Source organism: Panicum virgatum, chromosome 9N, assembly GCF_016808335.1.
Source record: "Panicum virgatum strain AP13 chromosome 9N, P.virgatum_v5, whole genome shotgun sequence".
In the NCBI taxonomy this organism is placed as follows: domain Eukaryota; kingdom Viridiplantae; phylum Streptophyta; class Magnoliopsida; order Poales; family Poaceae; genus Panicum; species Panicum virgatum.
In genome coordinates this window covers 79,640,078-79,708,949 of record NC_053153.1, presented here as the reverse complement: position 1 = coordinate 79,708,949, position 68,872 = coordinate 79,640,078, and the positions used below count along the sequence as shown (strand labels likewise).

At 48.9% G+C, this 68,872-nt stretch overlaps 6 protein-coding genes, 4 long non-coding RNA genes and 1 pseudogene across 14 annotated transcripts; 5 read left to right on the top strand and 6 right to left on the bottom strand.

Annotated features, from left to right (window-relative positions):
* The first annotated feature begins 2,436 nt into the window (after positions 1 to 2,436).
* On the top strand, positions 2,437 to 4,007 carry LOC120691339. Of its 2 annotated transcripts, XR_005682199.1 has the most exons (5): positions 2,437 to 2,608; positions 2,791 to 2,925; positions 3,002 to 3,120; positions 3,316 to 3,386; positions 3,568 to 4,007. It is a non-coding gene; the product is annotated as an uncharacterized LOC120691339 (long non-coding RNA). The 2 variants fall into 2 exon arrangements; XR_005682198.1 differs by lacking the exon at positions 3,568 to 4,007 and having other exon boundaries at positions 3,316 to 3,505.
* Positions 4,008 to 7,821: 3,814 nt separating this feature from the next.
* LOC120692131 (noroxomaritidine synthase-like) lies at positions 7,822 to 9,950 on the top strand. Its single transcript, XM_039975361.1, has 2 exons — positions 7,822 to 8,073; positions 8,262 to 9,950. Exons 1-2 carry the CDS (start codon positions 7,913 to 7,915, stop codon positions 9,670 to 9,672), a joined length of 1,572 nt encoding a protein of 523 aa, XP_039831295.1. The 5' UTR covers positions 7,822 to 7,912; the 3' UTR covers positions 9,673 to 9,950.
* Positions 9,951 to 14,092: 4,142 nt separating this feature from the next.
* Positions 14,093 to 14,785, bottom strand: LOC120690329. Its single transcript, XR_005681711.1, has 2 exons — positions 14,705 to 14,785; positions 14,093 to 14,539 (listed from the first exon to the last, which is right to left on the bottom strand). It is a non-coding gene; the product is annotated as an uncharacterized LOC120690329 (long non-coding RNA).
* Positions 14,786 to 17,896: 3,111 nt separating this feature from the next.
* LOC120690328 (noroxomaritidine synthase-like) lies at positions 17,897 to 19,915 on the top strand. Its single transcript, XM_039972952.1, has one exon. The coding sequence runs from the start codon at positions 17,933 to 17,935 to the stop codon at positions 19,496 to 19,498; it is 1,566 nt and encodes a 521-aa protein (XP_039828886.1). The 5' UTR covers positions 17,897 to 17,932; the 3' UTR covers positions 19,499 to 19,915.
* Positions 19,916 to 28,003: 8,088 nt separating this feature from the next.
* Positions 28,004 to 30,656, bottom strand: LOC120692772. The gene is made up of 2 exons (XM_039976157.1): positions 30,174 to 30,656; positions 28,004 to 30,085 (listed from the first exon to the last, which is right to left on the bottom strand). The coding sequence occupies exons 1-2, from the start codon at positions 30,596 to 30,598 to the stop codon at positions 29,728 to 29,730; spliced, it is 783 nt and encodes a 260-aa protein (XP_039832091.1). The 5' UTR covers positions 30,599 to 30,656; the 3' UTR covers positions 28,004 to 29,727.
* A 5,991-nt stretch (positions 30,657 to 36,647) lies between these two features.
* On the bottom strand, positions 36,648 to 39,500 carry LOC120692672 (plasmodesmata-located protein 2-like). The gene is made up of 3 exons (XM_039976044.1): positions 38,387 to 39,500; positions 37,395 to 37,502; positions 36,648 to 37,258 (listed from the first exon to the last, which is right to left on the bottom strand). Exons 1-3 carry the CDS (start codon positions 39,129 to 39,131, stop codon positions 37,251 to 37,253), a joined length of 861 nt encoding a protein of 286 aa, XP_039831978.1. The 5' UTR covers positions 39,132 to 39,500; the 3' UTR covers positions 36,648 to 37,250.
* Positions 39,501 to 41,128: 1,628 nt separating this feature from the next.
* On the bottom strand, positions 41,129 to 43,508 carry LOC120692925. The gene is made up of 3 exons (XR_005682793.1): positions 43,379 to 43,508; positions 42,005 to 42,690; positions 41,129 to 41,850 (listed from the first exon to the last, which is right to left on the bottom strand). It is a non-coding gene; the product is annotated as an uncharacterized LOC120692925 (long non-coding RNA).
* A 1,064-nt stretch (positions 43,509 to 44,572) lies between these two features.
* On the bottom strand, positions 44,573 to 46,910 carry LOC120692924 (annotated as a pseudogene).
* Positions 46,911 to 48,013: 1,103 nt separating this feature from the next.
* On the top strand, positions 48,014 to 49,752 carry LOC120691681. The gene is made up of 3 exons (XM_039974829.1): positions 48,014 to 48,956; positions 49,052 to 49,224; positions 49,332 to 49,752. The coding sequence occupies exons 1-3, from the start codon at positions 48,291 to 48,293 to the stop codon at positions 49,465 to 49,467; spliced, it is 975 nt and encodes a 324-aa protein (XP_039830763.1). The 5' UTR covers positions 48,014 to 48,290; the 3' UTR covers positions 49,468 to 49,752.
* A 4,044-nt stretch (positions 49,753 to 53,796) lies between these two features.
* LOC120689396 lies at positions 53,797 to 54,520 on the bottom strand. Its single transcript, XM_039971681.1, has 3 exons — positions 54,219 to 54,520; positions 54,035 to 54,148; positions 53,797 to 53,944 (listed from the first exon to the last, which is right to left on the bottom strand). The coding sequence occupies exons 1-3, from the start codon at positions 54,518 to 54,520 to the stop codon at positions 53,797 to 53,799; spliced, it is 564 nt and encodes a 187-aa protein (XP_039827615.1).
* A 2,748-nt stretch (positions 54,521 to 57,268) lies between these two features.
* Positions 57,269 to 60,538, top strand: LOC120692397. Of its 4 annotated transcripts, none has more exons than XR_005682603.1 (2): positions 57,269 to 57,663; positions 59,637 to 60,538. It is a non-coding gene; the product is annotated as an uncharacterized LOC120692397 (long non-coding RNA). The 4 variants fall into 4 exon arrangements; XR_005682606.1 differs by having other exon boundaries at positions 59,063 to 60,538; XR_005682604.1 differs by having other exon boundaries at positions 58,873 to 60,538.
* Positions 60,539 to 68,872: the final 8,334 nt, after the last annotated feature.

Genomic DNA, 68,872 nt, shown 5'->3' with positions numbered 1-68,872 from the left:
AGAGTAGATCTATGCATTATACATATTGTGTAATATAACTTAGTATAAATTATATTATTTAGTTTTAAATATATATCTTTTTGTAATTAATTCATATCTACATCTTCCTTGGTCCAATTATGGTGAATTTTTTTGGGTAAGATAATAATTATATTCTTAAGTTGCAGTAAAAATATTATGGTCATTAGATCATTTATTCTTGACAAACTGAAGAGTCTGGTATAGCTTGAAATTAAACTCCTGAATCTATAACTCAGGCATGAAATTTTTACTACAGATCGGTCATTTAGCTATTAGACTATCATAAAAATTTCACCTTAATTGGACTACGAAAAATGTAGATATGAATTAATTATTAAAAATATATTTCAAATTTATAAATACAACTAAATTATATCATATCATATCATGTGTTTACTGTATACACTTACTCATGTGGAGTCTAAAAAAATTGATTTTCCATTTTATGATTTTTGTATGATTTACTATAATTTTTCAAAATTTATCCAAAATAAACATAAAAGAAAAGGAGGAAACCCACTAAGAAAAACTATTCAGGAAGGTCATATGTCAGGTTACGTGAGTTTGAGGCAAAATACCCAATTTTAGAGTTTAAGATAGAAACATAAATTTGACCTAGTGCAGTGAGGTAAATAGAACTTTTCCCTTTCTTTTTCTTCAAGTGGAGAAGAGGTAGAATTGGGCCCACTTGAAAATGGGCCTCTATCTCAGCCCAGCTCGGCAAGAAGACAGTTCAAAAAAAAAAACTCGGCAAGAAGACACCTGAAGAAAGAAGCCCATGAGTAGAGTACCTCGCTAGCAATTCGTGTCGAGCGAAGGTCAGATCTCTTCTTCTGGAATTCTGGTGCAAATTTTTCGTGATATTACTGATATCAGAGAAGGAAATTTGACTGTTCACTTGGCAGTGGTTGATGATTGGTGTTAATTTGTTATGAGAAAAAAGTACTACTAGATGGCTGGTGGCTGGTGGTTGGTGTTGATTTAGTGTGAGAGAAAAGTAATGCTGGCTGATTAGCTTACAAGCCAAGCGAACATAGTTAATCACTGTGTTCGGCTGGTGGTTCCAGCTCAGTGTTTCCCTCTCACATCCCTCCAGCTCCAGCCTCCAGCCACCAGTCAGGTAACAGTGTTTTTCTCTCACACCACTCCAACTCCAGCCTTCAGCTCCAGCCTGCCGAACAGGGTAAATGTTTCCATTCCTTTTCTTTCCTTGCGAAGTCAGGTCTTATTTAGATGCGAAAAGTTTTGGGTCTAAAGTACTGTAGCACTTTCGTTTGTATTTGGTAATTATTGTCCTGCTATGGGTTAACTAGGCTCAAAAGATTTATCTCGCAAATTATATTCAAATTGTGTAATTAGTTATTTTATTTAATTATATTTAATACTTCATGCATGTGATTAAAGATCCGATGTGACGAAAAATCTTATAAAATTTTAGAATTTTGAGTGCATTTAAACAAGGCCGTAGGAGACTTTTCGAGCTTCTGGACGCGTCCTGTCCGACAGTACAGTAGGAGAGCCCCTACTCTCTGCTGGACCATGCTGATGGCAATCGCATCTCCATCGGAACGTTTCTTTCGGTCCCACGTGGCTCTCCCTCTCAATACAACGGAGGCCACAGACCAGTGACACCGACGCCCACCCTGTGCGATCCCACTCCCACGGCGATCCAAGAGCTGAGCTGAGCCGGCCGGCTGCTCCGCCGTGCCTGTCGGTCGTCTTCCGCCGCGCCGTTTCTTCTCTTCTCGGAGCCGAGCGAGCAGAGCCCGACGCCCGCTGGCGTCAGCCGAACAGAGACGCTTCGGCAATCGTCCGGTCGCTGCCACTCACCCCCGCTGGCCGCTGTGCTGTGCGCCTGTGCCCCGCGCTTGCGGTGCGCGCGCCGGCCGGGTCTCCCGGTCGGTGTCCGTCCGCTCACAGCACCAGTCACCTGTCACATACGCACAGTACAGTCTTCAGAAATGTTTAGATCCGTAAAATAGTGGGAAAAAAAACATATCGGACAGTGTAACACTTTTTTGTTTGTTTATGGTAATTGTTGTCCTACTATGACCTACTTAGGCTCAAAAGATTCGTCTCGTCGTGTACATCAAAACTATGCAATTAATTTTTTTTATTTATCTACATTTAATGCTCAATGCATGAGGTAAAAGATTTGATGTAATAGGTGAATAGTGAAGTTTGGAGAGAGAAATTTTGAAAGTGAACACAGCCCCAGTGTATCCTTGTTTCGTCAGACGATCAAAGATTCGACTACTAGCTGGAATATGTGAGAAGATGAGAATGACAATTTCAAATTATTTTTGGGGAATTGAAAATGGGAAGAAGAAAATGCATTGGCGATTATGGGAATGGTTAACCACACCAAAAGCTTTGGGCGGCGTGGGCTTTCGGGACATGGAACTATTTAATCAAGCAATGTTGGGAAAACAATGCTGGAGACTCCTTACAGTGCCACATTCTCTTTGTGCAAGGGTGCTAAATGGCCGTTATTTTCCTCATTGTGATTTCTGGTTGGCACCACAGCCAAGAAGTTCATCTTTTACATGGCGAAGTCTCATGCATGGGAAGAAGCTACTGGAAAAAGGTATAGTATGGAGAGTGGGAGAAGTCTCATGCATGGGAAGAAGCTACTGGAAAAAGGTATAGTATAGAGAGTGGGAGATGGGAGAAGGATTCAGTTAACAAGGGATCGCTGGATTGAAAACTCTTCTTTACTAAAACCTATTGTGCCTCTTCCTGATGATCTCACAGTTCATTTTCTTATAGATGAAGAATCTGGTGATTGGAATGAGGGCCTTATTCGAACATGCTTCACAGAAGGTGATGCAGATAAGATCCTACAAATTCCATTGAGCAAAACAGCCTGTGAGGATTTCCCAGCCTAGCCACATTCTAAAACAGGTATTTATATGGTAAAAACATCATATTCATTAATGAGAATTGAGAGCTTTCATAGATTTATGAGTGCTAATGGCAGAGGAGAGAATTCAGATCAAAAGGAAACTTCTAAAATGTGGAAACGTCTTTGGTCCATTAAGGCGCCGCCCAAGATGAAAGTTATGCTATGGAGGATGGCTCAGGACTGTTTGCCGACAGGTGCTCAACTCAAACTTCGAAACTTACATGCCTCTGATATCTGCTGCTACTGTGGTAGGGAAGAAACGGTGCAACATGTTATTTTAACGTGCCAATATGCTTATGAAGTTTGGCGGGAAATAAAAAGGTGTTTTGGCATCAAATGCAAAATTCAATACTTGCCTTCCATTAAACAATGGCTCTTTGATTTTCTAGATGGTGCTACTGATGAGGATGCAACGGTCTTTACCATCACAGCCTGTCATATTTGGGAGGCAAGAAATGCGGTACGTAATGGTGAAAACCTTACTCATCCCAATAGAGTTGCAGAAAAGGTGAAAACTTATGTACAAATGGCATTGATGCACTTATTTAAATCACCAACATTGCATATGTGTGAATCTGAATACTCTATTCCAAAGTGGATTCCACCGCCGGATGGATGGTTGATGATTAATGTTGATGCAGCAACATTTAAAAATCCACCTCGTATGGGTGTTGGTTTGGTGGTTCGTGATCATAGAGGTGATTTCATTGCTGCGTGCTGTCAGTTAATACAAAGATTCGATGACCCAGAGCTAGCTGAAGCAATAGCCATAAGGAGAGCTGTCTCCTTTTCCTTGGAGCAAAACTTGCAGCAAGTTGTTGTGGCCTCGGACTGCTTAAGTGTTATCAAGAAGATAAAATCCAAGGTCCATGATAGATCTCATGTGGCGATCATTATTCAGGATGTTAGAAACTTAATCAGTGAAAATCCTTCTGTAACATTTACCTATGTTAGTAGGTGGTGTAATGAGGCAGCTCATGTTATAGCTAAGCAAGCTGATGTGTTTAAAGATGTAATTTGGTTTAATGAGCCTCCAGAAATTATTCGGAACATAATATGTAATGAACGCTTGGTTTAATATTGCTGCCTTGTTATTATATAAAAAAAATCGTCGAAAGAAACAATGCGAGCTGGTGTAGTGTCGTGCTGGGCTGTGATACCACACCACAGCACAGGATGTTCAAGCCCGTGGCCCAGGGACTCGTTTGTCGTTTCCTTTCCCTTTTCTTCCTTGAGTGCGACGACTGCATGGGCAACGGTCCTCTAGGTGTTTGATCCTGACACTGACACTAAGTAGTTAGCTAATGCGGGTTGATGCGACCAATCAGACTGAGCTCCTCAGCGGATTTCAGATAGATACCACTCCTAGCTCGCAGGTTGATGGCCTCATCCCTGTTTGGAATTGACTTGGTGTGTTGAAATTGCCGACGGGTCGAGCATCTCAGAAAGAGGGAAAGGGACTAAGCAGTAAGCACAGCTGGCCTCGCTACCACTACAAGCCAATTGGTTCGCAAGAATTTCACAACAACAAGCCTCATCCCGTCGCTCTCTTCTCTAGTATACCATTTCCGTGAAACTAGCTAGTGGGCAAATTGATGGCCCTAGCGCTGTTGTATTGTATCATGACGTTATATCTAAGGTTACTATGTCATTGTTAGGATAGCATTATTATAAATAGATATAGAGAAAAACAAACTCATTGATGCAATGTATCCTACTGTTCTTTTTTCTAGGCCACTCAAAACAATTAACTATTTTGTGTCAATGTCTATGACAGTGGACCCAAATTGATTATTTCGTGACTAGTAAATAAATCATAAGATTGACAAGTAAAAGTTATGTTAACCAATTATCTTAATTTATTTTAGATGTTATTGATCATATTAAAAATATTTGACTTATTAGGGCAAACTTAAAAGATCGCACTCAATTTGCACTCAACTATTTGTAAACTAACTTAGAACAAAGTTAAAGGTTTGCACTGAACTATTTGTAAACATCCAAAACAAGAAAAAAAAACTGAGAACATATATATGCTCGTATCTAATTTGCACTCAATTCCCTCAAAAGACAAGATATATGCTACAATCATTGAACAATCAAGGAGTGTACAACAACATTTTAAATTTGACTCAAGCAAATGGCACGTGTGCTGAACCTAATGATTGATCCTGATAAGAATGCAAGGACTGCTACAGCAAAATAGGGGACTTGGCAAACATTGATATTTGGGGGAAAAAAGGAACCCTTGGAGATGCTCTAATAACATGGACTAATATTCGTTCCGCCTCTGGGCTAATAGGTTACAAGACACACCGGAAGACACTCAAAAGTTAGCCTGTTACTGTGTAGTATATGCTCCAGTTTCTGTCCAGTATTGTTTAATCTGCAGTTTCATTTCATTTGGCTGCTAGAGATCGACTAGAATTGGTGGTTCTGAACATTTTTTTTTACAACATCTTATACTACTACTATGCCAGAATACAATCTACTATATAGACTCCAGATGAAATACTAAGCTACGAGAATCAGACATTGAATCCCTGCCGAGCAGAGGCCGATGGATCTAGCTAGCAAGAGAACACGTACGCAGATAATAGATAGAACTTTACATATCGAAGCATGGAGGACGACACAGAAACTAACCTCCATGCATGAGCTACCAAAATATAATAATTAATCAGCGATCCATTTCGTCCGTCACCATCAGTTTGGTGAGGACTAATTAATGGAACGGGCAGCTTCTGTAGCGCACAGTACCTGAAGATAAGATCGATCAGCAGCGCTTGCGGGGAGCCACACACCTCGTCTCATCGTCGGTCCGATCCACTAGTGCAGTCTGCAGGCACCATCCATGTGAAGCACGGGCTAGCAGTGATGACCCTTCCAGCAATCCAGGGCATCATGGTGAAGGTACCGCGTGTAAAAACCTAGTAAAACTTACCAATGCAAGGCGACTATATGCGAGGCACCGACGACACAAATAAAATGTGTTTGAGCAACAGCACGATCACTTCTGAATGCTGATACACACCAGTGCTGGCAGAAAGTCCATGATGAGATCATCGCGTGCAGGCAGCTAGCATATACGCAGGTACAGATTGCTCGATCGGCCATGGCTTGGGGTCCCAGGAGATCGGAGCGAGCCCTTGTGAACAATCTCCTGGTTCTTCCCAAGTTGCATCATCAACATATATGGTCCTACTTTCTTTCAAAAAAAAAACCATATATGATCCTACTAGCAGCTACGTGTCCACAGTGTGCTGCTTTATTATTTTTGCTAGCGACTGCTTCTGAACTATCCGCTTGCAGTTGCATACTTGCATTACGATTGAGTTAAGCTGGTGATTTGGATAGCTATTAATAGCTACGTACAGATATACCATGCATATTCGCGGTAGTCATTTCACATGTACTGAAAAACTTTCGTTTCGGAAAAAAAAAACATGTGCTAAAAAACAGTCACTAGCTAGTAATAACAAAGAAAGAAAATCACTAGCTAGCTCGTACCGAAAGAAAACATGTACTGAAAAACAACGTCTGCAAATTTCAGAGGACATCTGGTAAGAGCAAATCTGCAAAACCAGAGAACAATTATTAGTATATGCAACACTGACTCACATCTCGTGAATCAATCTAAAATTTCACACATCTAAAATGTAGGAAATGCACTTACAAGAATGGCCAGCAGTTTGTACTACTATGTTAGTTAGATCATAGGTTGCTAGGAACGACGCTGTTTCGATCGAATCTGTCAAAACTGTTGGGAAACACAAAAGTAATAGTATGCTTGATAAAAAAAATTATCCTATCACTCGAGAAACTATAATGCTGATAAGCTCTCCTAAAACTGTTAGCCACTCATAAAAAAGGTTATCAACAATGATTGGAACTTTTGTACACGTGTGATTAAAAAAACTCCAATTATACTCCAATCAACACAGTATTGTTGAGCCCCAAGTCATGCCAGCCCATACCGGCCGGGCCGAGGCCGACGCGACGCAGCGCAGCTGTATGGCCGAACGATTCACAAGGCGCCACGTCTCTGGCATCATCTGGCCACCGGGATCACCTTATCGACCCACTACAGCACTACAGGCAGGTTGCGCCCAGCAGACTGAGAGCAGAGCTAGCAAGCTTGCTTCCAAGACAGAGCTAGCGCAGCAGGAAAGGGGCCGGGGCATGCGTTGGAAAAGACGGCGCAACCAATTCCCCTCTGTGGCGGACGACCGATGCACGGACGCATGGCGCGCACGTAGGCCAGCTCCGATCCATGGCTTGCCTGTTTGGGTGGCTCTGGCCACGGCGTCCATGATTGAGCTCATCGTCTTCCCCGGTGATCCTTCCCACGCCGTGAACGAGCGAGCACCGGCCGGCCTGCCCTCGTGGTCCTCGCTAGCTAGTTTTGGAATGGCACGCGGGCAAACGGGTACACTTCTGTACACAGACAATCGAAGTGTACTGCGATGGTGACACACTGACAGAAAGCAATCAACTACTGTAGTAAGATTTTCTCTTTGACATGGGCTGTGTTTAGATTCCTGGAAAAGCAGAAGAAAAAGTCACATCGAACACTGTAGCACACTGTGGCTCTTTTCATTTGTTTATGGTAAATATTGTCCTACCATGACCTAACTAGGCTCAAAAAAATTCATTTCGCAACGTACATCAAAACTATGCAATTAGTTTTTTTATTTACCTATATTTAGTAATCCATACATGAGTCATTTGTTATATTTAATGTTTCGATGTGATGGAGATGTGATGGAAAGTTTGGATTTAGGGGGTTTGGGGCATCTAAACACACCCATGCTTGCATGCATGCAGATTTTTGTAACAAAAAAAAGCTATTTCTCAGTTCTCACCTCATCTTCTCTGCTACTATTAAAGGCCCCTGTGGCATACGTACGTAGCCACTGGCGCAGCGGGCACTTCTCATCTCCTATACACCTTCTGCACTGCAGCACAGGCAAGTTCCGGCAACCAATGGCGCCTTGGTTCTCCTTCCTCGAGCTCTCCCTCTCCTTGCTCTGCTTCGCGGTCTTCTACTACTACCACATCAGGTCCAAGCGGAAGAACCCTGTGATCCCTCTGGACTGGCCGTTGCTGGGCATGCTCCCCGCCCTCCTCGCCAACCTCCACCACCTCCACGAGTCAGTGGCGGAGCGCTCGGTAGGGCAGGGTATGGCTGCCGCCATACCTCAAATTTTGAGGACAATACATGTTCAACGTTGGTGTGAATTCTTTTAGCATTAGCATAAGCACTATACTGTAGCAATTGACTTCATTAGTCTAACTGTGCCATACCTAAATTCTCATCTGTCCTCCGCCACTGCCACGAGTGGATCACCTCCATCCTCGTCGCCAGCCCCCTCACCTTCCTCTTCACGGGCCCGCCGCGCTCCGGCATGCAGTTCTTGGTCACCGCCGACCCGACCAACGTCCGCCACGTCTTCACCTCCAACTTCGCCAACTACCCCAAGGGCCCCGAGTTCGAGGAGATCTTCGACATCCTCGGCGGCGGCATCTTCACCGCCGACGGCGAGTCGTGGCGCCGCCAGCGCGCCAAGGCGCAGCTCCTCATGTCCGGCGCCCCGTTCCGGGCGTTCGTGTCCCGGTACAACCGCGACAAGGTCGGGAGCGCCCTGCTCCCGCTGCTCGCCCACTTCGCCGGCACCGGGGAGGCGTTCGACCTGCAGGACGTGTTCCTCCGGCTGACCTTCGACACGACGACGACGATGGTGTTTGGCGTCGACCCGGGGTGCCTGTCCGTCGGCCTGCCGGAGGTGCCGTTCGCGCGCGCCATGGACGACGCCATGCACGTGCTCCTGCTCCGCCACGTCATCCCGATGACGTGGTGGAAGCTGGCGAGGCGGCTGGGGATCGGGTGGGAGCGGACGATGGCGACGGCGTGGCGCACCATCGACCAGTTCGTCGCCGACACGATCGCGAGGCGGCGGGCCGAGAAGGCGAGGGGCGGCATCGAGGGCTCGGCGGACCTGCTCTCCTCCTACATCAACGACGACGACGAGGAGGAGGGCACCACCACCGTGGACGCGTTCCTGCGCGACACGACCATCAACCTGATGCTGGCCGGGCGCGACACGACGGGCTCGGCGCTGTCCTGGTTCTTCTACCTCCTGAAGCAGAACCCGCGCGTGGTGGCCAGGATCCTGCAGGAGCTCGAGTCCGTGAAGGGCACCTCCAGCGCCCCCGACGGCATGGTGGCCTTCGACCCGGACGAGCTGGGGCGGCTGCCGTACCTGCACGCGGCGCTGTGCGAGTCGCTCCGGCTGTACCCGCCGGTGCCGCAGGAGCTGAAGGAGGCCGCCGCCGGCGACGTGCTGCCTAGCGGGCACGAGGTGCGGGCCGGCGACAAGGTCCTGGTGTGGGTGTACGCCATGGGGCGGATGGAGGACGTGTGGGGCGGCGACTGCCGGGAGTTCCGGCCGGAGCGGTGGGTGGCGGCGGCGGAGGAGGGGCGCGGCGGGGTGCGGTACGTGCCGTCGTACCGGTTCATGTCCTTCAACTCGGGGCCCCGCACCTGCCTCGGCAAGGACATGGCGTTCGTGCAGCTCAAGGCCGCGGCGGCCGCCGTGGTGTGGAACTTGGAGGTGGAGGCGGTGCCCGGGCACGTCGTGGAGCCCAAGCTGTCCATCATACTCCACATGAGGAACGGGTTCATGGCGACCGTGAGGAGAAGGCGGCAGGCTGTGGATCCGGCGGCGGCGCAGGCGCTTGCCTGATGATGGGCTGAGATCGATCGGTGGTCGCGGTAGTCCCTACCCTAGTACGTGCTCAATCAGGAGCGCGTGACCACCAGTCGGTACGTATGTTAGCTGACATGTACGTACGTACGTACGTACTCTCTCGTGTTGTAGTGTTGTGTGTACGTATACCGTAGTGTACGTTATCCGTCGATGTCGTCTTTGCTTCCAGAACGAATCGAAGCTGGTGCTACGTGTACGCACCGCACGTACGTTCTCGGTTCTCCCATTACCTGAATCAACTTTTTGAGAGTGCATTTCGTGATCTGAGCGGTTGGGGCGTACCGATCCGCCGAGCCCCTCGCGGCGGGGGCGTGCGTGCTCGGCAGTCGGCACCCGGGCGGCGGCTAGCATTTTTTTTTTTGAGAGGAGGGCGGCGGCTAGCTAGCAGGGAGAGGTGAGGCGCCGCGAGCGAAGCCAAGCCGCCCAAGCCTGTTCGTTGTTGGTTAGCGTGCGAGACCCATGACGAGTTAGGGGGTGTTTTGAAACAGGGATAAAAAAAGTCCCATGAATTTTTTAGTATTTAGAAGTATTAAATAAAGATTAATTATAAAACTAACTGCAGAATCTTGGGGCTAAACTGCGAGACGAATCTAATGATGTATCTTATTCTATGATTAGCGAATGGTTACTGTAGCATCACTGTAGTAAATTATGAATTAATTAGGCTCATTAGATTTGTCTCGCGAAAAAACACTCAGCTGTCAAAAAATATTTATAAATATATTTTATTTAATACTATAAAATAGTAAGATTCTTTTTGATGTGATAGGACTTCTGAAAAAAATTTGGAACCAAACAGTGCTTTCGCCCCGGGACACCATGCCACGCCAAGCGGTGCCGCGTCCCTGTCGCTCGCTCGCGTGGCATGCACGGGGGCTAGCCCTAGCCGGCCCAGCCGCTAGCTAGCGCGGTGTGACTGTGGAATCGTCAGCTCCTTGGGGGTTGCCGTTGCAAGTTTTGCAACCGGGCAGCTGGATGCCTGGAGAAGCTTTTCTTTTTTTATGAAATCCTGGAGAAGCTCTGCATAATTGCGTTGCATCAAACAACTGAGCAAGGTGACCTGGAGCCGGAGGATTGAATTGGCGTCCCAGTAACAAGAGGTACGCGGTGACATGCAAGATTCTGCCTGCGTACGGCGTCTGCGCACCAGCAAGTTCAGTCGTGCGCGGCGGCTTTGTCCAGATCATCAGTTGTTTTGCCAGCAGCCCAACACCACACCACGTGAACAGATCACAGATTTGTACACTACACAATAAATTCATGTGGTCCCTTTATTTATTTTGTCACTGATAAGGGAGTACTGGTCCACGGATCAACCAACATTCGGCCCACAAATAATGTTTATGTTGCCTTGCCCGCCCTGCTTGATTTTCCGCATTATCCTTTGTCATCTCTTCTGCTCTTTTGGCTAGCTCTTTATATTTCACGGCTAGGATAGTAAAAGTTGCAAAATTTATTCTCTTAAAAAAATTAAGTAGGTCCTTCTTGCATTGAAACCATTTGATAGGCTGACGTGTTTTGCTCTGATCCACTGGTTCAGAATGCAATTTCTTCATGAATTAGCTTCACGAACAAGCCACTAACAACGTTTTCTGCGCGCAGTACTGTATAATATATCAAACCAATAAAATAATTTCTACTTCTGACACTTGCACCGCTCTTAATTTCAATCAGCAAATGCAGCAAAAAATCGTTATCCTATAATAGCCGGTCCAATTTCCTAATCAAAAGATTCTTGTTGCCATGCTTTTCCATACTTGTTAGCTTACCATGATGGATACACATACCTTACCCTTATATTACAGAGTTGCTAGCGCCGGACGTCCGATATTTTTTTTTATCGAACACTCGTTGCAACATCAAGAGAATGCACGCTTGCCACGCAAAAAAAAACAATGTATGCAACATAAAAAAACATGCACTGGATGCATCAAAACATCTAGACGCAAAGACTAAAATTCACGCCGCAACATCATAGCTTTGTTTCATGCAAGAGCCATTCAAATTTATACAACATCAAAATAAGACTACTATAACATCAAATTCATGTAGGTGCAACATGAAAAAAAAACTGCCTCCACAAAATCAATCGGCAAGGACATTCATATGGCAACATGAATCTCAGCCTCAACATCTCGAATCAACAATTGCAACACCATGGTCCCCGCCCCCCCGGATCTCTCACTGCCGGTCGGCCTCGTGCACCACCGCCCCGTAGCTTCGGCGGTCTCCTTTGCACGGCGCCACCTTGGGTTCCGCCCGTGGAACATCCCATTGGTGGTGGCGGATGGAAAGATCGAGCTGAAGGAATTGAGGCGTCCCATCACCCCCCTGCTCCGCCGCCGCTTGGCGGTTGGGGCAGGGGGTGGGGCCATGAGCTCGATGAGGTTGGGTAGACGAGTGTAGAGGGGAGCGACGGAGAGAGCTGCCAGCAGCAGTAGCGAGGTGGGTGCTGCACGGGGAGCACCACCTACCTCGCACCGCCTCCGAGCTCGCCGCCCTCCTGGCAGCTCACTGGAGCACCGCCACTGCCGTGTTGCCTCCGCGTGCCTCCGAGCTCGCTGGAGCAAGGCTGCGCCGGCCCTCCCGGCAGCTCGCCTGGAGAGCCGCTGCCATCCAATTCTCCATGGCGAGGGGAGGTAGGGAGGGAGGGAGATGTGAACGAGTGGTAGACAGGATAGGATTGGAGGGGATGCGATGGTGGATAGATAACCTTGACGTTGTGGGACCCGCGTCTGTGATGTCCGTACCAGTCCTAGCATCTTAATGTTGACGAACATTTCTTAGGATCTTGTTGAATTGTCAAAAAGTATATGCATTTTGGGGAAAATCAATGTTAATGCCACTTTCAAGAAATAAATTATAATAGTTTTTTCTCTAATACGCAGGAGAACTGCACATCATTGTATTAAGCAGGGGAGTGAAAAAAGTTTGTACAGGCCCAACCCCGAATACAAGCTCAAATTTTAATAGATGTGAAATAAATAAAAATTATTTTTTTAGGCACATACAATAACTTAATAGTTCGATTACAATTTCTTGTGACCATATTTATACAGGTGAAAGCTGCTTTTGTAAAAGAAACACCATCAACAATCATTCTTTCTAGATATTTTCTTCTGACCTTCACAATAGATGGAGACCATTGGTGAAACCGCATCCATCCATAATTCCATAGATTTATCTATGCCCATCAGAAATATATAAAAAGACATGCTCTGCTCCAGACTTTTGCAATTGGGTCGAACGTGGATCTTGCAATTACATGTCACCGACGTACAATAATGGGAAAAGTCTGTTTTTCAACCCTGAACTATCACGCTAGTCCGATTTTGGCCTTTGAACTACGAAACCGGATATCCTACACCTCCAACTAACGAAACTGTTTGAAAAACAACCCTGGCTCAGCCAAAGACGGTTTTGCTACAGTAAAATTTCCGAATTTCTGGAATTTCACACCTCTCTCAATTAAATAATAAAGAAAGCATAGTTAATATTGTCTAAAAATCATGATATTTTTTTGGGAGGTAGATCAAAAGACAAGGAATCTATTTTGGCTAGATGTGCTACAATAGACATAAAGGAATTTGAATTATAAAATTTTAAAAATAGGTAGAATTCAAAATTCCTTGAATTTTTAGGTCAGCTAAACCTATGATAAAAATGCATTAAAAATATGATAATTCATAATTTTTTATTTAGTTTAGTTAGGTACTTTTTATTGGCCCAAGTTCTATAGAAAATTCATAAATTAAAATTTGAGGAATCAAATTTGATTCAAATTTGAGCAATGCGAAGTAATTCAAAAACTTTCATAAAAACTTGGCCAATAAAAAATACCTTATTAAACTAAATAAAAAATTATGAATTATCATATTTTTATTTCATTTTTATCAAAGGTTTAGCTAACCCAAAACTTCAAGAAATTTTGAATTGTACCCATTTTTAAAATTTTATAATTCAAATTTCATTATGTTTAATGTATCACATCTAGCCAAAATAAATTCCTTATCTTTTTATCTACCTTCCAAAAAAATATCATGATTTTTAGACAATATTAATTATGCTTTCTTTCTTATTTAATTGAGAGAGGTGTGAAATTCCAGAAATTTGAAAATGCTACTGTAGCAAAACCGCCCTCAAAACAGCTTGCTACAGTGCTCGAGGGGGTGATTATAGATGGCCAAATGGGCGGCACGGCACGACCCGGCCCAGACACGCCTAGGCACGGCACGATTAGGCACGGCACGCCTGGGCACGAAAAGACTTTCGTGCCGTGCCGTGCCGCCCAGCGTGCCGGACTTGAGGCCCAGGCACGGCACTAAACCCTTTCGGGCCGTGCCGTGCCGCCCGCCGGGCTCGTGCCGCCCAAGTGCCCAGGCACGAGGCTAGGCACTAAAATCGCAACATGACTCATTCAACAGATCAATTCATCTTGAGTAACAAAAAATGACAGAAATCAACAAAATATCAAGGATGAGCTGTTTTGTGCAATGGCTGCCTCATTAAAAACCTATCTAGGTAAAAACTCACACCTCGTGAGAAAACCCTAGATAGGAAAAAAGAGTACAGCCCAGCTCATTAAGTTCAAGTTCCAGTGTTAAATTAACCTCATAGTCATGCAGTGCAAATAAACTATCCTATTACACAGCAGCTTGTGCTGGAGTTTCATCAAGGTACTGATCTTCATAAGCTGCCTGCAGGTCTCCATCCTCCACCATGTGCTGAGCTCTTTCATCTGCAGCCTCCCAGTCTTTGATGCATGTGAGCATTTCTACCATCTCTGGCTTCAACTGACGCCTCCTCTCCTCTATGATCCTGCCAGTTAGACTAAAGGTAGATTCTGAAGAGATGGTAGAAACAGGCACAGTTAAAACATCCTTAGCTAAGATAGAAAGTACTGGATAAGACTGTTTGTGCTCATGCCACCAGGTCAAGATGCTGAAATCATCATCAAACTGGTTGACAGTGTCACTATCTAGGTAGGCAGTAAGTTCAGAAGAAATACCATATGTACCACCAGTGCTTGCTGCTTGCAGCAAAGCACTTGCAGATGTCCTTCTACCAAGAGGAACAGTAAAAGAGCCACCAGCACCAACAATGCCAAGACCAGACCCAGGAGAAGTAGTAGAAGTAGAACCATCACCAAAGATCTTACCTCATTGAGCTTTTTTCTTACCAGTAGAAGGTTTATGTGTAGGCCTTGCCAATCTAATAGAACCAAACTTGCTTTCATACTTGCCAAACATGTCAGACAGAGCAGCTCTCACAGAGGTAAAATAAGCATAATAGTCAGTACCAGTTAAACTAGAGAGCAGCCTGAGAGCATTGCTAAAACCTTTTATTTTAGCTCTAGGATCCATGATGAATGCAATGGAATAAAGCAGAGGTATGTTATTCCAATACTTAAGGTATTTAGATTTCATAGGAATTACCACCTCTCTAAGCATTCTGTCATTTTCATAATTTTTAAGTTGTCCAGCAATTTCAATGAGATTATGCAATATAAGTGGAGCAGTGGGATAGTAAACACCAGATAAGACAACAGTATAATCATAAAATAGTTCAAGGAACTCTAGAATTTTTTCAGCAACATACCAATGTCCATCAGTTAAGAGATAAGGAGTACCTTCTGCTCTGGGGTACTGGGTTTGGATGAACACACCAAATGTTTGCTTGTGAGGAACAAGATGCTTAAGCATGAGATAGGTGGAGTTCCACCTCACATCCATGTCTAATTGAAATTTCCTAGGCCTCACACCCACAGCAATACAGTAGGACTTATAAGCAGCAATGCGCTGGTTAGAAGAGTTCACAAATGAAATAGCAGTCCTAAATGCTTACAAGTAAGATTTAAGCCTTTTCAAGCCAGACTTAACAATCAAATTAATTATATGGCATGCACATCTCTGATGCAAGTATTCATCACCAATATAACCTCTAATTAAAGGTGTCAGTGCTTCCATAGCAGAGGCATTAGCAGAAGCATTATCTAGAGTGATAGAGAACACCTTATTAGTCAAGCCAAAGTCTGAGATCACAGTGTGCACACGCTCAGCAATGTTGTCACCACTGTGACTGACATCAATAAGGCTGAGACCCAACACTCTCTTTTCTAGTTGCCAATCAGAATTAACATAATGACAAACCATACTAAGGTAATCTTCCTTAGCATTACCAGACCATATATCAGAGGTAAGACCAACAGAGCTAACAGAATTAGAGCTTAAGTACTTCACAAGATCATCACGGCGTTCACTAAAGTACTTGGCAATATCTCTAGTAGTGGTCTGCCTACTAACAGGAGTAAATCTAGGGTTATGAGCAATCTGAATGTACTCTTTAAACTCATTTGTTTCACCAAACCCTAGAGGCAGATCAAGCTTTGCAATCAAACGGCACAATTGAGTACGAGCCACATCAGGACTGTACTCCCAGGAAACCACACTACCGTCAGCATCAAAACTAAGAATTGACTGAGCTCCAGACTTCTTTTTCTTACTACGGCAAGTTAGAAGATGCAGACTAAGATGGCCAGTGCCGCTACTAGAAAAGCCAGAAAGGATGGATTTGCAGTGAAGGCACTTGGCTCCATACCTGACGGTCTTACCATTGATCTGCTTGAAGAGCTTCTCGTACTCGTCCCACACCTTGGAGGTGCAGGGCCGTCCCCGCTTCTCGCCGGCGTGGCTGACAGAGTCCGGCGCGGCACCGTCAGCTGCACCACCAGCGCCACCACCACCAGCGCCAGTATCAGCACCGGCACCTACACCAGCATCAGCACCCGCACCGGCACCACCAACACCAACACCAACGGGAGGGGGAGGGGGCATGATTACTTCCACATTACCACGCCGACCAAAAAGCTCCTCCCGTTCCTCCTCCATACCGTCCTCGTCGTCGCCCTCCAGGCCCATCATCCGCAACTCATCGTTGATGGTGTGGCCCTCGTCGTCGTCCATGGCCAGGAGGGCAGGCCGCACGCCAGGCCTTCGGCGCGTCACGACTTCGCGTCGGCCGGCAAAACCGAGGGAACCGAGCTGCCGGTTAGGGTCCAAAGACCCAGATCCAGCCCCCTCAGGTACCCCAACGGCTTTGCATCGGCCGAGCAACTGCGCAGAGAGGTCAAAAATATCAGAACAGGAGAAAGAAATCAAAAAAACTGAAAAAAAACATGTTAGGGTTTAGGGACTTACCAGATCCGGAGCACCAAGGACGCCGGCGAGATCGAGGACGGCCAGATCTACGAGATTTATAGAGGGAGGACTGGGTTTGGGGACGGATTTGAGTTGAAAAAGCGAGTCGACCGGTGAAGATGCAAAAGTAGGCAGGAAAACAAAGAGAAGAGGGTAGAGTGGACGGCCAACGGCGGCGAGCCGGCGACCGGAGTTGGAGAAGACGGTCAGATCGAGACGGAGACGGGAGGGGAGCGGAGAGGCTCGATCTAGGGTTAGGGTTAGGCGAGGCTGCGAGGGGAGCGGAGAGGCCGAGAGGGGTCGGGGCGGGCGGGGCGAGCGAATGGAGGCCGGGGCGAGCGAATGGAGGCCGGCGCCATTTACATACCCGCTCCGCTGGGCTGGGCCGGCAGCGCCTCCAACGGCTCTTTTGCTGGCCTGGCCTGGCGAGCGGGCCGTGGGCCGTGCCGCCCATCGGGCCGATCGGGCCGGCTTTTTCGGGCCGTGCTTGGACGTGTCCATGGGCCAGGATTGAGGCCCAAGCACGGCCCGGCTATCGTGCCCGTGCCGGCCCGAGCCCAATAATATTCGGGCCCGTGCCGTGCTCGGGTCGGGCTAATATGGGCCGGGCTTCGGGCCCCCATGGGTATCGGGCCAAATGGCCATCTATAGGGGTGATTCAGACGGTTTTGCCAGTTCGAGGGCCTAGGTTACCCGGTTTCGTAGTTGGAGGTTGAAAAACGGACTTCTTGACTAGTTCGAGGTTGTAAAATAGACTTATCCCTACAATAATCTACCTCGAGATTCATGCAATTTTATAGAAGTTCAGTTTAACCAACAAGCCCATGTTCTGTTCGCTAGAAAAGGTTACACAATCTCAGAGCATATTTGGATGGTGGATTCTCCATTTGGGTCCCACTGTACCAGGAAGAAGCAAAAGACAACGTCTACTGTCAGTCACTTGATAGCAGACATCTCACCTACCTCACAACTCCTCGCTCGATACAAATAACCATGTTGCACCACGACCTGCGATCCATCTCTCCCCAGGGCGCGCAGAGATGAATCCGTTGTTCCTGTTCATAGAGCTGCTCCCTGTCCTCTGCTTCCTCATCCTCTACTACCACCACCTGCAATCCAAGAAAACGAGCCCTTTGGAGCCGACCGAATGGCCGATAGTGGGGCATCTCCCCGGCCTGATCGCCAACATCCACCACTTCCACGACTGGGCCACCGGCATCCTCACCGGCACGAGCTACAACTTCGAAGCCCGCGGGGGGCTCACCGGCTTGCGCTACTTCATCACCTGCGACCCCTCCAACGTGCGCCACATCTTCACGTCCAACTTCGCCAACTACCCTAAGGGCGACGAGTTCGCCGTGATCTTCGACGTGCTCGGCGGCGGCATCTTCAACGCCGACGGGGAGTCGTGGCGCCGCCAGCGGGTGAAGGCCCAGATGCTCATGGCCGTCCCGCGGTTCCGGGCCTTCACGGCGCGGTGCAGCCGCGACAAGGTGGAGAAGAGCCTCCTGCCTTTCCTCGCCCACGCCGCCGACGAGGGAACGCCGTGCGACCTGCACGACGTGTTCCTGAGGCTCACGTTCGACATGACGTGCACCCTCGTGTTCGGCGTCGACCCTGGCTGCCTGGCGATCGGCCTGCCCGTGGTTCCCTTCGCGCGCGCCATGGACGACGCGCTGGAGACGCTTTTCCTCCGGCACATCACGCCCATGGCGTGCTGGAAGCTGATGAACAGGCTGGAGGTGGGCCAGGAGAAGAAGATGGCCGCCGCTCGGAGGACGATCGACCGCTTCGTCGCCGACACCGTCGCGAAACGCCGGGCCGACAAGCTCGAGCAAGGCATCGGCGACTCGGCCGACCTGCTGTCGTCCTTCATCTGCAACGAGGACTCCAGCGACAACGATGACGTGTTCTTGCGTGACACGACGGTGAACCTCTTGCTCGCCGGCCGCGACACGACGGGGGCGGCGCTGTCGTGGTTCTTCTACCTCGTCTCCACGAACCCACGCGTCGAGCAGAAACTACTGGACGAGCTCGCGCCCGTCGCCTCGCGGAAGGGTGCCGACGACGCGGCCAGCGGCGGCATGGTGACGTTCGATGCGAGCGAGCTGGGCAACCTGGTGTACCTGCACGCCGCCCTGTGCGAGTGCCTGAGGCTGTACCCGTCGGTCCCGTTCGAGCATAAGGCGGTGGTCGCCGACGACGTGCTGCCGAGCGGGAAGGAGATGAAGGCAGGCGACAAGGTGCTTGTGTTCAGCTACTCCATGGGCAGGATGGAGGGCGTGTGGGGCAAGGGCTGCGCGGAGTTCCGGCCCGAGAGGTGGCTCATCAGCGACGAGGCGGCAGGGACGAAGAAGAAGAAGCTGCGGTACGAGCCGTCGTACAAGTTCATCTCCTTCAACGCCGGGCCGCGGACGTGCCTGGGCAAGGAGATGGCGTTCGTGCAGATGAAGACCGCGGCGGCGGCCGTGGTGTGGAACTTCGCCGTCGAGCTCGTGCCGGGGCACGCCGTGGAGCCCAAGCTGTCCATCATACTCCACATGAAGAATGGGCTCGCCGTCAGGGTCAGGAGAAGGGACGACGGCGTCGCGCGTCGTCACGGCTAAACTAGCCGCTCATCACGAAGCACACGTACTCCTCGATCGGCCATGTGAGCACTAGCTACTACTGTATGTTACTAGCCGGCTGGAATCCAATCTACGGCCACCAGCTAGCACGTGTTGCGTGACACGTATATCATCAGTACGCACGTGTCTCCGTAGTATCTACGTGCATGCGTATGCTACTTTGGTGTCGTTACACTATACTAGCCGAAAATACGGGGCTTCCATCTACGCCATAAATATACAGGCCAGCATACGTACGTAGGTTGCGATATTCTTTATATTATATTGCTTCAGTCATGTGACGTGATTGTACCAGTGTTAGTTCTTTATGTGAGCTTATGAGTGATCCCCATCACCCCATGCAAACTTGCCTTCATTTTGCCTTCTGGAAATATCTCATTTGACAAACTTTTGTTTCCTGGAGCAGTCAGGTACGTGATGGACGCTGGAATGCTCGAGTACAAAGAAACACAGTACAATGTAATAGATGCACATGCTCATAGACACGTGTATCATCTCACCGTTTGTCATTTATTGAATAAATAAGCGCATCAGTGAGGCATGTATGACGTCAAATATGAGGTTTGATCTCAATTAGTATTGGCGGTGAGTAGAGGATAGAACCGTCTTTGCTAACCATCCTAATTAATATATAACTAGCCTTGCTTCTTCAACTCCTTGCCACAAAACCTTCTCATGCATTATTACCTTTGTCTAGAGCAAAGTGCACTGCGATCGTTGAGCTTGTTGTCCCTCAGATAAACCCCTAAACTATTAACATGCACATCTATTTCTTAGAACTTATTAATTTGTGTTACTTGAGATACAAATGTGAGTAATTATCACGTGCATGTCTGTTGAAGCCCTCGATCGCCTGGTCCCTGAGAATGAAAAAAAATGTTGGATGAGAAGTTGGTCGTGGTCATAATGGAATTTTTATTGTTTTCATTGGCTGGCAAGTGGGCCCCAAAATATAATAATGGTATGAACGATGCGTGTGTTGGAAAAAAAATTGTCGACATATGCCAAGTAGATCAGTAGTTTAGACTCGCTACTGGAAAAAGAGTCATTGGTCCCTAGCGTTTGTACCGGTTGTATTTTCAGGGCGAAATAGCCAATATCGTCCCTGAAGTATCACCCGAAGCTCAATTTCATCCCTGAATTACGAAAATGATCATTCTCATCCTCAAACTATCACAACCGGCTCCATTTCGTCCTTGGTCCGATGTGAACTGCCACGCTGGCTCGCCATGTCCTCACCCAGTCAGCTTGTTTAATGAATTACCATTTCCACCCTTGGCCTATCTCTTCCCAGGCCCCATCCGGTCCTCCGGCCTGGCCGCGCCCGCTGGACCTCGCGGTCCTCGCCCTCCACCTCGCGGAGCACGGCAGACCTCTTCCCCGACCACGCCGCGCCACGCAGACGCTGTCGGCCGCGGGACCTCCTCGATGCCGATCTGACGAAGTCTCCCACCGAGGCCTTGCTCGTCATGCGCACGATGCTACGGCCTGCCGTACGTGTACAGGAGCGGCGACGTCGGCGTGTGGTCGTACACATCTAGTCGTCCGCCGAGGAGTCCTTGCCGCAGCGAGGCCGTGGTGTCGTTGAGCTACTTGAGGGGGTATTGCCGAGAAGCAAGCAAGCAAGCAAGCTAGATATCTGCGTACAAATTGAATTATAATCTCACAAATCAAGTCGTCAATCGTACAAATTGAAATTGCTCTCCACTCAGAACAGCGTTGGAGATGCCCTTGCCGCTCCCGGCGATCTCAATCGCGGAGTTGATGGCGTCCGCGACCTTGGCCTCTGTGGTGGTCAGCACGCGACCGTTGCTGTACTTGAGCTGGAGCTTTAAGGAGTCCATGGAAGGGGCGTCTTGGAGGTGGCATGGCGAGGGGCACATGCGGCAATCCGATGGCATCAGGGACTCGAGCTTGACCTGACTCGGCCCCGCCGCCCGCCCGCTCACTCGCCGCTTGCCGTTGGGTCCTGGCCGGCCACTGCCGCTCCCGCATGGCCTAACTGACGCCGTCCGTGCTTGTCCCGGGCACTGACCAGCCTGGACGCTCCGCTCTTGGCTGGACGCCGCCACCCACGCAGGCCTGGCTGCCTCTGGGGGCCGGCTGGCGCCGCCCGGGTCATGGCTGCCGTGGATGAGGCTTGGGGAAGAGATAGGCCAAGGGTAGAAACCGTAATTCATTAAACTAGGTGACGGGGGGAGGACATGGCGAGCTAGCGTGGCAGTCCTAATCGGATCAAGGACGAAATTGAGCCGGTTGTGATAGTTTGAGGATGGGAATGATCGTTTTAGTAGTTTAGGGACAAAATTGAGCTTCAGGCGATAGTTCAGGGATGAAATTGGCTATTCCGCCAATTTTCAGCCGGTACTATCATGTGATTTTAGTACCGGTCGTATAAAACAGTACCTCATATAGCATTTAGTACCGACTAAAAATATGAAACACAGATCCTACGACTCACAGAAGATAATTTAGTACCGGTTGATGGCTCCAACCGGTACTAAATTGCATAGATGAAATTTAGTACCGGCTGGAGCCACCAGTCGGTACATAAATTCTCACATTAGTACCGGACGGAGAAACAACCCGGCACTAACATGACTGCCACCGACAGACCGCATAGCTTTTATCTCGTCCTCTCCCACCAGCGCCATTATCTCCTCCTCTCCCACTCCTTCCCCTCCACCCTCATCTCTCTTCCCTCTCTTCTTTCACCACCGAAGAGGCCTCGATTTGGCCACAGGGGCGGCAGAAAGGGCAGCTGGCGGCGCGGAGGACTTCCCCGGCGCACGGGTGGGCGGAGGCGGCTCGCCCCCAAGGGCGCGGCACCGCGGCCACCGCCGGCGCGAGGGCCACCTCCGGCGCACGGGTGGCGCGAAGGCGGTTGGCCAGGGCGCGGCACCGCCGGCGCGCGGGCGGCGCAGAGGCCACCAACCACCAAGGGGACTGGGCCGCCGACGCCACCAACTCGATTTTTTTTATTGTTGACTTGTTCTTGAAATATGTGATTGTAGTTCGTGTATTCTCGTGGAATTTGTAACTAGTTCATGTGAAATTTGTAACTAGTTCATGTGATTGTGAATTTTTTTTGGTTCATGTGATTGTGAATTTTTTGTGATTCATGTGAGAACACGATGTGATTGAGAATGCAGTGGCGGCAGTCGCTGTGTCAAAAAGAAAAGGAAAGAAAGTGAGAAAAGAAAAAAAAGAAAAAAAGGATACGCGTGACGTGGTGAGTATCGACCGGTACTAAATATTTTATTTAGTACCGGTTGTTCCGACCGGTACTAAATGCTGGCGCATTTAGTACCGACGGACTGGTACCGGGCGGGAGACCGATACTAACCGGAGGTTCCTGCCCGGTACTAGTGTGCGTGTGCAATTTATGGGGAAACAGGGCGGGGAGGTGTCTGAGATAAGGATGGCACTGCCTTAGTTTATGCGCCGGCTCTCTCCCGTAGTAGTACTAATCAACGCCCACTTGGGGGGTTGGTTTTTCAGACTGAATGACTAATCAATTGCCAAATTGTGCTGCGGGTGTGGTGCGTGAGGCGCCATGCCCCCGTGCCGTGCCAAAGGGGGGCCTCAGACTCACTTGCTAATACTAGGCATGTGACAGGGAATCACACACACACTCTCTCTCTCAGCCCGGGGTGATGTGCTCTACAATTGGCATCTTATTCCAGCCCCCTCTTTTTTTACTACTGCCAAACTTTTGTTTACTAGCACCAAGCCCCTGCAGGAAAAGAAAACCTAGATTTTCGCGTGATGCCGGGCAGATTCCAGGCCAGGGAAGAATAGTCAGCAGATGAAAAGAGCAACAGGCAAGAAAAGGACAGCACGCAGGGCCGGCCAAGGAGGCGAAACTGCATTCGAGTCAAAAACTGGACGCATGCTTAAGAGCTCATTAAGCTCGCTGGGGTTTGTAAAAGATGCAGTTGTTGGTAGCTTACCATGCGGTTTACCGTGCCCTAAACAAAAGCGACGATCCTTATCCGGTCTCCACGGCCGCGGGGCGCCCGATTGGCCGGCCCCGGCGAGGTTGGTGACTACAGGGGTAGCAGGTTTGGATCATGGACGCACGTGGAGGGCCGGCGAGTCGTACGCGCTGGTCAGGCCAGGCCGGACAGGTCCAGAGCTACTCTTACCACGGCGCCATTTGTTTAGACTGATTATTATTAGCGCCTTAACCTTGGTGTGTTAAAGCGAGGATGCCTAGATTTGCGCTACTAGTGTGTGTGTGTGTGGCGCGTCCCAGCCCTCTCTTTTAATTCGAGTGCGCGTCGTCGTCCTGTACCTGAGTTGAAGGCAAAGAGCCAAAGAGTGTTTTGCTGATGATCAATCTACACGCTGGTGATCAATCTACATTCAGCATTTTCTCTTCCATGCACGGGGTGATCGAGTGGCTGGATCAGCTGCCCGTGCAGCACGTATCTGCGCCTTATCCTCTTGCCTAAACAGGGGCGCGAGGAGTTACAGTTGTGGACGTGAGTTCCAAAAATAAGCAAGTGCGGTAGAACACGCTCGGAGGGAGATTCATTCCACATTCCAACGATAAGCTTGTCTTTTATGCAGGCGATGACTCATCAATAGTACTAGCTACTTGCTAATTCAACTAGAGCAAATAAAGAATGCTCATGGACTTCATTCCGTACATGTGCAGTAATAGTAGTAGTAATATATCTGTTGGGTATGCAGGGAGTACTTGAAGGTTTTGTCTAGTTTAAGAGGCCTATATATAGGTATACACGTCATTGCAGCCTTGCAGGGGTGAATCTTAGATATTTTGTTCTCCACTGGACAATCTAATAGGTACATTTCCATCTACTCAATAGTATATATCTTCATCCTTTTTATCCCGCCCCGTGAGATGGAAATTATTAAGGAGTGCATATATATATATATATATGTATGGGATGGATGTTTCGAACTTTTGGAGCACCTGTTCAACATGGCTATAAATCTATAGGTACTGGCCCCAAAGTCAAGCCTGCCACTGGTCGACCAGTACATAAGTTTACCGGCCGGATGACGGAAAGGTGCCGGCCGCCCACTCGGCGGATCGGAGCAGCTGCGGCGAGGCCACGGCATCGCCACATGCAACCTCAGCACAGGAGCCCAACCCCAACCACCCCCAGCCGTTCAGTTCTCCCTGCCCTGACGCAACAGCTTCGTCTACCACCAGCCAGCCAGAGGCAGGCAGGCAGCAGGGCTACCTCTCCCTAGGGTAGCCACGCTTGTTCTTTCCGGGAAATAGAAAGAGCGGGCGGCTGCGGCAACGGCATGGATGCTGTTCACCCGCCCAAATCAAAACGTGCCTCGCTCCGCGTATAGCCCCTGTAGGCCTGTAGCTAGGTGTCCGGCCGGCTGGCTCTGCTGGTAGTCTCTCGGTCACGTACGCCATGCATGGGTGATGTCGTGATGACTGATGGGAGAGAGAAAGGGAGAGGGTCAGAGGGAGGGGCTAGAGAGAGGAGCAGCACGGCGGCCGGCCGGCCAATGGATCGAGCAGCGCGGCCGGGCCGGGGCCCGGGTCACGGCCATTTGGCTGGTGCACTCGTCGCCGTCGCACGTACGACGGGTCAGTTATCCCTCCATCACCCACGACACGACGCGCCCGCCCCGCGCTTACTTTTCTTCCCCGCGATATGCTCATATGCATCCGAGTTGCCCTCCACTCCCGGTCCAGATGCAGCGTACGCGCGCGCTGTTGGGGCAGGCAGGCGCCAGAGCACCTCCACCGGCGCCAGCGCCCGGCCCTCCGGCCCCGCGCAGCCCTCGGCGCCGGCCGCGTGACAGCATGTCCTGTGGCTCTGGCTGGTGGTGCAACCGAGCTCAGCGGCGCGCCGGGGCGTCACCCATGGCCATGGGCATCGAGCGAGCATCATCCACTCCGCTCGCGGCGCGTAGGGTGGGGCGCGCCTAAGGTTGGATCCGGATGTCTGAACATCCGAATTATCCGTATTCGTATTCGTTTAAAATGTAAATATGGATATCCGTATCCGTATTCGAATTTAATATGGATGCCATATGGATGCATCCGAATTCGATTTTAAGAACTTTTCTCTATCCGATTCCATATTCGTATTCGAAGAATATCCGATCACATCCGTATCCGTCCGTATCCGCAAAAAAAAAGTGGCTAGTGAGACAATCTTAAACTTATCTCTATACCTATTACTTAATGATGTACAGTATTTAAATTATTTAGAAAGCTAGATAACTAATAATATATTTATTAAAATTAGTAATGATATAAAAATTAACTTTAACTATTTAATATATTTATTTCATGATTAAAATTATTTAATACGAGTCAAATTATTTATTTATTTAATGATAAAATCTTTTTTATATATCTTAATTATTAAGTATTTAAATATTTATTTATTTTACATTTATAATTAGTATTATATAATTAATATAAAAGCTATGCATAGATAATTATATTCTTTTTTTATTAGCTATCTCCTAATCCTTTACTCCCTACTTGTATAATGATTTTGATCTACTATAAAATTGTTGACAAAATAAACTGATACTCATGATAGCTCTATGTTTCAAATCGAGAATGTATCCGGATTCGTATCCGGATTCGAACTATCCGTTTTGTATTCGTATCCGATGAGATCCGCATTCGTATTCGTATCCGGATTAAAATGTGGTAAAATGTGACATCCGGATCCGATTTCATCCGTATCCGATCCGATCCGGATCCGATTTCATCCGTATCCGATCCGAATCCATCCTAGGCGCGCCCGCGCCGACCGCCCCGCGCGGTCGCTTCCCCCCGAAAGCCTGGCGCGGATAGGATAGGTCTGGCCTGGCCCTGGTCCTGGTGCGTAGGCGCGCCCGCGCCGACCGCCCCGCGCGGTCGCTTCCCCCCGAAAGCCTGGCGCGGATAGGATAGGTCTGGCCTGGCCCTGGTCCTGGTGCGCGGCGCAGGCTTTCCATCTCATCGGCTTTGGACGCGCACGGGAGGGGGAAGGGGAGGGGGACGCGTGGCGGCGCGGCGGGCGCACGGCCCCGGGGCGCCGGGCTCGCGCGGGGGCCGCGACACGTTCGAGGCGTCCCATGTGCGCGCGACGAGACAGCGAGACCGATCGGAGGCGAGAGGCTGGGTCCGCAGTCCGCACCACCTGCTTGCTCTTTTAGTCCGGATGCTGCTGCCTTTGCTCCTCCTCCTCGTCGTCTCTCTCGTCTGTCTCTACTGGACGTGGTCTGTAGAGCAGTTGTGTCGTTTTGGAGGTCCTATATCTCTACCTGAATGTCCGGTGGCCACATGTGTTTGGAAGATAGGATCGACCTGCTGGTTAGGTGTAGAAAATAACCGATTCCAATCTTCGAAGTTCGCCTCAAAGATATCCTGTGTGGACCCTATACAATAGCAATTAAGATATCTTAATCATCGTTTTATAAGTCATATATTTGGATACATATTCATCATACCTACCTGTTGGTGGTGGATACGAAGAAGGACCCATATCAAGAAGCTGGTAATCCAAAGTAGATTATATAATTTTGCGGGGAGGGGGAGCCTGCCGTCCGGCAAGGGGCGGTAGGCTCCCGCCAAGGGCCTCCGTGCAAATAAAAATTATTTTTATTTACATATAATTCACCGCCGCCCCTTTACCGGGCGGTAGGGGTATAAAACTGTAAATTGTGAAATCGAAAATATATTTCTGTAAAAAATATTTTTGAAAAATATAAAAATAAAAAAGATGCCCAACACACGGTGGACACTTTGTCCAGCGCGTACGCGAGGCCGTAGCCCGTAGCCCACCCAAGGCACACGGCAGGCCGACCAGGCGTCTAGTCTCGCCCGCGTATTTTCCCAGACGCTAGGGCTGTCCCAAGCTAATTTAGATGAAGATTATTAAGAGGTTACTTTAGATTATTCTTTTATAGTAATATATAGGGGTACTTTAGATATAATATATAGGATGCTTTAGACTCTTTGCATAATGCTTTTGTTCGGCTTATTCTAATTTATTCTCTCATAAACATGATTTGAATCAATTGAAATCAAAATCAGCCGGTTTTTTACCAACATAAAAGTGGGCATGATTCTTTTTATAAAAGCATGATAGATTCTAATATGATTAGAACTGCTGGATTGATGTCCGGATGTTTTTCTTATTTTTTGAGAAGTTCTAGGATTTATATTTTACTACTATAGTATCCATGTGTTGCTACAGGTAATATAATTTTTACTCAAACTTACCTGAGACCACCAACTTTACTTTATGCTCTTTCACTTACATAGGTCGTGCCGTGACTGCGTGAGATATTGATTGTTCGGATTTCGATTGATTTGTTCACGTCTGATTATTAGGATTCTGATCGATTTGTTCGGGTTTCTATTATGATTCCGACTAACGGACTAAAAAATCATCGCTTGCTTTCGAAATATTAGAGAAGGGATAGGGAGAGATTTTTTAGTGCATCTCGCATGATGCTCTCTAAGGTTGTTCACACTCATGGTCCTTTAAATCCATCATCTACAAAGAATATTTCTGTCTGATCATCATGATTCTATCCTCTATATCAACTTCTCCCGCACCATCCATCCTTTATATTCATCCTTTATCCCAACTATCTATGGTGGGGCCAACATGTCAAACTCACACCCTATTCCCTCTCTCTATCCGCCGCCCTCCCTCCCATTCTCTTCCCTGCTCTGCTCCTCGCCGCCGCCCCGGCTCTCCGACCGCGGCCGGAGCTCCCTCCCCTCGACGGCGCCGCCTCCTCCCTCCCCTCGCCGGGGCAGTTCAGGCATGGCCCCTGCTCCCTCTGCTCGCGCCGGCCGCGGCGGCGTGGCGAGCAGGGCCGGGCGCGCTCGGCGTCGTGGCGAGGCGAGCTGGGCGGCGGAGGCACGGCGGAGACGCAACGGGGACGCGACGGAGCGCGCGGCGGTGGCGGTGTGGAGGCGCGGAGAAGCCGCCTCGTCCATGGCCTCCTCGAGGCGGATGCGGAGGCCCGCGCGACAGCCGAGCTGGATCTGCTCCTCCATCCTCCCCCGGCCCGACAGAGGAGCTGGCCCTCCGGCGCGGACGGCGGCGGGCGCGTACGACATTGCTGCGCTGCTGCGAGCGTCCAGCGCCAACGCCTCCCCGTTCTCGGTCTCGGCGAGGGGTGCGGCGTCGTCGTTGACATGGCGTCGCTGGGCGCCGCGGCGACGGCCCCTCCGACGCGCGGCTCGCCGTCTCGGTGTGCGGGCGCTACATCGACGCCGGCGGCGAGCAGCTGCGGGTGGACGTGCTGCACGCCGCCCTGGCGCACGGCCTCACGCCGCCCTCGCTGGCCATGGCGGCGGAGGAGGAGCAGCGGGGCGACGCGCAGGCGGGGCCGCGGGGGTGGGCCCGCGCGCGGCAGCGGCGGCGGCCATGGGAGCACCACCTCCCCGCCTCTTCCCTGCGGCCCCGAAGCACCACCTCCTCCGTGCGTGGCAGCGGGTGCAGCAGGGCGGAGGGCAGCAGCGCATGGCGGCTGACCCGCAGCGGCGCGCGGAGGGAGGCACACGGGTGCGGCGGGGCGGAGGCACGCGGAGGCGCGGCGTTGCCGCGACGGCAAGGCGGAGCGGCGCGTCGTGAGGTGGTTGGGATGGCGCGGAAGCCGTGGCGCGGGCCCCGCATGCCGGATTGCGGGAGTCCTCTACTCCGCTCAGAATAGCGGATACGCTCGGCGTCCGCCGCTTTACCGGACGCGTTAGCGGTCCCGCTGCAGCGCTTTGTTCTTCTAAAAGCTACTGGAGGAAGCTTTTGAGTATACCAGTGCGAGCAGTCTAATATAATGCTTTATCAAACTTGGCACGATCTTCCATACTGTCTCAGCTCTTAATATTATAGTATATCCCATACACTTTAATGTTTGTAGCAACAAATTTGTAGCCATATGAAAGTACTTTTAAACACAAATCTAATGACACTTAGGACTCCTAGCACTGAAATAACAATTGATCTCAATGTACCCTATACATACTCTACACGAAAGAGTTGTATTAACACAAGTCTCCCATCCGACAAGGTGTGTAAACAAAAGCAGTATCTATAACATCACCACGATATGGTACTTTCAGTTGGCCTAAATCTTGGATCTTTGAGGTCTTCAAATGGCAAGCAAAAACTCTTTCATTTGATAGAAACAAGAAGACCACTTCTTTAAAGGGGTGAAACCCAAACAAAGCAATATAGTCGTAGAGGTACTTTTCACCCGTCTTCAATGTCAAGAACATTATCGTCATCGGAATCCCATTGCAAATCCTCCTCCTGCACCTTCACCCCTTGGCCATTATCCTGTAAAGTCCAAGGTCTGTCGATTCTGCTATGGGGGTTGCGAGAGAGATGCACCACCAAAGGCGCCAGGTTGATGTCATACTTGAAAACCCATTCCATCCTGCCACCAGATTCATCGAGAAACAGAACCTGAAGCCGGTAATCCTGGTTCTCAACTACTGCGCAGTACACCCCTTTCTCCGATTTCCCAAGATACATTTGATCATACACGCTCGCCTCAATACCAGCCGGCAATTTTATCACTTGGTACTTGTTATCTGACAAGGCTATCCTGCAAAGATGAAGTCGTTGGGAGAATGTCAGTAAATCACATAGTTTGTCTGAACAAACAATCAAATTAAACAAACAAGTGTGCTTACCGCATAACAAAATCACCTTTGCAGTGCAGGTACAGCGCTTCGTGCCGGCAGACAGCATGGCGAAATAGAGGCTCCGTGGCGGACCGCACGCCGGCGACGGTCCCTGCGGCGGCCCCTTCCCGGACAAAGGGCCTTGCTTCCCACGCTCCCGTCCTCGACGAGTAGACAGGTATGGAGTACGGCGACGGCGGCCACTCCGATTGCGACCCCTCCAGTGCTTTGTCATCCAAGTAGGCATGGATGAGGAGCACCTGGTAGTACGGCGACACCGTGGGGTCGAACGCGAGGTACTCCTGGCGCCAGCCGAAGCGGGCATCCAACCTGCTAGCATCAGGAGGGCAGGGGGGCAGGCGCACGCACCGCCGTGTCGCCGGGTTGACGACGCAGCCCTCGAGCAGGAGGAGCCCGTTGCAGCACTGGTTCATGAATATCGGCCAGTCCTCCGCCTCCACGTAGTCGTGGAGCCTCGCCGCGATCCGGGGCCCCGTCTGTTGGACTTAATCCAGGGAGTGACACGTTGGCGTTCTAGTCGTTGGCGTGATAGAGTCATCAGGAGCGCGTCTTCAGGAGCTCATGCAGGAAGTGGACGCGGCGAGAGCGCCGGGCGTGCGTGAGTGCGTGGATAAAATAACATGCGGTGTGCATGAGTTTGTTTCCTTCTTTTGCGGATCATGAGTTTGCATGATCTGAGTTTGTGAGCTGCTAGTATAAGCAGCCGTCAGTTGTAAATTTGTTTTTTGAGACACTCCAATCGATCAGAGAAAATAGCTCTGTCCTCCGAAACAACTTCTCTCGTTCTTGTGCTCTGTTCTTCCACCATATCAAAGTGTATGCGATTGTGCTGATCCAGGCTAGTTACCAACATCTGGTATCAGAGCTAGGTCGCAAATTGCATGCCCAAGTACCCTCATTTCAATCCGATGTCGATTGTCACTCAAGGCGAGGCATCGCGGGCGAGCGGCGGCGGGCCGTTCGTCTACCCGCAGTTGACGGCGACGAACTACACCAGTTGGGTGATCAGGGTGCAGGCGATTATGGAAGATCAAGAGGTCTGGGAGGCGGTGGAGCCGGCTATCGGTACGGCCGTTGACACGAAGAAGTGCAGGAAGGCGAGGGCGCATCTTCTTCAAGTACTCCCAGAAGATCTCTTGATGCAGGTGGCGAACAAGAAGACGGCAAAGGAAGTGTGGGAGTGCCTCAAGACAAGGTTCGTCGGCGCAGATCGCGTCAAGGCGGCGCGATTGCAGACGTTGAAGAGTGACTTCGACGCCCTGCGCATGAAGGAGGACGAGTCCCTGGACCAGTACGCCGGCAAGCTCACCGGCATGGCGGTCAGGTACGCAAACCTGGGCGGCACTCTCAACGATGCTGCTCTGGTGAAGAAGCTGTTCGACACCGTGCCGGATCGCTTCATCAACGTCATCGCCGGCATCGAGCAGTTCTTTGACTTGAACACCTTGGCGTTCGAGGAGGCGGTGGGCCGCCTCAAGGCGTTCGAGGAACGCACGCGTCGCGCACCCGGCGGCGCAACGGCAGATGGCCAGCTCCTCCTCACTCGGGCTGAGTGGGAGGCACAACAGAAGAAGGAGGCGGGCGAGTCCTCGGCGAGAGGCAAGACGCCGACGAGCGGTGGCCGCGGCCGGGGTGGCCGTGGCCGCGGCAGAGGTCGTGGCCGCGGCGGGCGCGGAAACACGCCAGGCAAGGAGAGCGCTGGTGTCGCTTCGGGAGGTACCCGTGATAAAAGCCACATCGAGTGCTTTAACTGTGGCAAGTACGGCCACTACGCTAACCAATGCAAGCAGCCCAAGGAGGGAGAGGCACATCACGCGCGCGCAGAAGATGTAGAGCCAGCGCTTATGCTCGCGGTGTCGGAGGAGCTGGCGCCGCTCGAGCGAGCGCACGCGACACGGCAGGAGGCCGTGTTCCTGACCGAGGAGAAGGTCTTCCCTGAGCTGCACATTGCCGGGGCGAGGTTGGTCACCGGCGGCAACTGGTACCTCGACAACAGTGCGAGCAACCACATGACTGGGGATCGAGAGAAGTTCCAGGAGCTGGACGAAGCTGTCACTAGGAAGGTGAGATTTGGGGATGGTTCCACCGTGCAGATTGAGGGAAAGGGGTCGATCCTGTTTGAATGCAAGAATGGAGATCAGTGGCAGCTGCATGATGTTTACTTCATTCCAAAATTGTGCAGTAATCTCGTAAGCCTTGGTCAGCTCACTGAGATTGGCTACCGGGTGGTGCTGGACGGAGATGAGCTGGAGGTGTTCGACAAAATGTCCATGAGGCTGATCATGAAGGTGCAACGTTCCCCAAATCGTCTGTACCATATTGAGTTGAAGGAGACCAGTCCGGTCTGTTTATTGGCCAGCATGGAGGATCCAGCGTGGCTCTGGCATGCTCGTTTGGGCCATGTTAACTTCCAGGCTTTGAAGAAGCTCGTTGACAAGGGGATGGCTGCAGGTGTGCCATCCATCACCCACCCAAACCAACTCTGCCACGCGTGCCTAGCAGCGAAGCAAGCACGCGGACCATTCCCAGTGATGGCGCAGTACCGAGCAGAGGAGCCACTAGAGCTGCTGCATATCGATCTTTGTGGACTGATCTCCCCATCAACAGCTGCTGGTAACAAATATTTTATGTTGCTTGTTGATGATCTTACAAGATGGATGTGGGTGCATGTGTTGAAAACCAAGGATCAAGCATGCTCTGAATTTGTGAAGTTTAAGGCGGTGGCGGAGAACTTCTGTGGGCGCCGCATCAAGACACTGCGGTCTGACCGCGGTGGCGAGTTCCTGGCGGCAGCGTTTGCGAAGGTCTGTGAGGAGGCAGGGATCCACAGGCACCTTACTGCACCCTACATGCCCCAGCAAAATGGCGTGGTTGAGCGTAGGAATAGGACCGTGATGGAGATGGCGTGTTCCCTGCTCAAGACCATGAATGTTCCAGGGAGGTTCTGGGGCGAGGCGGTGCGGCACGCGGTGTACCTGCTGAACCGCCTGCCGTCCAAGTCGATGGGGGAGCGTACCCCGTTCGAAGCCTGGAACAAGAAGAAGCCACATCTTGCGCACCTGCGGGTGTTCGGGTGTACGGCACATGTCAAGATGACAGCAGCACACCTGAAGAAGCTGGATGATCGCAGCCAACAGATGGTGTACCTCGGCGTGGAGGATGGGTGCAAGGCACATCGGCTGTTCGATCCGCGTCGCGGCAAAATCTTTGTAAGTCGTGATGTGATCTTTGAAGAAAAAGTCCAGTGGAATTGGTGTGCAGGTGAAGTCGGCAATGAACCAGCAGAGTTCACAGTGGAGGATGATGATTGGGTGAACCCCTCGTCGTGGGCAATGGCGAGTGGGCCGGCAGGTGCGCCGGGAATGGCGCCAGCCATGTCGACGTCACCAAGTGTGGTGACTGCTGCACACATGGAGCAGGAGGAGCAGGTCTCAACTCCTCCAGCAACACCAGCAAGCCAGCCATTTTTAGAGCAGAACGCTCTGGAGTCGCCCAGGTCTGGGAATTCAGAAGAGGGACCAATTCGCTATCGCAACCTGGAAGACATCTACCAAAACACATCAGAGGTAGAGCTAGCATATGGATCTGATGGAGAAGCCTTACTTGCAGAGATGGAGGAGCCATCTTGCTATAGTGAAGCAGCAGGGTATCCAGAGTGGGAGAAAGCCATGAACCGGGAGATCGAGTCAATTGAGAAGAATGGAACGTGGACACTGACCACGTTGCCTGCTGGACACAAGCCCATTGGACTTAAGTGGGTTTACAAACTGAAGAAAAATTCAGAAGGAGAAGTGATCAAGCACAAGGCCAGGTTGGTGGCAAAAGGGTATGTGCAGAAGCAAGGCATTGATTGAAGAAGTCTTTGCACCTGTAGCCAGGTTGGATACTGTGAGGCTGATTCTTGCTGTTGCTGCAAATCGTGGCTGGGAAGTTCATCATTTAGATGTTAAGTCAGCCTTTCTGAATGGAGAGCTTGAAGAGGAGGTATATGTGTCACAGCCGGAAGGGTATACTGTGAAAAACAAGGAGCATCTTGTGCTAAGATTGAGCAAAGCTCTCTATGGCCTTCGGCAGGCGCCACGGGCTTGGAATATCAGGCTGGATAAAAGTCTGAAAAATCTCGGGTTCAGAAGATGTGTGCAGGAACAGGCAGTATACACAAGAGGAGAAGGGAGAGCTGCAGTTGTCATTGGTGTCTATGTTGATGATCTCATTGTGACAGGAGGTCATCCAGAGGAGATTCAGTTTTTTAAACAACAAATGACAACTGAATTTGACATGAGTGATTTGGGGCTGCTATCATACTATCTTGGCATTGAAGTATCTCAGCAAGAGAATTGTCTGATAATCAAGCAGACAGGCTATGCAAAGAAAGTGCTATCTCAGTTTGGGATGTCTGACTGTAATGCGACAAAATATCCAATGGAGCAGAGAGCTCATTTGCACAAGGACCCAGATGGTCAGACAGTGGATGCCACTGAATACAGAAGAATAGTTGGCTGTCTCGGGTATTTGTTGCATACTAGGCCAGATCTTTCTTTTGCAGTTGGTGTAGCAAGCAGATTTATGGAAAGGCCAACTATGATGCACCACAAGGCTGTGAAACAAATTCTCAGATACCTGAAGGGAACTCTGAATTTTGGCCTGATATACAATCAAGAGGGAGCAAAGGAGGTGCTTACAGGCTACACTGACAGTGATTTGGCTGGTGATCTTGATGACAGAAAGAGTACTGGTGGAATGGCTTTCTATTTAAATGGAAGTCTGGTGTCATGGTGCTCACAAAAACAGAAGACAGTGGCACTTTCATCATGTGAAGCAGAATTTATGGCGGCAGCAGCAGCAGCTTGCCAAGCACTTTGGCTCAGGAGTTTGCTGGGAGAGCTGACAGGAGAAGAGCAGGGGCTGGTGAAGCTCTTTGTGGATAACAATTCAGCTATTGCTTTGATGAAGAATTCTGTTTTTCATGGGAGAAGCAAACACATTGATACAAAGTATCATTGATAGAGGCCTGATTTCAGTCCAGCATGTGTGCACTGAAGAACAAAGAGCAGATGCTCTGACGAAGGCATTGCAGGCAGCAAAGCTAGCAACTATGCGGCACCTGTTGGGTGTGCGTGATCTTGGTTCACTCCAGGATTAGGGGGGAGTATGTTGGACTTAATCCAGGGAGTGACACGTTGGCGTTCTAGTCGTTGGCGTGATGGAGTCAGCAGGAGCGCGTCTTCAGGAGCTCATGCAGGAAGTGGACGCGGCGAGAGCGCCGGGCGTGCGTGAGTGCGTGGATAAAATAACATGCGGTGTGCATGAGTTTGTTTCCTTCTTTTGCGGATCATGAGTTTGCATGATCTGAGTTTGTGAGCCGCTAGTATAAGCAGCCGTCAGTTGTAAGTTTGTTTTTCGAGACACTCCAATCAATCAGAGAAAATAGCTCTGTCCTCCGAAACAACTTCTCTCGTTTTTGTGCTCTGTTCTTCCACCATATCAAAGTGTATGCGATTGTGCTGATCCAGGCTAGTTACCAACACCGTCGAGGGTCGGGCGAAGAACTCCGGCGGCGCTGGCTCGTGGCCCAGGCTGACGAAGATGCCGCCCAGCGACACGGGGAGGAGGTCCCCGCGCAGCATGCGGCGCGCGTCGATGGTGGCGCGCCACGCCCGGCAGACGCAGCGCGACACGGCGAGGCTGCGCGGCGCGAGGCGCTGGAGGACGGCCGCGAGCACGTCGCCGTTGTCCATCCCGTCCGTCGGGTTCGTTACTTCGTTTCCTCCCTTGGCGTTGGCGATCTGTCGAGCACGAACTTGGTCTACATGCAGATTATTACTCCGGCGGCGAAGAGAGGGACACGGAAGGCTCTGCCTGCTCGAGCGGCCTTGGTCGGGATCCCTTTGTATCGGCCTGAGTCCGTGCTCGAGCAGGCAGAGCTTCTGCTATGAGTATTGGGGTCGGCCATTGAGTTTCTCTCTCTCTCTCTCTCTCTCTCTCTCTCTCGTATGTCCTGTCTCCTGTCCTTTGTATGCAACCCATCTGCTATGAGTATTGGGCCGCCTCGGCATCATGGGCCGATTCGGTCGAAAGTCGAAACCGCAGCTCGTGCTTGCCACAAGCTGCTGCTATGCTAGGCCCATCACGAGCGTGTAGTGGGCCAGCAGCACTAGCGGGCCTAGCCTGGTCAATCGGTTTTTCCTTGCACGGCCCCATTACACAGCAGGCCTGACCGAGAAGGCCTGCTGCCCAGCTGCCTGCGTACTTTCGGTCGCTGCGTAAGCGGGCCGCAGCAGCGGCGAGATCGCGCCGGTGCCAAGGCCTAGCTAGCCTGGCCGCACTCAACCAGTTCATCTGATGTCAGGACAGTTCTAGCAACCACAGCGCGACATGTCGCGACCATCACAAGTTTGACACGGCCCTTGCTGTTGCCACAGAGCAGCAGGCTTTCTAGAGTGTAGCAAACATTCAGAAATGTACGGGGAATAGCTCAACAAGTCAAAAGAGAACAGCTGCACAGCACAGCTGCGATTATCAGGTCAGCAGTGTCCATCAGCAAAGCTAGACACCAATCAACCAATGGTACCACCAGCTACCACCAAACCCTAGAGTTAAGATCTGGTTCTAGAGCATATGGAAAGTTAATTTTTTCCACATTAAATCCAACCAAATGACACCCAACCAGCTCCTGCAAACCTTCAATAAGAAACTAAATACGTGCCCTCTAGACCTAAAAGTATTTTCCTTTGGGGAAGAAAATTACAAGAGAATTAATGTACTCCTAGAACCCTAAGCAGGAGAGGCTAAGGTGACAGCCCACGGATCATCTACCAATTCCAACCGATCGAGAATCAAAATAGCACCCAGAACTGGACAGTTTCTTTCCTGAACAGGTCGCCACCTCTTTTCCTCTCTCATCATGGGGGATGCCACCCTCACATGGCCAGAGGAGAAGAGCCAAAAAACAATCCCCTCTGTATTCCACTCACCACCTTGAAGAAACAAACATACACCCCTACCATCAAAATGCCACACCATGCCCCAATGTCTTTGTCCAGACGCTCTAGCCATGCATTCACATCAGTAATCTGCAAGCACAGGACGAGATGAACACAGGTTTGGTAAGGAGGAACAGTGGGGCACATACGGCAAAGCAAGGAGATTGAGGGATAGCACCAAGACGGCCATGGTGCTGCCCGTGCTCTTATATTTCCACCAACTCACCATCCTTCTTCTTGACCAGGCTCCTGGCGAAAAGCAAGCAGATGACCAGGAAACCTACGCCTACGGCTCCCCCAAGCACAATGGCCACAGTCTTCGCTGTCTGCTGCCCTGAGAAACACAAGGGGAAGAGGCAAATCGATTGGATCAGACTAGAGGCAACACGTCTAATCATGGGAACAATCATAGATGCAAATCCAGAAGGAAAGGTGCAAGGCAATGAACACAACTTTTACCAAAGCTTGAATAGACAGATGCATAAACAAGGGCGCGAAATGGAACTGCATTAAGCTACTGCCATATAGTATAGCACCCAAAGAAAGCTTGAGCCAAACAATTGGGGCTCACTGAGGTTCAGTAATGCACATCTCCTAAGTTGAACAAATTAGCCGCACAAACATGTAGAATGCACCAAAGAAAGAGTGAGGATATGGCATGGACAACAGGTGCATCCATGCCTGTCAATTCGTAAATTAACCAAACAAGATAGGAGCAAGACCATGCCATATCTCTATCAAAGTTCCACTTCAAGGATGCAGCCACCTATCGTTCTGGACCACATGGGTTCTAATCTATACAATGAGCACCTGAGAGGGGACTAATCTACACAAACATGCCCAAAACAACCAGAGTCCACCAAAGGAACAACCAAAAAGGCACCCCAACAATCGCCATCAATCAATTCTAAAGCACAGCTGAACAAAGAGCCTGGCAAGATCTCACCTACATTGGCTACACACATACAAACAAATCCACCAACAACAATTTTACAATCAGAGATTAGACACCAACGGGAATCTTAAAATGTTACTAGTTCAGAATGTTGCATTTGCTCAGTTCATCAAATTTAACCAATCTATCCGTGGACGGATCAACAAGCAATTGAATCGGAAGGCTGAATGCAAGGAGACTTGCAAGCGCGGCAAAGGCACCCAATTTGCGGGATTGATGTGAATGTGATTAGCATGTAAGCCAGGAGAGGATAAAGAACTGACCTCCCATGCCTCCGCCATGGGGCACGCCGTGGGGGTAGTAGCTGTAGCTAATGTAGCACTTGTCGAGGTAGACCTGGCCGGAGGGGGCGCCGCCGCACTCGACCTCGACGTGCTGCACGGCCTGGGTGACGCACTGGCCGCAGTCCCCCGTGGAGAGGTCGCCCTCGCATTGCGCCATGGCGTAGACGGCCTGGTAGCTGGTGGCGACGAAGCCGCCGGAGCTTGTTGCGACGCCGCCCTCGAGCGCGGCGAAGGCGGTGTCCCGGCGCACCTCGAAGTCGCCCCCGCCGGCGCTGCCCGTGCCGCAGGTCTTGAAGAGCATCTGGACGCCCGAGACCTGGGGGAAGCCGGAGACCTCGTAGAGCGCGAGGCAGCCGGCGAGCTGGACCCGCGCCGCGACGGAGGCGCCGCAGACGTCGCGCCAGGAGGACATGGCGCGGGAGACGCAGGAGGCGCAGTCGGAGCCGGAGAGGTCCCCGCGGCACTGGAAGAGGCCGAAGACGGAGGTGGAGGAGCCCGCCGTGGAGGGGGAGGAGGTCTTGTAGAACTTGACGGAGCCGGCCTGCGCGGAGAGCGCGCTAGAGAGGGCGGCGACGGTCGGGGGCAGCGCGCCGCCCGGGAAGCTCTGGTTGGCGCAGCCCTTGTAGACGAGCGCGTCGAGGTCGGCGCACGACACGGGCGGCGGCGCGTGGAGGAGGAGGAAGACGGCGGCGGCCAGCAGCTGAAACCGGCGCGCCCCGCCCATCGAGAATCGCAGGTTCCCCTGGTCCTTGGGATCTCTCGCCCCCCTCCCTCTGCTCTGCACCGCTGCTCTGCCTCGCCGCGGCGGTGGTGGTGGTGCGGAGTGTACTGGCCCAGCTCTACTGGCGTCGCCTCGCTCGCGTCTCGCCTGCTGCTGGGTGGGTTCGTTCTACTTCTGCCTCCGCCCCGCTCTCGCCCCCCACCACACCACGCCCACCGTCAGGGGTCAGGTGCTTTGGTTTCTTCTTCCGTTTACACCCCGTGGGTGGGTTTCTTGCGCGAGTCGTTTAATGTCGCAGTTAATGGGGTGGGGAAAGACGACGGCAAAGCAAGCATTTTTCTTGTGTGATGAAGTGAAGAGCTGACAGCTGATTGGTCTTGGCAAAATTGGTCCGAAATCCAAACCATCTTGGCAAAATTGGTGCAAATGGAGGTGGTGTGAACCTTCTTCCTCATGACCGATCAGGTGCAAATTGGTCTAACGTCTATACAGGACAAAGATAAAGAGGATACACTAGATGTTTTTGTTAAGAAAGAGACTCGTAATCTTCCTTTGTCTGATATATTATAGGTTATATAGGGCCTGTTACAAGGAGACACTGTTCGTTTGGCTTGTCAGCCAACTAGTCAGCAGTGTCTTTCTCTCGTATCAAATCAGCACCAGCCACCAACTAACAGCCAGCCGGTAGTAATATTCTTTCATAATAAATCAGCACCAGTTACCAGCTACAGCCAAGTGAACAGAGTGAGTCGTCGAATAATTTTGTCGCTCTTGGATAGGAGAATGACTTCATCGAGTTGACACAAGCTCCGTTGTTAGTTTACTTGCATTCAAATATAATCATAGGACGGTCAAGAACTTCAGCTTGCCAAATAAAATCATGTTGGTGCTTTGGGGGTAAGCCTGTCAAATTTGAAGTAATTTATTTAATAGCTGCGTTCGTGAGGCCAATGGGGGTGCAGATTTTGGATGCACGGTGCATTTGCCGTGTCCTTGGGATCTTCTGCAGTTCTAACTCCGATCCAATGTCTCAAACTCTAAACCTATTGCAACATTTCCCTTCTCTCCGAAGACATTGCCAGTGTTCCCCATCACTTTCAAACAAAGTGACTTCTTAACGGCTAGCAGTTTGTGTAATATATTATAAACTGAACTGTTTTAAAGCAGTTGTGTTAACTCGCTCAGCATACCTTTTGTTTACAAGCTTAAAGCTCCCACTAACTGTATTTTTATGTGAAGTAAGCTAGGAGATATTGCACCACATGCATTGAAAATTATAGTTAAATTGATGCTTGCTAGCTTTTTCCTTCCGTTTTCGTTAGGAGATCTGTGTTGCTCCGGGGCGTTCGCGATCATATTTTATCATCCTGGTTCTGGTACTGTTTGGTTTATGCTACTCATGCTATAAAAAGAATCTTGCATGCATAAAGTGCTAAACAAAATTTATTTGCAAAACCTTTTTACGGGTGGGTGCAACTTTACGCGACGAATCTAATGACGGTAATTGATTCATGATTTGCTACAGTGATGCTACAGTAATAATTCTCTAATCGTACGGTCAAAAGTCTCATTAGATTCGTCTCACAAAATAGCACAGGAATTGTGGAGTTAGTTTTGCAAACTAACTTTATTTAATAATCTTAATTAATGGTCAAAGTTTGCTACAGTTGCTTATGCTACTCAAACCAAACCGGGCCAATGGATGTGATCAGTGATTGTCATGGCCTTTTAGCTTGCACATTGAGAGAAGTTTAACATGTATTTTGGTAAAACACTCTTGAGACATCTGGCACCTTTGATGGACGCGGCAGGATGGGCTCCTGACGTGCCATTGCTGTGGTACCTGAAATGAATAAAGCTGCACGATACATTTCAACTCTACGGAATAGCTTGCTCAGACGGTCATGGCCATAAGGACCACCCCCCCCCCCCCCCCCCGACCCGATGCTTTTGTGCGCCACAAAAAGCAGTCCCCCCCCCCCCCCCCCACAGCAGATCACTGTGCTCCTTTTACTCCTTGCATGCATCCTTTGAGCAAAGTGAAAGAAAAAACAAAAACAAAAACAACAGGGGAGGCTGGGGGAGAGGTATCAAAGCACGAAACTTCCCCTCACTTTGATCGCCTTTCCTCCCCTTTGGATGATTGCTTCTCACTCTCACCAGTGCAAGGCCCTTTCTTTCACTTTCGACCAGTGTACCCCAATACAGATTCACCTCCTAATGTAACAGCCCGTACGTTTCCTCCTTGGCTAATCCCAGTCGCTTTCCCTCACTTTTCCTGTCACTCCAGTGCTAGTAGTACTAATACCATGACACTAAAGCAAGGTAAGTGTGCTAAGCAACCAAGCCAGGGGGCCGGACCAGATGGTCAGCTGCCTCGGTTCGTCTAGGGGCACCACCACCCCCTAGCTTTTGGCCATGGAACTTTCACGGCGGTGGTGGTAACTTGCGATGCACATTTATAGGTCTTTCCACCACTCGCCACTATCATTGTACCTTTCGCGACCATGCATTCGGCCTGGATGAGCGCAAGGGTGTGCCACCCTAGTGGGACAAATCGCTCCCACGATATTCCAGGGTCCCCGGTAAAAGTGTGCGAATCGTATGTGGCTATGTGCACTCTGTCGGGGACACATGCGCCCATGCATGGGCCATGGTCCAGCATTATAATCGGAGCAACAGCTGCTAATGATCTCCACTAATGAGGTTGTGTCTCCGAGCACTGCAGCAAGAGGGAATTAAGATGTTTGTGAGTAAGTATCATGAAAATGACAGCTGCAAAGCTGCCTACTACATGGGCGGCAATAGAAGCATACTAGGACTGAGCTTTTTTTTGGGTCAACCGCAGCATCAAGTTCGAACAGGGTTACGTTTACCTGGACATGGTCGGCGAGAGTCTGGCGGGTCACAGACTCACAGTCCATAGACCACAGGTTGGCAACGGTGGAGTGGAGGTGGAGCCGCGCTGCAGCAGTGCAGGGTGCGCTGGTAAATGATTTGCTCGGCAGCTCGGATTCAGGCATGACCGGGTGACCATGACCCACACGGCCACACCACACCACACCACAAGGTCGCCTTGGGGTAGGGGGCTTCAGGATTCGCTGCTCGCCTGCTACTCCATCACTGAAACTGCGAAGAGTAGGTGAAAAGCGAGGGGAAGACCTGCTGGCTGCTTCGTTGCACATTTATGCCGACCCGGGTGAAAAGGTCCATCTCCATCAGCGCACCATGCTCTTTGCTCTGGCCTCTCGGCAGTTTTCTACTTTTCCTCCAGAGGAACGAGGGGGAGCCGCTGGGACAAGACCCCTTTCTCCGTTCCACAGTGCATTGGTCCCTTTCAATGCGGATTTCAGAGGTTCACGGCAACCTTGGCAGACGTGTGCAACCGCTTTTTGCAGGGCAGTTGCAACGGAGTTTGATCTGATCAAAGATTCGTCCTGCGCTCCTGTTGACCACCGAAGAAGCCACTCGCTGGTTTGCGAATGCAATGCTTGAGTCCGAGCCAGGTTGCCTGAAGAAGAGCTCATCCCCCAGCTTGCAACGAGCCAACGAGCGTTCTCGTCTGAAAGAGGGGATGCAGTCAACATTCAAAGTACAATGCTTCCAACTAAAGAATGTTGGAGAAGGTAAAGAAGAGCTCATCAAACTTGGTGTCCTACAGCTACAGGGTACGACAGTACAGTATGGTATAACAGCTGTATGCAACTATTAAATTATATTGTTTGGAGGGCGGAAAACACACACGTTGCCCAAAAATCTGGCTTGCTCGGCTGCTCCTGCATGCTGGTTTCTAAATTATTATGACATTGGCCTTGTTTGGCATTCTACAAAAATAGCGCGCACGTTTCTTGAAAAGAGAATCTCGCATGCATGAAATACTAAATGAAGTCTATTACCATCATCTAATCCTGCAGTCAAAGGCCTTATTAGATTCTTCAAGGTCACTAGCGCGGGGGTTCTGGAGTTGGTTTTGTAAACTGCCTTTGTTTGACACCGTAATTAGCGGTCAAAATGTCACTATTCATATCACGTTAAAATACTAGCGCGAACCAAACGAGGCCATTGGCATGCTACCTGGACGGTTGGACTCTTCTACTTGTCCAGTTCAACTTCTGGTGCAAGTGTTTGGGATCCAATGTAACTGGTGCCCACCCTCATTGCGCTTTGAAACAACCCTGACCATCTAGTTAAAAGGAAAAGAACGTGGTCTTTTCTAAGACGAACTTTGATGTGAATGTGATCACACCTACCTGGAGCCCTCTTTCTTGGTCTCCGAAGGTTCCTTGTTTCAGTCCTGCTTCACTTTAGTCCCAAAAATCCCCTTGTTTGCCTTAATCCCTTTGCAGCTTGGATGAATAGTAACTTCACTACTTCGGGGGGGGGGGGGGGGGACCATAACATATAAAGCTTCCACTGCAGTTCTTGAGATCGGATCGCAGTTTTTTTTCCCATCTGGAAACAATTTTCTGTCTTGAATAATAGTCCACTTGTCCTGCTCACTCACACATGCACAGAAAAGGAACCGTTAGCACAAATTCTCTTGGATTCTTTATTGCAGACAAGAATCTTCACTGATGACAGCACGTTTGCAACGAGACAAGGATCATATGTGCGAATCATTAAAATTTTCAACTATTGCACCACAATCTCTTCCTGTTCTCGGTGTCAGAATTCAACAGCGGCAAAACAATTGCACGGTAAAGAGCCGAAGCTTTCAGACTCCAGCAGACATAGTAATTTAGCATGCACATGCAACTTATTCAGCCATAGTGGAACATGGGTATCAATACTCACTAAAAAAACATTTTCTCTAAAACTAGCAGCACCTCGTGCCACAATGATAACACCCAACTGGATAGCTGCAACACTACTTTGCAAGACCAAAACTCTAAAACTTCTGATTAATGCAATTTTTCAGTCAAATAGAACATCAGAGTCTGGCATGCTGTCTCATAATAAAATGTATGCGCAATCAATGTGTTTCTAAATGCATAGAACCAACAATGCTGTAAATGGACACTTATACTCCAGGTCCCCATAAAATTAGCACGGCAATACACCTCTGTAAGTTCAAGAGGACTTATGCAGGGGCACCAACTGGATTTGAAACAACAAGTACACTGAGAATTAGTCCTTCACTCTTGTCAACAAATATAATAGATAATTAATACCAGCAAGTTTGAGTAGAATATATTGCATGAGACACATTTAACAACTATGATCAAATTAAGGTGATTATTGAAAAGAAGGAAATTGACATATATCAGATAATCATGGTTAGGCTGAAGGTGGAATCTATAAAGAATGTTTAACATAATTAGCTGGTGATAAGCATACACCTATGTAGCTTGCCTTGATATTGCTCTATATAAGCATAAAACAATGCCATGACATGATTAATATTGAGAAAATTCAGTAGAGTATAAAATCTAGACAAGCAAAGATGAATGGAGAGACATTGATCAAAATACCACATGTTCCGATAGTGCATTTTTCGCACTACACTTGTTCCCTCAAATCGACAAGTCTTCTGCTGTGAAGTTAATTGCTTTCAACAGTCTTCAAATGGGATGCTACAGAGAAACTGAGAACTGCTACTTCCCCTCAGCAGTTTATATTGCCGGAAGGAGAAGAAAATACCAGCCCCAAGAAAGATAAAACAAGTGGCAACTATTAGACACGACTGAATTGGGACATCTGAGAGACCCCAAACTGCTAATTAGCAGGCATAAATGGTTCCCAAAGTGATTGCATATAAAGAGCATCGCTGGCATCCAGATTTATGCTTCATGAGTCACAAGATGGTATGGTGTCTAAGCAACACCATAAAACCACAGCTCTCTTCAAAATTTCAATCATGTAATGAAGGGACTCGCCCTACGGACTATGGTAACCAGCACAAGCAAGCTTCCAATAAACTCCGGAGTAAGTTCTTCTGGAGTCACATGTTCTATCTCAAAAATCACACAAATAGTTCTGGGACCATAGTTTATCCTCAGGATTAAGTACCTCACCAGTAGTCTCTGCAGCTGCAAGCACCTTTTTTAATCGTGTGGTACCTATTGACATCCCTTACTACAATTACTCTGTTGACAACCATGCTTGCATACTTGAAAAATTCATGACAATGAGCACATATTCTCAAGTTCTTAACTATTCTCAACACTTTTCCAGATGGTACAGCACCACTGATCAAACCATATGCGAGGGCCAACCTTTCGCTATGATTCCATAACCCCTCGTCCACCTCCTTGTAACCTAACTTCTCTACCTCTTGAATCAATTCATTCAGCTTGTCATATATCTCTAGAAGTTGTCGGTGCCTTCTTTCATTCGCGACAAACACATGTACCTGCCCTCTAACCTCAATCCAACTCCGACCACCTTCCTTCCTGACCCCACAGTCCCTCATTGCAGTCCACGACGCAGCCTCCTCATCCTTTTTCCCTGCTGCAGAGTAGACATTGGCAAGCATGACATAAGTTGAGTCATCCTTGGGATTAATGGCCAAAAGCCGTTGTCCCATGGATTCTGCCATGTCAACCTTGCGGTGAACCACACAGCCCATTAGAAGTGTCCGCCACACCGCTGCATCTGGCTTGCATGGCATTGTACAAGCAACACTCTCTGCATCCTCTAGACGTCCAACCCGTGTCATTGCACCCACCACACAAGTATAATGCTCAAGGCCAGGCTTCATATTGTGCTTCGACTGCATTGCTTCCAACCAAAATTCAGCCTCAGAGGCTGCTCCGGCATTACTACAAGCTGTCAGAACAGCAAGGAATGTTAGCCCGTCAGGGGAAAATCCCAGCTCTATCATCTGGTCAAACAGTCCAACAGCTGCTTGCACATCTCCCTGCTGAGCGTACGCAGACAGCACCGCATTCCACGTGATCAAGTTCCGGTCACCACCCAGCCCCTCAAACACCTTCACTGCGTCGTCCACAACTCCGGCCTTACCATAAGCATCCACCAGAGCGGTGCCAACGGCCACGTTTCCATCAAGCCCGGCAACCACCGCATGTGCATGAATCCCACAAGTCTGCTCGAGCGCAGCAAGCCCGGCAGCCGCCCGGAGAGCACCGGACAGCGCATACATAGTTGAATCAACCGCATTTGAGCGCATACCAGCAAACACAGAGAGAGATTCTTCGTATTTCCCATTCTGCGCGAGCCCAACAATTGTGGAAGAGTAGCAGACGGGGTCCTGACTTGGAACGGGGATTTCATCGAACAGGTGGCGCGCGGCCGTGGGGGACCAGGATCGGGCATACAGAGTAATAAGGAAAGAGGCGGAGTAGGGGGACGACGAGAGAGCGAGCTTGAAGGCGAGGGCGTGCAAGTGTGGCGCGAGGGACGGCGGCATGGAGCGGAGGAGGGAGGAGAGCAGGGCGTCGGCGAGGAAGGCCGGAGACACGCCGAGGACGCCGCGTAGGAGCGAGAGCGCGGAGGACGGGGAGGAAGAGGTGGCGGAGGCGAGGGAAGGTGGTGATAGATCCGGTGGTGGGTCGGAACGGGAGGCGGGAGAGGAGGGGCAGCGAGAGCGACGGCGGGTAGCGGGAGAGGAGGAAGCTGTATGCGGCGCGGGAGGAAGAGGCTGTCTTGACGAGGACCGCGTGGAGGACGGCTGGGTCGCCGCCCGCTTCGACCACCGCGGAGGCAGCAGCTCTGAGAGACGCGGCCACGGCGAGCATGGGTGGCGCTGCGTTCGGCGGCGGCGGCGATATGCTGGGGTCGGGGGCGACTAGCCGGCGGTTTCGGGGGATCGGCCGTTCCGGAGTGGCGGCAAAGCGCCGAAGAAAGTGCGCTCTATTTGGTGGATTTGAGCCGGCAGCCGGCCCAAATCCTCGGCGCGGCCCCAAGTTTATTTGGGCTGGACCGGATTGGGCACCTCAGGCTTTTTGTTGTGGTTGTAGAAATGTTTGGGCTTAATTGGTTGTATTCACGACGGTTCAGGTCCATCTGAAGAAAATGGTATGTTAGCCCATCTGTGATATGTTTTTCTTTTTGCAGAAATATGTGATCTGTTTTTTTGTACAAGTGAAGATGTAGGAACGTGCTTAATTTACTTCCACCAATCAACGATGTCATTCAAAAATAATACATGTGTTGCTTCGTTAAAACAATAATGTCAATTATCATCCTTTCAAAACAAACAATGATACAAATTATGGTGCAAAAAAAGGTAATACACATGTATAAAAGTGGGTATAAAAAAAATACCAGTATAAAAAGTTTTAGCATTTCGGTAAAAATATTTTAGAAACATTAAATCCATGAGCCTCCACACCTCCTGTCTAAATTTTTTTAGCATTTTGATAAGTCTAATTTTGATGAAAAATAGTTTGAATTCTTTTAATTTTTATAGTATATATACAAGATAGATATAGACTACTGATCGAACTAGCTGTGGCTTAAGTCCTGTTCTGTTCCCCATTTTATTTCTCACTTTTGTACAGAGCACGCTCTTTCAGAGCGACATCGCACGCTCTAGGGTGCTGCAAAATATCAAAACGATGGCTCTAGAAAAAAAAAATCAGCAGCGTACAGAAGCTAGCACACGCGTGTCCTCCTTGAACACGTGTTGGGCCACGACAGACGCGGTTGGGGCTCCCAAGGCCCAGCTGGCCAGCTTCCTCCGCCAGGCCACAGCTATACTCACGAACGGAAGGCACCAGCCGCGGCGGAGGAAGCGCGACCCCACAAGCCGGCGTAAATCACGTGACTCCCCAGCCCAACAGTGATTGTATCCCATCACGGCCGCCGGACGCGCACGGCAGCCGCTTCCAAAAGAGAAAAGGTCAGAGGAAAAAAACACACGAGACCGAGCTGGAAAGGGTTCGGCTACGGCGCGTCACCGCCATGCCGCACGAGAACGTGACGTGAGGGCCGCCGGCGCCGTCGCCGTCGCCGTCGCCGAGCCCGTCCAATCCCAACGCGCGCCCCACACGGCCGCCTCGCCCGCCCTCCACCGTAGGCGAGCCCACCCACCCGTGGCCCCACGCATGCAGCCGCGGGGCCCTTAAAAGCAGCCGCACATGCTTCCAGCGACGCTGCAACAGCAGCAGCATCTAGCGTGATCCCCTCACCACCTTGCCTTCTGCAAGCAGAGGTTGGGCTGAGGAGGAGGGGTTTGGACTGTGATTGCCGGTAGCAACCATGCTCGTGAGGAGCGCCTCCACGCCGGTCCTCGGCGCGCTCCTCCCGCCGGGCTCCCAGTCGCCGGCAGTCACCTCCCCGGCCGTCCACTTCGCCGAGTCTCCGGCGGCGGCCTACCACCCGCCGGCCATCTCCTGCCACCTCGCGGGCCCCGGATCCGACCACGAGCGCTCGCGCGGGCTGGGCGCCGGCATGCGCCGCACCAGCTCGGAGGGCAACCTGGCCTCCCTGGCCGGCCGCGCCGACGATCACCACCACCTCCTCCCGCCGTCCGGCAAGTGCGCGCCGCGGGCGCGGCCGGTGCCGCTCGAGACGATCCAGTCGTTCACGGACCGGCGGGCGTCCACGGACGACGAGGAGGAGGACGGCGACGACGGTTTCGAGGCGGACCGCGAGATGAGCTTCGGGCACTTCAGCTTTGCCGGCGGCAGCACGTACTCGCAGGAGCACCCGCTGTTCCTGGCCAGGGGCCTCGGGATCGACCGCCTCGGCTCGGGCCTCCTGAGCGCCGACGGCGGCGGAGGCGGGTTCGGCGGTGGCGGCAACCTGGGCACGTCTGGCAACGGAGGGGACCGGTCCGGCATCGAGATGCATTACAAGAAGATGATCGAGGAGGACCCCTGCAATGGCCTCTTGTTGAGGAACTACGCGCAGTTCCTCTACCAGGTAGTAAGCAGCATGCCAATTTGGGCATTCAGATCTTGCAGAGGAACAGAGCAACAATCTCATTTGTTCTTTCTGACACCACCTCCCATTTTCAGGTGAAGGGGGATTACCGGAGGGCGGAGGAGTACTACTCCCGCGCGATCCTCGCCGACCCGGACGACGGCGAGCTCCTGTCGGAGTACGCCAAGCTGGTCTGGGACGTGCACCGCGACGAGGAGCGCGCCTCCAGCTACTTCGAGCGGGCAGCCAAGGCTTCCCCGGAGAACAGGTAATGCTAATGCCTGTGCACCTTTAACCCCTCGCTTCCATGTGTTCCATTCCACATCACCGGCATGAGCTCTGATCACCGGTTCTTTCTTTCCACGGATGATGCAGCCACGTCCTCGCCGCGCAGGCTGCGTTCCTGTGGGACACCGAGGACGCCGACGGGCCTGAAGATGGCGGCAGCGGCGCGCTTGGCTACGCGGGGTTTGCTCCCGCGCATCCCTCCCTGGCTTCGGCAGCAATATGATTTGAAAACAGCCTCTCTGAATGTCCCTGAATGAAGCTAGCATAATACTGTTCTAGTTTGTGCTCGTTTCAGTAATAGCTTGGTAATAAGACTAGTGAGCCTCGGCTGGTGCAGGTGCAGCTTGTGTGTACTTGTTTAACTTCGACAATGAGCAAGCAGATCCCAGATTTCTGTTGAATTTCTGTATCCATAAGTGAAGATGCAGGGCTAGTCAGCCGGCCGCTATATATATAGAACTATGTTCAGTTGTTCTAGTCGAATGGCACTGTAGCCATGTGGTGATTAGACTGCGTTTACTGTCGTGCTGTGTGTTGCTTAGTGTCGATGATCTGCTGGATGTGATTGCGACAGTAGAACTAACATGCTAATGATACTTCTGCCAATCTGTTCGACCTCGAATGAAGTCGCGCTTCGTAGTAGTTTCAGAAGAAATTTGGCAACCTGTAGAACCCGAACGCCCTGCTGCGTCGTCCTACATTTTAGGGGTAGCACATCCTGCTGCTCGCCCAGGTATTTCTTCTGTTTTGCTCGTGCATTCTGAATTCCCCTTCAGAATCTCTCTACTCTCTACCCACGATAAAAAAGAACGACCTTTGACCGGTTAGTTTTCATCTCGCGCGGGACAGATCCCGGTCGTCCGTGCAAATCCTTCCTCTCGGCACTCAGAGCATCTCCGGTCTGGAAAATAAAGCCCCAACATTCGATTCGATTTTAGGAGCCGGCGTACAAGAAACGAGGGTTCGAAATGAGCTTCAAACTCCAGCCGGGCCTGCAAACGAGGCCCTTATTCTTGTGGGACCCGCCAGTCAGACCCGAGCCGCGCGCCCGACCGCGCCACTGCCGGCCGCCGCCGCGCGTCCGCCCGGCGCCGTCGCCCTCCACCTCCACGCCCGCCCTCCGCCGTCCAGCGCTGCGGTCGCGCCTGGCCGGAGCCCGCCCAGGCCGGAGCTCCTCGCCGGCCGTGCGCGCGCCATAGCGCCCTCGCCCGCCGCGCCAGGCCGCCTCTGCGCGCTCGCCCGTCGCCGTAGCCCGCCGCGCCAGGCCGCCCTCCGCGGCTGCGACCGCGTCCTGCCTCCGGCGCGGTGCTGTATTGGATTAGCACTGTTTCTTGATGAGCAGGCAGCTGAATTATTCAGGATTTGCACAACGGCAGAGACAGATTGATAGATCAGACCTGTTGGATAGAGAGGAACAGAGCGATTTGTATCTTCAGAGAGACAGCATATTCAGAGATGGCCAATGTGAATTTCTGCCAACTGATTTCTCATTGTGCCAACTGGTTTCAACAGAAATTACTGTTTGCATCCGGACATGTGAATAGCAGCTAGCATCCTGATTTGCATCCGGACATGGAGTTAATTTATTTGAAGTTGAAGCTCTGTTGTAGGCTAGGCATGCCAAATCTTGCAGGAATGTATCATAATTATACATTACAATCAGATGTCTTCATTTGTTGGGGGCACTGAAAATTCTGAACATCTTGTAATGACAGTAACACTTGTATCCTGGAAATCAGCAAATGTAATTCTAAGCAAAAGTAATGTTACTGCAGGTTTGGTGTATATTCAACCTGCTTCATGTATGAGCACTCTGTACTGAATGTGAGATAATCAAAGCAGCATTCTCCAAAATGAGCACAGACACAGCATAGCATTCTCCAGACCTGAACTGAAACTGAATTTTTGAATTCTGAACAACAACACTGTTTGTATCCTGTTTGGTATTTCAGTGCTCCTGTACATTTAGTGCACTAGTCCCTTTTCAGAGTTACAGTATATAAGAAGATGGCACAGTAATGCGCTAGCAAAGATCTGAAAAAGGCACATGAACATCTGAAACTTATAACCTGGCAGAAATGCACATTCTGGTGTCTGGGGAAGGGAAATTCCCGACAGCTTATCCATATTTCTAATGTATGAGAAGGTAGATTGTAACCCTGTACCAGCCTAGGCAAATGAATATTATGCAGTTAAGTTTCCATTTATGTCTTGTTGGCTACCAGAAAGTAAGATGTGGTACTTCAACTCTGAAGAAATCCTTTTTTCTCATAATATATTGCATTATAAAATCCAGTTCAAATGAAACGTGGGAGTTCAGCATTAGGTTTCACGCTGCTGGTGCATGTCCCTCGTGTTCCAGTTGTGGTCTGATGAAAGTGATTCAGAGGGCACTACCATCAAAGGTAACCATACACCTTTTTCTTGTGTAGTCTATATTGTAAAATCCCTAGATACAGAATGAAATGCTCTAATTAGTGAAACTGTTATTTTCTGAATCATTTCCCAGACTTTCTGAACACCTGGAGGCTGCAGGCCTGCAACAACTTGTAACTTTCTGGACACCATATTACAAGCTATGCAAGTTAAATTCAGAACTAGAGTAAAGAAACATGCTGTATTGGACTAGCACTGTTTCTTGATGTGCAAGCAGAGACAGATTGCAGGAGAAGTAATACTTGCTGCAGATTGCAGAACCAAAAGCTATGAACAACTTAATTTGAGATAAACTGAAAATTTAGAAGGACCATAGTGCCTTGTATCATTCTAAACTGAAAATATGAAAACTTTACTGACATTCAGAGATCAGCTAAAATGTTGACTTATTTTTGCACAATATATGAGTTTCTTTAAATTTACACTTTTACAGGCTGACCAAATCTTTGTTAAGTTCTGCTGATTCAGATAACCTGACATTCAGAGAAAATTGATTTTTCAGTCCCTCCTCCTGCAGTCCTGCTGTCTGTACCCCCATGAACACAAATGCATTCTCCAGTATTTTAAGATCAAACACAGCATGAAATGTTTAGAACTTGCAGGGTCACTGAAAATGAGATTAAAAAATGTTTCACCAATAGTGAACATTCAGGTTATTACATTTGAACAGATCCCATTTGAATACTCAGCACAACTGAATATTACATCCAGAATTACAGAGTAGGGACATTCAGTAGTGCTGGGATATATTCAGTAGGGACATTCAGGTTATTACATTTGAACAGATCCATGCGGGGAGGAGGCTGTGGCTGCTCCATGCGGGGAGGCGACGGAGACGCGAAGAGGCCGGCGTCAGGCTGGGAGGCGTTGTGGCGGTCGACACCGGCGTCTGTGGTCCAGATGGAGTCGCCGAGGGAGAGGCCGGAGAAGGCGGCCATCTGCAGGCGCAACTGGGCACTTCTTGGCGACGAGATGGAGGCGCGGCGGCCGGTGGGGCGGTGCGTGGGGGGCGGGGCGAGGCTAGGCCGGGCACCGACGGCGAGGGCGTGGAGGTGCAGGCGACGAGGTGGAGGCGCGGCGCCGGAGGCGCGTGGGGGGCAGAGATGGGAGGCTCGTATTCCTAGGGACTTAGGTGATAATTTGATAGCTCGTCTAAAATAAAATCTCATTTAAGAGGTTTGCTGAAGTTTGTTTTCTTCCTAAATTTTCAAAATTTAGTGTAGAGGCCAAACGGGACTTGGGCTGGAGATGCTCTCAGCCTCAGGTCTCCGCAACCCCCACCCGCCCACCACGCCTGACGGTTTCCGAGAAATTTGGATTTTTGACACTATGTTCGTTGGGTTTCGCGATTTCGACACTTTCAACGTTGACTTTCCAAAATTGACACTCTCCTCGTAGACACCTTGATTTCCTTGACATTTTCATTGTTTTAATGCTTTTTACTTCTTTTTCCCATTAAAAGCCTAATAAAGTGACTAATTTGCTCCTAGGATATATTGCCTTGATGGAATCAGCAGCAGTTCCACGCGCCATCATAGTCTGCGCCAGCGATCCCGTCCGGTAGCCCGCCATCAGCACGTCGATCGATCATGGTCTGCGCCAGCGTTCCCATCCGGCAGCCCGCCATCAGCACGTCCATCCCTCCGGCGGACCGCCGGCTGCGTCGTCGATCCATCCGGCAGGCGCAGTCCGTACATGCTTCGATCGATCGTGACCCCGTCGCCGCATCAAGAACTTCATGGCCACGAGCCTACCCTAGCAGCTGGCCGCGTGCATGGAGTGCCTCGCATCAAGAACTTGATGGCCACGAGCCTACCCTAGCAGTGCCCGCACACGTCGGAAACGAGTGCAAACTGAATGATGTTTGTACATTTGGATGGAATGATGCGTTCACAGCTAAAGAAAATAATGACAAGTTCAAATCATTAGCCCATAGGCTCACTCAAATGAGTTTACAAATCATGAAACAAATGAGTTCACAGCCTTATTGAAAAAGATTCAAAGCTCACAGAAATTAAGTTCACACTAGCATAACTACTTGTGCCCAAACATCTCACGTAACTGATTATTTTTTAATAGTCCAGATACTTCAGCTTCGATACATCACATAGATCATTCAACCGATTTGTAGCTTTCTCCTGGGAACCATCTTCTTTGCTGGAGGTGCAGTCATCTTCTTTGCTGGAACAGCAGTGACCATCATGTCGGAAGTAGTTGTAGTGGTCTGAGAAGAAGTACCCTCGTCCAACAAGAAAGCAGCATGGCTGCACATATGTGTTAGCACATTTAGATAAATATTTCTGTTACTCATCTGTACATTGCTGAATATAGAACTATTTGTCATTGCTGCTTACCTTCTAGCGACCATACCGGGACTATCATGTATTATTTCTTCTCTATTTGGCCTTTGTGGGGTGTTAGGTTCACCTGGTCTAGCTTTAGTATTGTTCTTCCTAGGCTTTCTTTTCCTGCAATTAATCAAAAAAATTATTTTTTGACACTATGTGATAATTTTTGCTCTGAATGAAAGAACGATACTTGCCCTTTTTTTTTGTTCCATTGAGTGCACACTTGTAACTAGCTTGCCTATGACCATTTTCACCACACTTCTTGCAAGTAATTGGGCCTCTAATCATTTTCTTCCCCTTAGCATTGCTGGGAGCAGTGCTGCCATCATTGGCATCCCCATTGGCAACATCATTGGCACCTTTCTTCTTGTGACCACCCTCAAGACAACCTTTAATCCTTAGTTTCCTTTGTCTACCTACATTTCTCTTAGCAAGTGGTGCACCCACAACAAATGGCAGCTGCACTTGTGGCCATTGTGACTTGTTTGTCATTGGCTCAATCTCTCTCGCATAAGCAGCCTTGAATTTATCCACAGAATAGTACTCATGCACGAATTGCTCGAGGTCTACTCTCTTTTGTGATGTTACAAACGCCAAGACATGCTGGCATGACTTACCAGTATGCTGCCATTCAAGACAAGTACATGTCTTTTGATTAAGCTTCACAATATGCCTTTCACAATTTTTGCTATTGTCCCAAACCTCTGCACTCCAGTTTGCAGATTCCACAACTTTGTGCCCCAAGCCTCTGGTACTTGCCTTTAGTGGAACCATAATACCTGGTAATATCCTTCCAACTGATAGTCTTTCTCCAATCCTTCTCTTCCTCCACAAACCCAAGATAATCTCCCTAACCTTGTCAGCTAATTCAGCAACAGGTAAGTCCTTTATGTCTCGGATCCAATTATTGAACACCTCTGCTACATTATTAGTGATATAGTCACATTTTCTTTAGCGCAGTAGAATCTATACCAAGATAGGGCCTACATCCTTCTAAAAACCCATCAATGCATGTTTTCAGTGCACAAAAAATCGATGGAAATACACATTACCATCTATCTCTAGTACGTCTATCTCCACAATACTTCTAGGTGACCTTTTCAATACCTCGGCCTTCCATCTATTTAGCATCTCAAAACTCTCTTCCCATTTACCATAAACCTCTGAGAGAGCTTTCTCTCTCCCCCCCTCTAGACCGTGTCGTATGAAATTGTCACAGAGTATTTGTCCTGCAACTTTTTCTGTAATTCTTTAGCACCAATATTGGGTGAAACCCTTATAATGCTCACAGCCTTGCCAGCTACCCACTTCTGAGATGGTGTTATGGTCTTCACCCTGCTGCTTGAAATACAATCATGCCGATCAACTAAAACTGTCACCTTTATTGTTTTCTTATCAGCTTGCAATTTGCCATTAATTCTCCAAGGGCAGCCTTCACTAGATTTGCAGAACCCTCGAAACCTATCCTTGCATGACTTCTCAGTGCCTAGCTCAAATTCCTCATTGATAGCAAATTGTCTCACAGCCAACCGGAATTCATCCATTGATGGGTACATAGTGCCAAGGTCCATTTTTGGGTGATCCTTATCATAGGTGATCTCAATTTCATTTGGTATGACATCACTAACATTGATGGCATAAGCTTCAGTATCATCACCATGCTCAACCATTGTACAACCATTTGTTTCAACCATCTTTGCTCTCTCATCCTCATCCCTCAAGCCCAAAATCACATATTCCTGATCCTCATTCATTAGTTCAATTCGTCCTTCCTCGTCATGTGTCTCTACAATATGCAAATTATCCCAATCGACTTCTGGCATATGAGATGGTGGTTGATTGGTGGTTGATTCAGTATTGACGATTCAATATTGCTCCCAAATGCCACCTCTGAATCGGGTTCCATGTTGCCAGCCTAGATCATGCTGTATGTAAACATGAATAATAATTAGCCAGCAGCTCAATGTGCAAGCAAGATAATAAAAACAAATAAATGGACCTTCACTATCACACAAAATAAAAAACATTCAGAACTACTCGTGAGTATGAATTCTGGTTCAACGATAAATTACAACAGTATTCTACATATACCATAGAAACAGCTTGAAATGCCAGACTAGTACTGAGAAGAAGTTCGTAGACGTAGCAAACAGATGCAAGCATATGTGTGAAGCTAATCAAGTACTACGTACCGAGGAGGCCTCTGATGACGGCTGCACCCTCTGTCCCAAAATAAATGTATTTTTTTGACCATCAAACATCGTATTTGACCATTCGTCTTATTCAAATTTTTTACATAAATTATAAATTAAATGATTTATTATTAAAATATCTTTAGTGATATAATAAATCATAAAAGATAAATAATATTTATGTAAAATTTTTGAGTAAGACGAATGGTCAAAGACAATGTCTGGTAGTCGAAGAAATGCATTTATTTTGGAACAGAGGTGTACGTCGTTGCCCGGGGCGGGGGCGGCAGTAGTGGACGGCAGCGTTGCAGACGGCGCCTGCCGGACAGGATCGACGTGCTGTCGGCAGGCTGCCGGAGGGATCGACGTGCTGTCGGCAGGCTGCCGAACGGGATCGCCGACGCAGATGATGAGATGCTGTGACGATGGCTTGGCAATCGAAGGCGTGTAATCTGCTACTCCCTCTTTCCCCGTTTATAATGCGTACACGCATATCAAGATTCAAACTTTTCTATCTTTGACCAATAATTTGGACTATTAATTTTTTATTTTTATAATGTTAACTTTATATAGGTTAGATTCATCATCAAATATGCTTTACCATGATTATAAGTTTATAACCATAAATGATATAACATTTGAGAAATGAATGGTCAAAGTGTTATTTGGAAGACTGTGCCATGTTCTAGTATGCCTTATAAACGTGGAAGGAGGGAGTATTGTTTTGCCTAATCAAGCTAATCAAGTAAGGCAATATATCCTAGGGGCAAATTAGTCACTTCATTAGGCTTTTAATGGGAAAAGGAAGTAAAAAACATTAAAACAATGAAAATATCAAGGAAATCAAGGTGTCTATAAGGAGAGTGTCAGTTTTGCGCAACATTGAAAATATTGAAGTTGCGAAGCCCAACGAACAGTGTCAAAAATCCAAATTTCTCGACGGTTCCACGGCCCGCCCGCTCCTCGCCGTCCCCGTCCCCTTCCCCGACGCGCCGTTCCCGCTCTCCTCCCTGATCCACCTCCCCCCCCCCCCCCCCCACCAGCGCCTCCCCCTCCCCCTCCCCCTCTCCCTCGCCCACGTGCCGCTTCCTCGCCACTGCAGCGGCGGCGGCACTCGGACTCGAGGTGGCACGGACCTCTCCCCTCCGCCATCCATCTTCCCCGTCGCCCTCGCCCCCGCGCCGCTCCTCGCCTCGCCCTTGCCCTCGCCCTCGCCCCTGCAGCGGCGGCAGCACTCGGACTCGAGTTAGTTCTCCGTGCCATCGTCGCCTTCTAGGTTTGTAGCTGCCCTTGCCACCTGATTCTGGACACCACGGAGCAGGAAGGAACCCATCGCCTCCTCTACCGCCTCTACCAGACTACACCACCTTCAGCGCACCTTGTTGATTGGATTGATTGGCGTCAAGTGCAGGAGTCCATCTTGGCCGATTTGACTTCTTCTTGGTAAGGCGACCCTGGATTTTTCGCTAGCTTTAATTCATGTGTTTGTGTTTCGGCTTGATCGAACCCATCTAAAATCTAGTTTTTCTGTCTAATTCATGTTCCAATGTATTTTTTTTATGTCGATTCGAATCCATGTTCGGAATCTTTTTTTGTGTGAATATGTGATTATTTCGTTATTCTAACCCTGGATTGTACATAGTTGGTCAAATCTAACCCTGGCAAGATGAATGGCTCGCTGAGTAGAAGGTGTTGGCATGTCACCTGACTTCAGGAACTTCCTATGTATGCCCAAACCTTGAGCCGCCCAAACCTCGAGCCATAGTCACCTGGATCTTCTACTGGTCTCTTTTCTTTCTCTTTTGATTAGGTTCGGCCAACTCTAGTAGAGTAGTAGGCCTTATCCATCCATGACACAGGCTCTTTTCTCTTGCGGAAATAAGGTTTCTCCACACATGATCAACCGACATATCTATGTACCACGCTCAAGGATGAATTAGGATCGCCATACCAGACGTTTTATATGTTTGTACTTTGTTTTTGTTTAGTTTTGCTGTCTATTCAATGTGGCACCATGATTACGAACTGGTCAAACACTCTTACTTCATTCCCAAAGATGAAGCCTGGGCTCGATGGTCGATGTTTGGATCGATGCACATTGGTTTCCTTGTTCCTTTTTTTTGTTAGTAATTTAAAAGGATGCATAGTGCCACTTGACTACCATGAGTAGCACTTGAAAACATGACCTTCTTTATGTGTTCAGATGTATCTCAATTGTTTTCATGGGATAAACCTATAACTGATGACATAATTTATCTGTTCACATACTTGTAATAAGGAAAAAAAGAACAATTCGGACAAGGTTGAGTCATACCAATGGGACCATACAACACCCATGGATGGTCCTGGTTATTTTCTTGCCTTTTTTCGGGTTTGTTGTTTCTTTTCTCTTCTGTTCATGTCAATTCGTCACAGAGTCCCTCAAATTCTCATAAGCTAATCTGGACCAGTCAATCTGTCCAATCATGTCCATGTTCCTCGTGTACATGGCTGCCTTCTCATTGAGGTGCTGCTAGTGCATGGCAGTATATACGAGCTTATTACTACCATAAAGAAGCATATGAGTTTAAGCTCGCGGTCTTCTTCCATTTTTAAGGTTTTCAACAAATTGCAAAATGACAATTTCTCTCATTTTTTCATCATCTTTGCCAGCCTTCCCTCCCTTCCCAGTATTCCCACCAACTTGTGCTTCCTTGGCAGCCAATTGGTTAGTGTCATTGCTGCTATCATTGTCTTTTTGAATGTCATCCTGCTTCTTCTTTTTTGTCATTTTCAGCCGGTCTGAGTATATTGCGCAGCTCATTGTATTCTTTATTTCTTTCCTTCATGCTGAACGCTGCAGGAATTACTCTAGCGTTGACTGGGAGACCCAAAACTTTATGAACAACTCATGGCGTGATCCTCAGGTCGGCCCCTGGCTTTATGTGCATGATTATGCTGTCTTTTTCAAGTGTAGAATTGTCTAACAGTCACCCTATCAAATCTCTTTTCCTCGGGCTTTACGAGAAGGAGTATTAGATGCACAAAACAAATAATTGTTGCTGCTTGTATTATAAGATAATAATTGCACAAAACAAATACGACGAGGAGTATTAGAAGGTAGTATTAGAAGCTAATACTTACAGCTTGTATTTGCTCTCGTCTGAGCAAATGAGATCATATAGCTTGAAGCTTCTCTCTCCAGGCAACTGTGTGTATTTAGTCACTGGCGTATTTATCATTTTTCTCGTCCTTTTTGCAACCGATTTTTCATGTATACTTTCTTCTTCAGCATGCCTCTCATGCACACTAGTAACTGCGTCATGTGAATTCAGAACTGCCGTTCATCTTATGGTACCTGACTAAAATAGGTGAATCCTCTGGTAGCAGACTAAAATCAAGTGGTGAATTCACATCCTCTGTGTTTCTTGACCCAGGTGTATTCAGGACGTCCTCCTAACTACATCTTGTGCCTGCATTTTGCATGGATCCGGAGGTTGGGCGCGCCCTATTTGCTTCATTGTAGATGAGCACAACTGCAGTTTTCTTCCGGTACAGCAAAACCATTTCCTGTACTAAGGCAAACAATAAGAATTTCTGGGATTTGTAAACAATAAAAATAAAATAAAAAATACATCAAGCAAGCACTAACCTTATCATAACCATATATTTCCTTTCTTTCAAAACCTTCAATGTACATCAGCACATGGACCCCGCAATGAAAGCCGCAATAATAGTTCAACAATTAAATTCCATGTAGATTGGTGAGCACAAATCATCTCGCATTGCTTGCTAAATTAGATTAACGGTCAATGACAAGCAGTTGGTAAGTCTCAGAAAATGTGTGTATAGTATTGGCATTTATGATTTGATGAGCCCAAGCCACACCGGTCAGAAGACTGTGTATCTCTGCTTGCTGAGCTTGACACATTCAGCAACCAACGGGGCCAGCAAGTAAACAGGTCGATGATGAGGACTGACATTGTCATTCCAGACTCTAACGAAGCTCGGTGGGCTGCATGAGAAGAACATTCTACTTCTACCTGCACCAGAGTAGATTTGAACCAAAGATGCTGTTTTACAGGCATGTTCTGGTGGTTGGGGCTGTTGGTACTGTAACCGTAAAGTTCTGGGAGCAGAAAATACAGTCTGTATAACATAAGTAGGCGAGTATCTATGATTGAAATTGTATAAAATGGATGCTAGCTTTTGAGTTGTATATAATTTTGATGGTGAGAAATAGAGCCATGTAGACATAATTGTATGGTAAGAGAGACAGCACTATCATGAGTAACAAATTCTATGATGAACTGTAGATACTGTAGACCCTTTTCAATTAGGACTGTTGTAAACAAATATGTCAGCTAGGGCTGAAGCTGGACTGCTCTCAGAAATATGTGCATCTCACAATCAACATTAGAGCTTGGCCAAAGAATCTGTGAGCATATTGGCATTGCAATAAAAGGATATATACAATACTTATGTGTTAGTTTTTATTATCAAGTGTCGCCGTCAGCGTTATTATGTGTATTATAATAGCCAGATAATGGAGAAGTAGAAGATTTACTCGTTCGCTTGGTCAGCTAGACCACACATAATTGATATTGGCCAGATAGATGTGTCTACACCCATCTTCAGCAAATAATTGCACACTGCTTCAAAGACATCTGATGCGTAATAATATACACTAACTTGTGGCTTGGAGTTTAGTACCAGACCATATTTTTGCTCAAGGTCTATCGCCAGCAGGACCAATGTTTATTATCTTGGATAAGCACAAAAATCTAGCAAAAATAAAATTTATCATGTCATCATCCTAGAATAAAATATAATAGATGAAAATTATGAATAGAAAAACAATAAAACACCACCCAGCCTGGTGCCCTCTATGTTTCCAGCGAGTTCTTTGCAAAAGATGTCAGTCTTGTTTAATTTCAAATGGTTCTAAATTAAAAGTACAAAAGGGTTAGTGAACACAAAAAAATGTACTTGCATTTTAAAAAAATAATGTACTTACTACATTCCCTTCTGAAAGAATAATGTATGGTTTATTGTCAGCCTTAACATACACTGAGCGTACAGTGCAAAGGAATCCATATGTCCCGTCGGTGCGAAGCATTTAACAAAATATTTTTCAGACATAAAATGATTATGAATGTCAAGTACACGATGTTCTCCCAGCGAATCAAGCTTTTCCAGCACATGCTTGGAGTACAAATGTTCCACTCGTTCATGGCAGCAGAAAGTTTTAAGCAGGGTTTTGGTACCGCTGAAAGTTGAAGGAAGGGTTAAGAAAATTCATATTCGAGTTAGAAAAGTTTCTGAAATTTGTTTACCTATTGGACCACAGCACACGTGCAATGTCATAATCTAATTGTGAGCATGATGGCACATGCACGCGTGCCTTAGCAAGAAGAGCTAATTTCTAGTTACTCCTGTCATCAGGTATGACCTCTGCTGAAAAAGGCCTCAGCTGCAACAGGCCATCATAGCAGGTGTCCACCCTCCTCTTTAACTGAAAAAGGTATGTGAACAAACCTGTTACATCTTGGACAAAGAAAATGATGCCTCTAACGAAATCTAGTTGTTACTTACGGGAGCTTCGCCATAGTCAAGTGTTAATTTAGCTTTACACTTGCTGGCAATGTCCGCTATTTCCTTTTTTGGTGTAAATGTTCACGCAAGGAGGGTTCAAGGTCTTTGTTGCGGTTATCGAACACTCCACATTATCTAAGTAATATACCTATCAAGCATAATTTAGTGTTAAGACAAACACAGTTGTAATAAGCAAAAAAAAAAATGAACAATTCAGACAAGGTTGAGTCATACCAATGGGACCATACAGCACCCACGAATGGTCCTGGTTATTTTCTTGTCTTTTTTCTTCGGGTTTGTTGTTTCTTTTCTCTTCTGTTCATGCCAATTCGTCACAGAGTCCCTCAAATCCTCATAAACTAATCTGGACCAGTCAATCTGTCCAATCATGTCCATGTTCCTCGTGTACATGACTGCCTTCTCATTGAGGGTGCTGCTACTGTATGGCAGCAGATACAAGCTTAGTACTACCATAAAGAAGCATCTGAGTTTAAGCTCGCTGTCTTCTTCCATTTTTTAAGGTTTTCAATAAATTGCAAAATGACAATTTCTCTCTTTTTTAATCATCTTTGCCAGCCTTCCCTCCCTTCCCAGTTCCCACTATTCCCACCCACTTGTGCTTCCTTGGCAGCCAATTGGTTAGTGTCATTACTGCCATCATCGTCTTTTTGATTGTCCTTCTGCTTCTTTTTTTGGTCATCTTCAGCCGGTCTATATATTGCGCAGCTCATTTTATTCTTTATTTCTTTCCTTCGTGCCGAACGCTGCAGGAATTACTCCAGTATCCACAGGAGACCTGGAACTTTATGAACAACCCATGGCGTGATCCTCAGGTCGGCCCCTGGCTTTATGTGCATGACTATGCTGTCTTTTTTCAAGTGTAGAATTGTCTAACAGCCACCATATCAAATCTCTTTTCCCTGGACTTTTCAATGTTGAGCTTAGAAAGGCACCTAGTCTGTACCTTTTGTAACACCCCTGTGTTAATCATGCTCGTTAACCACGTGTTTAATCGCTAATCCTGGCTTAAGCGCGTCGTTAGCGTTAACCGAGTCCGCGCGTTAAACATCTACTTACCGTTTTCGATCTCGTTTTTGTCATCGATCCGAGCTCCAAATCAACTTTCGCACAAAACGAAAGTTGTAGATCTTCTTTTCCTCTACAACTTTTATTTTGGCCAAATTTCATGTTCCCATATGGAATTTTGAGTTTCAACTGGTCAAAAATCGAGTCAAAAATCGTCAAACGAATGAACAGAGGAACTCCAGTGCTCAGCACTGTGCACGCCCGCGCCCATACCGGCGTCTGAACGCCGGCGAGCCACTCCACGCGTCGTTCATCCCGGCGATCCTCGTCGTCCGAGCGCCGCTCTTCTCCTCGCTAGGTCGAGAGGCTTCCAGTGCAATCCATTCCGTTCCCCTTCCTCACGCAGCGAGCGGACTGAGCGAACCCTAGCTCGTCACTCGCAGCGCCGGCCGTCGTTCGTCGCCCGGCCGTCGTTCCTCGCGCCCCGATCCTCCCGAACCCTGATCCACCTTGCCCTCCACCTCCTCCGCCTCATCCCGTGCCTGGTTGAGTTGTTTCCCGGCCGAATCGGCCTAGCACCGAGCTCCAGACCGCGGCCGCCATTGCCGACCTCCGACGAGCTCCGCCCCTCTACGCCGAGCTCCCTCTCCCGGCCATCCTCCGCTTCAAATTGAACCGCGGTGAGCTCCCCTACGACCTCCTCTCGCTCCCCGGCCTTTTCTCCACCCGAATCCGTGGCCGCCGCCGTCGAATCACCGCCGCGCCGCCGCGGAACGCGCCGCCCGCCGCGCGCCACCGCCGCGTGCCCTAGGGTCGCCAGGACCTCCTGGCCGCGGTGCCGCCCGCCTCCGCCGCCGGCCGGCCCGGGCCAAGCCGGAACGCGGCCGCCGCCGCGCGTCCTGCCCCAGCGCCGCCGTGGGCCATCCTGCGCCGCCCTACGCACGCACCCCTGCCCCCATCGCCCCGCCCCGGCCGCGACTGGGCCGCGCCGCGCCGCCGGCCGGGCTCCGCCGGCGGGACCGCGCCGCTCGGCCGCCGCGAGCCCTTTGGCCGCGCGCTGGCCCGTGCGGGGCAAAGCAGAGGAGGGGGAAGGCAGCTGGGCCGGCGCCCACTGCCATGTGGGGCCCGGCTGTCAGCCCCCCTTTTATCTTTTGTGTTTTCTTTAATTTTATCTCGGCTGAAACTTTGTAATTGCATAGAAATTCGTAGAAAAGTGCTAAAAATGCAAAATAAATTTTGTTAGGTTTCGAAAATCACAAGCTTCTGAGGAAAAATAATTGTGCATATGAATTGTCACTTTTGCTATGATGAAAATTCAGTTTGTGTTAAACCTAGTTTATTTATTACCGGTTGCTCTAGGGTTCTAAAAATTATGAAAAATTCACAGTGGCTTACTCATTTCATGTGTAGCCCACTGTAAAAGTTTCATGGCCTGTTTCTATGCACTTTTGGGTAGATCTATTTATGTTCCTTTTACATTGCTAGGGTTATTTAAATGCTTTGTTTGCAGCGAGTAATGTTGGAAAAATTCTGAGGCATACTTTACTACTTTCACTTTGAGCTAGTTAATTTTTGTTGCTGGGTCATGTTTGCAAGTTAGGTTTTTGCTTATAGTTTGCCCTAGCTATGCTCTTTTCCTTATTTTAGTGTGGTTGTTAATTTATTTCATGTATGTGTAACCTTAGCAAAGTAAGTCTCGGTTTTAATCCATGCTGCTCTAAGCAAAGTTAGTAGTTGTTTTTGGAAGGAAACACTTCAGGCTAATTTGAGTTGATCTTTTCATCGCTTTAAGTGCTCATGCATTGCACTGTGTTCTAATTGTGCATGACATATTTTTATTCGTGTAGACGCCGCGAACGAAGTTGCCTGCGAGTTGATCACTGAGCCGGTCCAGGAGCCACGAGCAGAAGAGCCGCAGAAGGACGCCGTTGAGCCCACTCCAGAGGTCTTCGTTAACCCCGCTGACCTGCAAGGCAAGCCCCGGAGCATAACCATAATTTAAATTATTCAATGTTTAATTAAGTATTGTGCATTTATGTTCTAGGAGTTGAATGGAACCATAGTATGCATGTTTTCTCTAGGTACCGTGGGCCTATACTAGTATGCAGGTGTCGATAGAAATGCTTTGCTAAATAGGATTTCGGTAGAAGTCGAGTGATTACTGTCACTCGCGAGTTTAGGATTTTGATTCCTTAGCTATGGCTTTGAAATGATTTGTTGAGTAAAGAGAAATGGAGACCGGGCGGAATTGAATTGGATTAATGGTATGGAATGGATGAAAAGAAATCTCCGCCTGTGTCGATTGAGGACTGTTGCGTTGTTGGCAGTGTTGACTGAGTTTGAACAGTACTAACCACATGCCGGAAGTAGGAGGTAGTCGAAACCGGTAAGCTAATTACCTGAATTGCAACGATACTTTGAATCGCGACCTGCTACTCTGGGAGTGGAATGATGGCGGGTGTTGGATAGTATGTCGCCTCGGGGTTCTCAGAGAGTTCGCCGTGAGGGACCCTTCACCCGGGTTTTGGCAGGCGTGATTCAGACGTCGGGGTGATGATGGGAACAGTTGACGTGTGTGGCCCGACGGGGTTTACGCGTGTCGTGTGAGTTAGGTCCACCTTGCAAGGTTAAATCGGATCGATTCGCCGTCTCTCTCGGTTAAGAGAACCTTGGTCACTTTGTCACATCGTAGTAAGAAAGCGAATTGAAAACGGAATGGAAAAGGGCTGGGTTGTGAGTTTTGAAAGATAATCTGCTCCACCATGTGTGTTCTAGATGTTTAGGCGAATTTAGTTAATACTTGGTATACTAAATGGAGCTAAAATATTGAAGGTAAGGATTCACTTCTAGCAGCATTTCAGCAAAAGAACTCCAGAGCCCAAAAAGCTTTGCATGTCTAGGTAATGGGCTAAGTATACCCAAAGTCGGGTAAGCCTTGCTGAGTATTAGTATACTCAGGGTTGTTGAACCTTTTTAGCAGGTTGTATCCCCGCTGACTTCGAGGAGATCTGTGCGTCCTGGATTGGACAGCCGCTTCCTCCGGGTTGGACCGTCGAGTGGGCCCCGTCTTCCCCGTGAAGTTTGGGCAGGTTGACATCACATCGGTGGGCAGGATGTGGAGCTCACCTTGTATCGTCGTCGTGGCTATCGTATTGTATTTCAAACTCAGTTTTAAACTTCCGCTGTGCTTTTGAACTCTGTTGTTTGTATTTAAACCTTTTATGTAAAACTGGTGTTGTAAATTAATTTGAAGACTTCTGTGTGCTGATATCACCTGTGCTCGTCTTCGTACGGGTCTAAGTGCAATTGTGATCCTGGAGTACAGTAGTTTAATCGGGATTTTACCCGACAGCCTGTCTGGTTACACCGTTTTAAGTGCACAGTAACTTGATTAAGTATTAAGATGATGGTTAGTGCATTTAAGCTGGTTTAATTTGGACGGTGCTGCTACACCTTTCAACCTCACTTTGATCCTTAGTACCGAGGGTTGCAAGTGCCTTTATGACATGGTCAGGACAACACCTTGTGATGGGAGTGAGGGAAGGGTTTTTTTGTGTAAAATAAAGCATCAGATTGATCCACGAAATGAGTAGTCTAAATTTGCTGGCTTAAAAAAGATGAATTACCGCATCACCATGTTGGTCTTCTTAGGTTCTGCCATCACCTTGCACCACTTCAGTCATCGAATGAATAATCTAAAAACAATCATAAATCTTGTCTCATATCAACTCATTTACAGAAAGTTTATTTGGGGATTATGTAACACCCCGCCCATCACTTGAGCCCAAGGAGCTACTTCAACTACTACCAACATCAGTTTAACTAATATACCCTAATACCATGATCTGAATTGATCATTTGAAAGCAAAAAATCTTGGTGGGGATGGGGACTGAGGAGAGATGCAAGAGGGCAAATTGGACAGTGTCGCGTGGTCGACGATGCCCACATGCCCTGATCTAGGGTTATGGGCTCAGGTCGTTTGAGTTGTTCTAGCGAGCGGAGGAGGGAAGGAAGGAGGCGCACCGGTGGAGCGTATTGCCGGGAACAGGGGCGGAGCTATGTTGAGCTCCGTGGGTGCCCATGCACCCACACCAAAATACAAGTTCAGTGTTAATCAACAAATTTTCACCATAGAAATAATAGGACAAGCAGCAAATCCATGGACAGTGCACCCCCCCCCCCCTCCATTCAGCTCTAGCTTCGCCCCTGGCCGGGAAGAGCTTGTCGCCGGGAAGAGACTGAGCGCCGGCGGATCACCCTAAACTTGAGATGATATGAAACAAGGTTTATGATTGTTTTTAGATTCTTCATTCGATGGCTGAAGTGGTGCAAGGTGATGGAAGAACCCAAGAAGACCAACATGGTGATGCAGTAATTAATTTTTTTTAAGCCAGCAAATTTAGACTACTCATTTCATGGATCAATATGATGCTTTATTTTACACAAAAAAAAACTTCCCTCACTCTCATCACAAGGTGTTGTCCTGACTATGAGCGAAGTGAGGTTGAAAGGTACAGACTTGTACCTTTCTAAGCTTAACATTGAAAAGCCCGGGGAAAAGAGATTTGATACGATGGCTGTTAGACAATTCTACCCTTGAAAAAGACAGCATAGTCATGCGCATAAAGCTAGGGGCCGACCTGAGGATCACGCCATGGGTTGTTCATAAAGTTCTGGGTCTCCGAGTCGACACTGGCGTAATTCCTGCAGCGTTCAGCACAAAGGAAAGAAATAAAGAATACAATGAGCTGCGCAATATACAGAACGGCTGAAGATGACAAAAAAAAAGAAGCAGAAGGACAATCAAAAAGACTATGATGGCAGCAATGACACTAACCAATTGGCTGCCAAGGAAGCACAAGTGGGTGGGAATAGTGGGAAGGGAGGGAAGGCTGGCAAAGATGATGAAAAAAAGGAGAGAAATTGTCATTTTGCGATTTATTGAAAACCTTAAGAAATGGAAGAAGACAGCGAGCTTAAACTCAGATGCTTCTTTATGGTAGTACTAAGCTCGTATCTGCTGCCATGCAGTAGCAGCACCCTCAATGAGAAGACAGTCATGTACACAAGGAACATGGACATGATTGGACAGATTGACTAGTCCAGATTAGTTTATGAGGATTTGAGGGACTCTGTGACGAATTGACATGAACAGAAGAGAAAAGAAACAACAAACCCGAACAAAAAAGACAAGAAAATAACCAGGACCATCCATGGGTGTTGTATGGTCCCATTGTTATGACTCAACCTTGTTTAAATTGTTCCTTTTTTCCTTATTACAAATGTGTTTGTCTTAACACTAAATTATGCTTGACAGGAATATTACTTAGATAATGTGGAGTGTTCGATAACCGCAACGAAGACCTTGAACCCTCCTCGCGTGAACATTTACACCAAAAAAGGAAATAGCAGACATTGCCAGCAAGTGTAAAGCTAAATTAATACTTAACTATGGCGAAGCTCTGCTAAGTAACAACTTGTCGGGTACCATGATTAGGGGCACCCTAATCGGGGGACTAAATCTCCCTAAAAACGCAAACACATGTTAGGCAACCGGGCCCACGAAGGCCTACAGCCTCTCTCCAATCCAAAGGAAAGAAAAGGACTCAAAGAAGCCAAATCCACGGCCCAAGTACACAGTGTGGCCCATCCGCACCCCCCCTCGAACCCGCGGGGCAATCTCCGCCTCGCGCGAGGGCCTCCCACCAAGACCCTCAACAAACGCCCCATGTCTCCGCCTTGCTCGAGGGTAGGGAGCCTACCCTCGGGGGAGCGGATCGTCTCCGCCTCGCTCGAGGCCACCCCTAGACGGAAAGGACAAACGGCCCTTCCGCTCACCCGCCCGCCGTACGAAGGCATTGAATGCCAACCACTCCTCCGCGGCGCCCGGGTCAAACAACGTCAGGCCGCCACTCCGCACAGTGGCTGCGACCGGAGTTCCGTCCGCCAACTCCGGTCACTGCTCCGCCATTGCGGGCGCTGTGGCGACACTGTGGGAACCTGCGACGCTGTGCGAAACGTGCTCGGCACTGCTCCAGCCACTGTGCTGCC

Excerpts from the sequence above, each read along its gene's own strand:
- LOC120692131 (XM_039975361.1), top strand. The coding sequence starts at position 7,913 with ATGGCGCCTTGGTTCTCCTTCCTCGAGCTCTCCCTCTCCTTGCTCTGC. Across the intron at positions 8,074-8,261 it reads CTCGCCAACCTCCACCACCT|CCACGAGTGGATCACCTCCA; the intron begins CCACGAGTCAGT and ends CCTCCGCCACTG.
- LOC120690328 (XM_039972952.1), top strand. The coding sequence starts at position 17,933 with ATGAATCCGTTGTTCCTGTTCATAGAGCTGCTCCCTGTCCTCTGCTTC.
- LOC120692772 (XM_039976157.1), bottom strand. The coding sequence starts at position 30,598 with ATGAACCAGTGCTGCAACGGGCTCCTCCTGCTCGAGGGCTGCGTCGTC. Across the intron at positions 30,086-30,173 it reads AAAGGTGATTTTGTTATGCG|GATAGCCTTGTCAGATAACA; the intron begins GTAAGCACACTT and ends TCATCTTTGCAG.
- LOC120692672 (XM_039976044.1), bottom strand. The coding sequence starts at position 39,131 with ATGGGCGGGGCGCGCCGGTTTCAGCTGCTGGCCGCCGCCGTCTTCCTC. Across the intron at positions 37,503-38,386 it reads CCATGGCGGAGGCATGGGAG|GGCAGCAGACAGCGAAGACT; the intron begins GTCAGTTCTTTA and ends TGTGTTTCTCAG.
- LOC120691681 (XM_039974829.1), top strand. The coding sequence starts at position 48,291 with ATGCTCGTGAGGAGCGCCTCCACGCCGGTCCTCGGCGCGCTCCTCCCG. Across the intron at positions 48,957-49,051 it reads ACGCGCAGTTCCTCTACCAG|GTGAAGGGGGATTACCGGAG; the intron begins GTAGTAAGCAGC and ends TCCCATTTTCAG. Across the intron at positions 49,225-49,331 it reads AAGGCTTCCCCGGAGAACAG|CCACGTCCTCGCCGCGCAGG; the intron begins GTAATGCTAATG and ends CGGATGATGCAG.
- LOC120689396 (XM_039971681.1), bottom strand. The coding sequence starts at position 54,520 with ATGACAAACAAGTCACAATGGCCACAAGTGCAGCTGCCATTTGTTGTG. Across the intron at positions 54,149-54,218 it reads GGAACAAAAAAAAAGGGCAA|GAAAAGAAAGCCTAGGAAGA; the intron begins GTATCGTTCTTT and ends GATTAATTGCAG. Across the intron at positions 53,945-54,034 it reads CCCGGTATGGTCGCTAGAAG|CCATGCTGCTTTCTTGTTGG; the intron begins GTAAGCAGCAAT and ends ACATATGTGCAG.